Below are 72089 nucleotides of genomic sequence, written 5' to 3' on the forward strand. Positions count from 1 at the left end.
ACTATGATCAAACATCAAAAATGATGGGACAGTCTGACGGGTCTAAAGCACTTAAAGCTCTTTACGCAAGGAGTAGACTCCGTTTAGAGCAAAAATCTAAGGAAACTTAGCAAAAAACAACTCCAAATTATAACCTGGGTGTTTGTTTACTGGCCATTAAGAAGTCAAAGGAGTTTTTGGCAAGATGGGACACTCTGACAACACGAATGTGTGGCAAGGAAGAGACAGTAATACACCTGATGTGTAAATATGATGCCCTTGCCAGACAAAGAATGAAGGACTCTGGAGCAGGCTATCTGAAACCAAGGGAATTCAAAGTGCTACTCATGAGCTCCATCATCCGGCACATGCAGATGGTCGAAAAGCTCATGAGTAGTTGACTGATCTTTCCTAAGGGGCAACTGTACAAAAGATCCCTATAGGTAGAAGTGTATCCGCAAGGGCCCCCGTCATAACATAACATAAGATATCCCTTCTTCATAAATATAGCCCGCCCGCACAGCCTTGCATATTAACCAATACACTATATCTCGCAATTAAAACAAAAGCTGCTTATATATGTCAATCCTATTGCGCATTACAATATTTGACGTTGTCAACTTGAGCGATGTGCAAGAGCCGGTCGAGGCACAATTCCCGTGTGGTTCATTTTGAGCGAAGACATACCTTCACCCGTAATGTCATGTCATTAAAGGTTAGTTTTGACTAATCTGCGCGTCATCGTGGATGACACGAACTATATAGTTAAGTCTTTTATAGTTATTCTGGTTCATTGATGACACCGTGCATTCAACAATGATCGAGAAGCAGTTTTTGGAACTAACAAACAACTAATACCAACTTACGTATTAATTAAAAGTGTAACTAACTTGTATATTACAAGTGATATCAGTGTATACATCAATTTTCCAGATTACTTCGCGCGATTATATAAGTAGCGTCCACTCGTTTTCCGCATTAGTATACAATGCACATAAATACACACATTTGTGTGTTGCTGGTTGTGTTTAGTGTGTGCAACGGTAAATTGTTCACGCGCTGCAAGTTGGCGGCCGAGTTGATGAAGCAGAAAGGATTGAAAAAACTTTTCTTGGAAATTGTAAGTATTCAAAACATACCTCGAAAGGGAACCTATTAACATAGGACTTCCTGGGAAAAGGTTAACCGGCACTTTTTTGGATTTGGAGTTTTGTTTATTAAAGGAGAAAATAAGGTTTTAATTGTGGCGAACTCTCACATGACGAAAACAAGGAGAAAAGTTACTACGATTCAGATGTGTCTCGGTGGCGAGGTATCGCGTAAGTAATTTAAAGATATCACGTATATATCTCCAATCTAAAACGTAGGATGTACGGTTTTTTATTAAAATGAATATTCATGTTTCAATATTCCAAATTTATCTAAACATTACAGATTAATAACCTATATTTTTTGGCGGAAACCCAGGCACTAAGCAGAATATGACTGTATTTCAGGATATCCTAGACGGGTTCTAAATATTGCCCTAAATCGAAAAGAATTGAAATTATAGAGGCTTATTTATCCCGAGCATTGGAACACTATGCTATCACAAAGTAATTAAACACAAACTAGAAATCGATAATTTATATTATTTTGTCTACAGAAAATCAAAAGGTGCGCAGAAACGGTAGCTGTATTGACATTCTTACTGCTAATCTAGCCTACTCCGTATAACATCGTAACATCCATTGGACAATTCAATCAATTGTTTACCGTATTGTCGAGCATTAAGTTCCAAATTTAAACTGGGTTTGAGGGACCATTACGACTGTTTAGCATGAGAAATAGTAATCTGAGGAAACACTATCTTAACGACTTAGCACTGATAACATTAAATGTGGCTATAAATAACAAAATTACACTTAAATAAGTGGTTATATTTTTGATAAGCAAATATCTATGCAACTATTTGTAAAATACAACTACCGTTAACTATTAAAAAAACACACTTTCAAACAAAAAACATTCCTAAGTTGAATGCACGTTTATCAATGTGTCCAGAGGTTACATAAATAGATAACGTATACAGGTTAGGTACATAATTATAAAAGTTACATGTAATAGAGGTACAATATCCGTTCTAGAGAAAAATAAAACTATTACATAAAACATTTGTCGTTCAAATCGGAAGATCATGAAATAGCAGGAAATTAATGCAAGTGTAAGTGGTTTTATCCCCATTTCAAGTGAAGAGGAATTAAAAATTTACTTTTTTTTATACCACGACGGTGGCAAACAAGCATACGGCCCACCTGATGGTAGGTAGTCACCACAGCTTATAGACGCCTGCAACTCCAGAGGTGTTACATGCGCGTTGCCAACCCTTTAAAAACCTGTACACTCCTTTTTTGAAGAACCCCATACTGTAGACACTCGGGAAAACCTCGGAAGGGAGCTCATTCCACAGCCGGTGCGTCCGCGGGAGGAAATTCCTCTTGAACCACACAGTACGCGACTATTTAGGTTCTAAGGTGCGAGGATGAACACCCTGCCGACGGCGAGCGGTGCGGTGATAGAAAGTGGCCATTGGCATCATGTCAAACAATTCCTCAGAGCACAAACAAATACAAACTTTAAAAAAAAACGATTACATAATGAGTACCTAAACATACGTACAAAGTCCTACCTGTACCACAATGAAGCCGGCGGTCCGCACCTAATTATTATACAACGCATGACATTGACATTTAAACTCCGAACGCGTAACGGCCGCAAAAAGTTTGACTCTACTTACCACTTTAATTCGTTTCATTTTGAACCTCATTATAATATCAACAGAGTCTCTAATCCTTTGTTGATATTTTATCAATCTTGCGCTTTCGTGTTGACTTGGATTTTAATCTTTATTTGTTTATATGCCAGTATCAATTCAAGTCATGAGGATATCACACGTTTTATGTTTAATTGTGTTGTGTGCCAGTGCGTGGGCAAAGAGGTTCGATACGAGATGTAAACTTGTTCGTGAATTGAGTAGAGTGGGAATCCCTAACGATCATTTCCTTGGACAATGTGAGTAGAATATTATAAGGAAATAATGAAAAGAGTGTTATTAAGAAAATATACATAATAAAATAGGTATTAGTGCAGTGGAAGATTTAAAGCACGTTAACAATACAGAAACTTTGAATTACATTTCCCACTAGGTACTTGGAGAGTACATTCATTTACATAAGTAAAAATATATATATTTCAATAAAAATCTCTCTTCATAAAACCTCTGCTACATAAAAGTATCTTTGGAACCAGAAAATCAGGATTGAACATAAGTAACTCAAGTAACTTTAAAATGAGTCCAAATTCAAATGTGTCTCTGTCAATAACTTAGTTGATTTAATTTAGAATCTTGACGTATTGTTTGTGATTTACATACCAGCATTTAAATTTGAAATGTAGTACAGTCTGCATCAAAAGTAACGCGTCAAAATTATTTAACATTCTCTCATAGCTTTACAAAAAGTTATATAAGTCCCCGTATAGATTATAGAACAATTAAAGACTGTGAGAGATAATTTAGAACGCGAACTGTAGAGACATATCTCTATTTTGAAAGTAGTTCCTGGTGGTAGATACTTTTTGGAGATTTGTTTCATCTGTTACTATTGATGTTTTTGAGATCCAGTTTATGTTTATGTATCGCAAAATCAAAGTAGCGAATCATTTATGATTTTAAAACAGTTAGTTATAAAGACAATATTTAAATGGATTTAAAGGTACAATAGGGACATCTTTATAACAAAAAAATCCTTTGAATAACTGATCAACAATCAGTTTTTGCTCATCACGATTCACGAAATAAATGCAGCCATCACACACGGGCCGATATTACGGCACGAACCGCAGGGGCAGCGTTGCGCGATGTAGCATTTCGTCGCTATACTTACTCAAACTCGTATCTGATATACGAATCTAATATATAGATACGAGGTTGAGTAAGTATAGCGCCGACTTGAGTTTTGGTTAAATAGCTGTTTGAAAACCGTACAAAGTCGAATAACAAAACTTCCGTGAGACTTTAAACTGTCACTGGTCAGATAAAACATGAGTGACCCATTTTAATATATTTATTCGTACAGCCTTTCCACGCACATCTTGTTCCACGTTCGCACACGAATTCCCGGAGTGTGTTTGAAGAGTGAGTAAACAGTGAATAGGGGACGATTACTCAGATATTATAATATTATTATCTATAAATTGTATATACAGATGTCAATTACAATGAAAAAATCAACGATGATCAACTCTGGCCAACGTGGGACTCGAACCCACATCTTTCGATTGCCGGTCCAATGCGTTACCAATTGCGCCAGCTCACCATCCGTCATTCACCGCGAATTTAATCATTTCAACTGTGATAACGTCACTAGCGACATCTGCAGTTTAAGGTTTTCAACCTTAACCAACTCTGAGGACATGAGCATCGGAGGCATCGTTGATGTTTTCATTGTGATTGACATCTGTATATACAATTTATAGATTGTAATGTGGTACGTTCCACAATAAAAAAGGAAAATAAATATTTACATTTAATATTATTATCCTTTATAATGAATATCGTGAAATCGTATTAATGTGAAATATGTTTTCACACCGCTATAAGATACCATAACATTGTGCATTGAGAAGTAACAGCCGTAAAATTTTACAATATGTACTAGTTTATTAGTGCGAGTGAGGTGTATAGAAAATAAGTTATGCAGACGTTAGCGAATATGTCAGTGTGAAACTCGTGGTAAGGCTACAGGTACAAGGTTTTTACTACGAGCGAGATGCATAGAAAGTGAGTTACACACACGCTAGCGAAAATGACAGTGTCAGGGCAGTGTCAAACTCGTGATAAGGCTACTCAGATTCAATTGCGTTTCGCCAGCCAGGGTAACGGTTTATTGTTACGTGTGTTGTGTGACTTGTGTGCCTATCTTTTTAACAATGGGTTTTCCTTGAATTATAACACGGATCTTCCCACGAAGTAAGTATGATAATTATTGACAATACCTATTCGTATCAAATCTCTTCTTCCTCGCGTTGTCCCGGCATATTGCCACGGCTCATGGGAGCCTGGGGTCCGCTTGACAACTAATCCCAAGATTTGGCGTAGGCACTAGTTTTTACGAAAGCAACTGCCATCTGACCTTCCAACCCAGAGGGTAAACTAGGCCTGGTTGGGATTAGTCCGGTTTCCTCACGATGTTTTCCTTCACCGAAAAGCGACTGGTAAATATCAAATGATATTTCGTACATAAGTTCCGAAAAACTCATTGGTACGAGCCCGGGTTTGAACGCGACCTCCGGATTGCAAGTCGCACGCTCTTACCGCTAAGCCATCAGCGCTTTTTTTTCGTATCAAATACAACTAGGAATAAAAAAGTGATAGAGTCGGACCACGTTAAGTTTTCATGCCAAGTGCTACATCAACTATGGAGCCTATGGGGATATGTAAGCATTACTAATGAAACGGCTGTGCAAAGTTAACGTGGTCATAATCTGTTCAGATTGAAACTAAAACAGTGTTGCAGCTCTCGTAGCCAACATACCAATCGTTAACGCTCCGTAGCGTATTCATCTCTCTCTATCACTCTTCCATAATAGTGCGACAGTGACAGTTGCGTTTCGTTCGCTACGGACCGTTAACGCTTGGCATGTTGGCTACGCGGGCTGGAGCTTTGCAGTAGCGGGAAAGCGATATCACTGTCAATTTCCTAGATAAACTGAGGGATATTTTGTTGGGTATAAAAACGGGAAGTTTTATATTAAGTTAGAAACTTGAAACTTCTTAATAAGACATTTTCATAAAAAACGAGAAATTGATTTCACCGTTTTTGAAAATTTATACCCTAATCGGGTTAAAAAGGGTTTAAATAAATAAAAAAATAAGTAAATATTATAGGACATTAATACACAAATTGACTAAGTCCCACAGTAAGCTCAATAAGGCTTGTGTTGAGGGTAGTTAGACAACGATATATATAATATATAAATATTTATAAACACTTAAATACATAGAAAACACCCATGACTCAGGAACATATCCACGCATGAGCATTCAAATCATCACACGAATAAATGCCCTTACCAGGATTTGAACCCGGGACCATCAGCTTCGCAGGCAGGGCCATTACCCACTAGGCCAAACTGGTCGTCGGTTTGAAAGTGTGTGTGTTATGGGCAACAGTTAGTACATAATATGGCTGTAGGCGTTGTAACATCCCATTCTATCACAAACACTGTGTCACTATTCATAACTAACGTACCTACTAACGTACATACAACTGATTACCGTATTATTTTCAATAAAAATAGAAGATCAAACTAATTTCTCAATGTGACTGGTCATGTAATTTTGTTTGTGTGGAGCATAAATCTACTATATACCACCCAACGATATAATAGTTCAGTACTATAACTATGTTCGTAAATCGTTTTTTTCATCCTTCGTCAAAACACAAATGTAATCCGCACATGCATCGTCACAAACTTAGTGTAAATTACACTAAAAACTTATAAATAATAAACAACAAGCTTCGTCAAACACACCATCGCTTATTAAAACAAGTATCAAATCCAATCTTCCTTTTTTGTGTTGTTTTGGTTTTTTCTCTCGTGTCTTAACCTATTTATGCACATAAATAGGTTACCGTTTTGAGCAGACATGCGCTCACTAACCCATATAAACCCGGTTACCCTACACGGCACAGGACAATTATCGCTCTTGTAAAAAATACTGCAGATATACGTGCAGATTTGGTATATCACAGTGTTATAATTCTTGGATTTCGGTAATGCTCTCAACACGGGTGACTTCGACATCTTAGTAGGCATATTGCGTTTACTTAATGTATGTACAGTCGGCGTCAAATACTTTGTAGCAGTCAAAGTGGCCAAATAGTTCGGTACACCATACTAAATATATGGTGTACCGAACTATTTGGCTACTTTGGTTGCTACAAAGTATTTGACGCTGACTGTACTGCGACATTTAAATAGGCTAGTTGTTAATGGTATCAATCGATCAGGTTTGTTTTGGGAATCTATATGGGACCCATTGCATTAAAACCATACAAAAGTCACAAATGATAGTCAAAGTCTGACAATTGTACTTTACTCAGTTTTTTTTGTGATTTGGGATTTCATCCCACAGTAAGAAATGTTCAGTATGACCTATAATTGGATACTTGACACATGTTGAATATTATAACAAAATTTAGTTAAATGGATAGAAAATGAGCCATCCATTATAAAAAAGTGGAATTTAATTTTTTTTATTGAGATTATAAAAAAAATCAAAACTACGAAGTCCCAAAAAAAATTATGTCTTTCAAAAATAGAAAAGAAAATGGTACCACTCGATTCCTTACATTTTATTAAAAAATAAATTGTATGACAACTATACACATAAATGCAATATTTCAGGGTCAAAATGGCAATTTCCTTGATCTTCCATACATTTAGGAAAGACTTATATGATGTCACGTCACATCACCTTATCATTTTGTTAGAGGCGTTTCAATCGTCGAGTGCGAGCGTCAGATTTTAACTCTCATTTCTGATCTTTGTGTTGCTTAAATGCCATTGAGTCCTGTATAGACATTTGATCCTCAGGAAAATCAAGATCGTTTGACATTATTTACAAAAAACAGTCAAGTAGCCAATTCGCCCCTCAGAGTATGGTTAGTTATATGTAACAAAACGCCCTGTAGTCGGGAGGTCTTAGGGCGATTTCAGAATACCATTTTATACGAGCTTACGCACCGGAGCGTTTACACGCTCGTATAGACCAAATGTAGGGAAAAGTAACGCGCGCGTAAGCTAACGCCGTAACGACCGTATATGCGCAAAAAATACGCTAGTCTGAAACCGCCCTTACGGTATTCCAAAAGTCGCAAAGTCGTAAGCCTTTTATAATGTCTGTATATTTTATGGTTGGCATTTAATTGACAGGGGTGTGCCTAATTGAGAAAGTGAGCAACAGGGATACAAGGCACTTCGTCATCACGCCGAGCGGGAAGAAATATTATGGACTTTATCAGGTAACCTGTTTAGTATCAACTTTTCAAAATGTTATTTATTTAATCGTATGGCGTAACATTGTAGGCATGACTAAAAGTATAACTTATTAGGCCACGTAGCAAACCGATTGCGTCAGGTGTCAGATTGGTATAGAGGTCCTGGCTGCCTTGCAAACGTCTCTTAGAGCATCGTTCAATGTCCTGGGTAGTTTGTTATTCAAGGCTGCAGTCACACTACGCAAGACTGGCAAGGAAAGTGACGTGACGGACACTGAGAGCCCATCTCGAAGTATGGAAAACAAGAAAATTGCAATTTTGATGGTGAAATATTGCGTTTATGTATATACTCGTAGTTGCGATACAATTTTTCTTTGGATAAAATGTAAGGAATCGAATGGTACCGTTAAGGAAGTAAAATATAACGTTAAATTTGAAACTTTCAGTCTTGTATTCTTTTATCATTGCATATTATTTTGATTTTCACATTATTTCGGTACATTGCTCATTTGTATTTATTTTACTTGATTTTGTAATACAATTCAACATGTGTCGTCATCCGTATTCCCTCACACCAATCAAATACTGTAATATGCAAGTGAGACGCTAGATCGCTACCATGTACTTATGTAATATTTCTGAATACGATGTGTGTATTAAGCGTTTGTAGCCTAGCGGTTAGGGCGTGCAAATTTCAAAGCTTCGAAAGAAAACATCGTGAGGAAATAGTTGTAATAGCAACAAGACCTAGCAATCTAGGCAGTGGTTTTTGTAAAAACTATTTAGTACCTAATGCCAATTTTTTTTTTAATACTACGTCGGTGGCAAACAAGCATACGGCCCGCCTGATGGTTAGCAGTCTCCGTAGCCTATGTACGCCTGCAACTCCAGAGGAGTCACATGCGCGTTGTCGACCCTAGCATTCCCCCCCGTTGAGCTCTGGCAACCTTACTCACCTGCAGGAACACAACACTATGAGTAGGGTCTAGTGTTATTTGGCTGCGGTTTTCTGTAAGATGGAGGTACATCCCCAGTTGGGCTCCGCTGCTGTGCCCTACCACACAAAGCGAGATGACATTCACAATGCCCATACCTCTCTTTTGGACGTAGTTTAAGGACGTACCCCGAGGTACCTTTTCCTATTATTAGTGGTGATGAAAACGCCAGGAAGATGATGACACTGTGGATCGTTATGTTCAGTTAACTAATGTGAATGTGTTTCAGATCCCCAGCCGCTGGTGCCGATCGGGGAAGAAAGGTGGCGAGTGCAACGTCGCCTGCGAATGTAAGCATCTATTTTCTTAAGAGGCTGTCAACACCCAATGTCCTTGAAATTGATGTTACTTAAACAGTTTTTTAAGAAAGACTATTTGTTTTAGTCAAGTAAGAAAAATATATGTTCATATTAATTATATTTCAAAGACCGTGGTTGTACTCGATACATGATTGAACGAAATCGGCTCGATACAAAATAATTGCAAAGATTGGTCTTAAAATCACAATTAAACGGTTCTATGTCTTTATTGTTTTGACTTATGGGTCTGCAATTAAAATCACAATTTCAAAACATTTATATCTAAACCGCTGACGAGTAAAATATTACACTAATAATTCACTTTTTTTTATTTAAAAAAAATTCTTATTATTCGTTTACCCAGGCCCAGTAACATGCGACAGTGCTGTCTCATTTACTCCGATACAAATAGACAGTGTGCGCGCTTTAGGTATTGACAGCCTCTTAAGACGAAATGCTGTGTTCACTCTACACAGCATTTTGTAGCACAAAATTCTGTGTAGCGTGATATCCTGCATACTATAGATTAACAAACCAATTTTCTCAGTTGAAAAAAGCGGCAAATTTGAAAAGAGTCCATCTTTCATTTTAATTTCGCGCCTTTTTTTACTGAAAAATTGGTTATCCAGACTATTTATTATTATATCTGGAGCTCGATTAATTTTGAAGATTTCAATTGGTTTTAGTACAACCTTGAAGATCGCTTACACTGACTGTTGAATGGGGAATGAAGTAAGAGTCGTGCGTGAGGTGCGCACCAATAACCACGACAATCGTCGAGGTCGCATCAAAACCATTCCAAATTGTAATTTAGAATCTACCTCCTGCTTTAAAGCTTTTAAACCGATTGCCGTTCTGATGCGTCACGACAAAACACAACATGACAGACAAATAGGTAGTCGGCTTTAGCTCCGCCATATTTCTACGCGACTCTGCCATAGGACCTTTCAACACAGAAGAGATTCTCAATAATATAAATTTACCCGGCTAAGATCGGACGGAGGGTAAGATCGTATGATCACAATTGCTACCAAAATAGTAGTTTATATACATCACTAGCAATGCAATATGTGACGCCTTTTTATTCCTCTCCTTTCCCTACGTTGGAGTAACCGCTCAGTCGTGTCAGTCATCTGTTACGAACGTTATAAAAAAAGTGTGAAAAAGTAAAATTTTAATGAAAAAAGACTGGACGTTTACAGCGTTTGCAATTTATTATCTTTGTTTTAGAGTTGAAAATAGCTATTAGTCCGATCTTAGTACAAGAACATTTTTCGGTTTGGTTTCTTGGAAAAAAAAAAAAGAAATTCAACATTGGGCGTAGATTACTTAATATTTGGATTAATATTTGAAGTCAAAAGTTAGTGACAATTAAGTAATATTTTTTGTGTCGTTCTTAAAGAACGTCGAAGTCGTCGAAGAAAAAAAATATACTTTCATTTGCAAGACTTTAGACGGGAGGGTAATAAAAAAAAACATTTTAGCTTACCTATCACAACATTACACATTATTTTACCCTCTTTTAAGCCTATTGTTTGTTTGTAACTATAAAGTTAGTACTGCGCCATTAGTGAACTAATATCTTGTTTACATTTACATAGCCTTCCAATTGAAAAAAATATTCTATGCAAGAAAGTTGCAGTTAACAAGCGTCGACAAATAGACACACAAACAAACAATCCGTCTCCGGCGGTTTACGATCCGGTTTACGTCCGGTGCACGGGATGAGTCGTAAAATTACGACGGGTTTAAACTGCGAGCTTTTGAGTGAAGTATTTTTTTAATACTTGCAAGTATTTAAAAAAAATGTGAGTAGGTTTTTGGCTTGTTTGTTTTGACGGTGGGTTTAATGCAAGCTTAATTTTGAGTGTTTTTTTTTTTCTCAAAATACTCGTAAATCTTTCGCTCTTGATTTTGTGTTACAACCGCAGACAATTAACAATTCATATCCAAGATCTCTGATCGTGATCTGCCTCTCTATCGCTCGAATATACAAGAGTGATAGGACGCAGATAACGAAATTTAGATTTTCCGGTGTCCGGCGGTTTACAATCCGATTTACGTCCGGTGCACGGGACGAGTCACAAAATTACGATGGGTTTGAAATCCTAGCTTTTACCGTATTTTTATTACGTACCTAATTGTTAAATTTCTAAATAAATAAAACAATTCCAATTGACAGTTAATCCATACAAAAATGAACTGTCATAGGGATCATCATTGGCCGCGTCAGGTATAGGGAGCGTGCATGAACTATAGGAGGCAGCACATGAGCTGTCAGATTTTTGGCGCGAGGCGTAAATGTGATGTTAATTGTTCCAATGTAGCCCACAAGATGGCAGAACCTACTATGCACAAGAAAACACGTGACGTGTAAATTTACATGTTTATTGTTCCGATTCAGGCCAAAAGATGGCAGACCCTCCAACGCGCACGGTCCCTATAAATACTCTTACCGACTTAGAATGTAAAAGCAGACAGACCAAGAATCAACGTCAACTAGTAAAATACGCATGATATTTTTACCTGTTACATTTACATCCAGTATTTCTCCAAACCTAGTTCCTGTATAACGATTGTGCATTTTTAGTATCAGAACACTCGAGAACTCAATCTGTACTTGGACTTCAAGCATTTGGGATTATGCGATCAGGAGTCAGCCAGTCTGTTTAATTAAAAGAACGCTACAGCAGCGAGGTTCATCTGATTGTCATACAATGTTTTGATTATTTATTTACAAAGAATGTGCTCTGAAAAACAGTCCAAAAAATCTATTAAATTATTCCTGTCGTTGTAAGTATAGGTTTAGATTCATTTATTTCTATTTATTAGGAATTATGTCAGATCTATGTAAGATCACAAATTAGTATCACATTCTATTGTTGGAATTGGTCTGTTAGGATATAATATACCAACAGTAACGATGCTTTCGCAGACAAGTATATTGCGTAAGTTAGAAAAACATCTTATATTCTTTACAGACAAAATTTCTAACACTATACAGTTACTAACACTATGAATCCAGATCTTTCTGGATCTGATCTAAATCATAATCTGTTATTAAAATCAGAATACACCTGTTACATCTACTAGGTACTATAATATAATAAAGTCGGACTACTCTAAGTTTTCATGCCAATGCCAAGTGCTTTGTCAAGTAGGGATATGTATGCATTCTTACTGCCAAGTATGTGCAAAGTTAGTGTGGCTAGAGTCTATGATCTAACATGGATCTGATATCATTCCAATTTCATATAGTTCCGAACTCATTTAGAGGACCTGCTGAATTGGCCACTATGTCAACCTTCAACCGTCACCTTTGACACTGATAGATCAGTATATTGAAATTAGATCTAATAAATAAAATTATAAAATCGTCACTTTTGCTACAGACAGATCAGATAAAAATATTCCAAATTCAGTAGCCAAACGCAGCCGTCGGGCTCGGCTAGTATTCGGAAGCTTTTCAAAAGCACCAATAGGAGCGCTCCACATATTTTGTATCGCGGCCAATTAGAAGCGTCGAAATTTAAACCACTTTTGTACTGATCAAATATTGCAAATTCACTCTTTCATCATCCTCCATACAATCAACACTTTCTACATTTAACCGTTTTGGCAAGAACCCTTGTAAACCAGTACCTTTTGGATGATTATACTTCACTTTATTATAAATCGAAGTTTTATTTGAGTCGTCGAGATCCTGACCTGCACGGCGGCTACATATGGATATGCTATTTGATCAGTATCAGGTCAAGTTAATGAATTATGTAAATTATTTTTAGTTTTTTTTTTGTTATGAAAAAATGACATGTAAAATATTGAGTTTTACCAATAAAATTCTGGTTCTGATTCTGAGTGTCATATTGTAATGAGATTTAATAACTAAAACTCGAATTGGCCTGTTGTTTCGAACTGTCTAATTTATTTATCACGTGATAAAAATATAACACGTCGTCTGGTATTCATAAATGCGATTAAACGTCTCCATCTGTCATTACTTTCTAGATTGACGTACCAGGGCGCCAGAAACCGCCAGTATTAAATTGTATTCTTAAATTAAATGCGACCGTGGCTCGTAAAATGTCGGTTTAAGTTAGCTGGGTCTGAGTTAGTTTCTCGCCATTTCTAGTGTTATTTAAGTGGTCGAGTCGGGACTCATCTTACTTTATGATGGTTTGGCGATCGTTCGTTTTATTCCCTAATAGTTTTTAAATGAATTGCGCAGACAATTCATTTAGTAAATTTTGGCGCTTTTTGATTATACTATACTGTATAGAACTCGAGTTTTGTGAGTCTAAATTATACAGTACCCCTAGTGTAACTTTGATCGACATCATAACGTGACGAACGCGTTTGCGTTAAGTCTCATTTTGTATAGGATTTTGAGGTTCCAAAACGTCCCGCTTGGCGCGCTCTTCCTAAATCCAATACAAAATGAGACTAAACGCAAACGCGTACGTCAAGTTTCAAAATCGAATTTAGTTACACTAGGGGTACTGAACCTTCAAACATATCAGTTTGTAACGCATATACTTAAAAAGGATACTAATTTATTTTATCCTTTTTGAAGTCGGTTTACGTTTATTTTGCAAAAAGTTTTTATATAAGGTGTAGTAATATGCCTCGATTACTTGTTGCGTTCATTCACACTAATTCCCGGTAACTAGCTGTTATAGAGGGACTACCGGGAAACATGAAAATCGAAATTCATTATCTGTCTCTCTATCGTTTGAATATGCAAGAGTGATAGAGAGGCAGGTTATTAAATTACGATTTTCATGCTTCGCGTTTCCAAACACTATTCTCCTCAAATGTTATTCCTGCAGAACAAAAGGACATACCTACTTAAAATTGAAGATTACCTAGTTAATTTAATAGTATTTTCAATGTGTTTCGGATAAAATAATATAAAACAAGGTAGAAACCATTATATTTAATAGTTTAAATTGGTTACAGCGCTACTAGATGACGATATTGCGGACGACACAGCGTGCGCTGTAGACATCTTCCACAAAGAGGGCTTCAAATACTGGAACCAGTGGACCGTGCGGTGTAAGAATGACGATACCATCACAAAGGAAATATACAAGTAAGTGAGGTGTACAAGCGTATAAGTATCTTCATAAAACAGTTTTTTTTCCGAGCACTACGGGAAAACTTAAGTACCTTACTCTGGTAATTTGCGGGAAAGTTCTGGAACGAATTCGCTGCATGCTGATGCGTTGAAATATATACGCAAAAGTGGGAGCGCTAATTGGCCCATTTGACCAATAAGGACAAGGGTATTTCACCGGATAGGTTATTCTAAGTTGTAAAACTTTTACTTTGGCAGGTAGTCCCAAATATTTGTCTGAAAATAGTTATCGCCGCAAAACTATTTTTTTTTGATACTAAGTACCTGTGTCGCAGATCACGAAGGTTTCCTTATTGTCGACGATTTTGTGTCACGATATTTTTGTTTTCTTATGTATTTTTTGAGTCAGAATTTTTTTTACCAGAGATTTCACAAGTCTCACCATACAAAAAAATTGAGTATATAAAAAACCTTTCCGATGGTATATCGCTTATTCTTATTGGTTATGTCCATCCTTTTTTGTTGAAAATTCGTTGGGCGCTCGCGGCGAGATCGATACTCGCTCGCGGCCAAATCTGTGCGCGCTTGCGGCAAACTCGCACGCTCGCCTCGCTTTCAACTCTCTCGCAAATCGCCAGTGTAGGCTCTAAGCAAAATTACATTAGGAGTATTGTTATACAGATGTGTGTGCCCTACTGTATGTTTTGGCCTGTTTTCATCCGTGGTTCTTGACAAATAATAGGCGTGCGTTCAGAATATCATTTATTGCAAGACTGGTTCTACCCTCCATATCTATACATATACCAAATATATACCAACACCTCCACCCTTAATCGCTACTTAAGTAACTTAATACTATTTGGTTCTTAATTCTAAACAACTGTGATAATACGTGAATATACATATTTAGATATGTCTTGATGGGTATGTTCAGTGACACTATCTAACGCACACAATCTTGATTTACAAGTTAAGAATAATCTATAAGTAAGTAACATTCAAATGATGAAATGTTTATTTTAGGAATACAATTATATCATAATATTTATAGCTAATTAGGGTAACATGCGAATGTTTGGCATGCTAATGATTTACATTAATTTACTCTATGCTGGCCAGTCTATAACCATAAATTTAGATTAAAGGGATAAACAAGTAAGCAGTGTCGAACACTAGAACCTTACCTTTCCCATGTAGCTAACAATTGACACAATCATAAGTACATAGGGTAGGTGGTAATTAACTCTAAAAATATTCATCAAATCCGAAACGTAAAGGAGGTTTAGGTACCCTTCTAGGTGGACAAGTGTTATCAACCTTATCGGTTGCAACCTGGGGCTGGTCCACGGCGGCAGCCTGTGGGGAAGCTACTTTTTTCACACCCTCGCTCGCGCTAGCTCTAATCGGCTCGACTGGTCGTTCCTCTGGTTCCGGCTCGCCCATATCCACTTGCGGAACAATTAAGGAGCTGTTTCTACGACGGACGGATGATCTAGGCTGTGTACGTACTTCACCCGTATCCCTTGGGACCCTACGCCTTAGTTGGTCGATGTGCCTATGTACCTCGGTTCCCTTATCACACCATACTTTATAGTCTGTATTACCTAGAATGTCTGAGACCTTTCCCGGGACCCAGCGGTCGGAGGAGCGGTAGTCGCGACACCACACTTCGTCGCCGCGTGCGAATGCGCGCCCTTGCAGCCCTCGCTCCGCGTTATCCTGCTTTTGACGTTCGTTTACACGGTCTAAACGATTTGGTTTTAAATTATCTAAGCGCATACGTAAATTCCTTCCCTGTAAGATTCTGGCCGGACTTTCACCTGTAGTGTAATGCTCGGTATTTCTATACGATAATAAAAACCTGTTTAAAGCCATATCTATATCTACTTTTTGTTTAATAGCTTTTTGGATTGCCCGTTTGCAGATTTTGACGCTATTCTCGGCGGCACCGTTAGACGCGGGGTGGTAAGGCGCTGAAAATAAATGATCGATTTTATTTCTTGACAAAAAAGATTCAAATTCTGCACTAGTAAAAGGAGGGCCATTGTCAGTAACTACCTGTTTTGGTAGGCCAAATCTCGCCCACATTGGCCTTAACTCTGAAATTACTGCCCCAGCGGTAGTTGTTTTCATACGAATGGCCTCAATCCACTTAGAACCGGCATCTACTACAATTAAATAAGTATTCCCTAATATGGGTCCTAAAAAATCACAATGTAATCTTGCCCACGGGCGATTGGGCCATGGCCAGGGACTCGGAGCGTGGCCGGGCGGCGCGCTCGCCACGCTGGCGCACACCTCGCAGCTGCCGCACGCCGCCTCTACCGCCTCGTCCACTCCCGGCCACCACACATAGCTCCGTGCCAACGCCTTTGTTTTGACAACTCCCATGTGTGTGTCGTGCAACTCTTTTATTACCTTGGATTGACAAGATATTGGAATAACTACTCTGTGTCCCCACATGACACAACCTAGTTCGCTATATATCTCTTTCCGTCTATTAAAGTATGGCTTAAGTTCTTTTATATCTACGTCGCTAGGCCACCCGTCCGCGATGTAACTCAAAACTCGGCTAAGAATCGGATCTGAAGCAGTTTCCTTTTTTAGTACCTTATAGTCTAATAAAAGGGCCTCGGACGCGAAATGTAAGTACGTCTGTTCAGGCAACACTTCTTCCGTGGCGATTGATTCGTCCTTGTGAGAATTAATTAAACGCGATAGGGCATCCGCGGTATTTTTATCGGTATTCACATATTCTATGTTAAAGTCATAAGCTGATAACTTAATCGCCCACCTCTGAAGCCGACTTGCTGCCGTAGTTGGTATAGGTACCAACATTTGGTCCAAAAATGCTTACTAAAGGTTTATGATCCGTGCGAAGTATGAATTTTCTACCAAATAAATACTGATGAAACTTATCTGTGGCAAAAACTATGGCTAAAGCCTCTTTGTGAATTTGACTGTAATGCATTTCCGCGGAAGTAAGAGCACGTGACGCGTAGGCGACGGGGCGCTCGGAGCCATCGGGAGCACGTTGTGCCAAGACTACCCCAAGGCCTCGCGATGACGCGTCACATGTTACCACGCTAACGCGTGACATGTCAAAATGAACCAATACCTCCGCTCCACAAAGATCTTTTTTTACCTGAAGGAATGCCTCATTCTGTTCCTTTCCCCAATGATAATGTTTGCCTTTTTTTAATAAGCTATATAGTGGTGTTAAACGGGACGCTAAGTTTTTTATAAATTTCCCGTAAAAAATTATCATACCTAATAAAGATTTTAATTGGTGATTATTTTGCGGTGGGGCCATGTCGATTATAGGTTTAATTTTATCCGGGTTTACCCTTAAACCTTCCTTATCCAGAACAAAACCTAAATATTCAACTTTCTTAGTCAAAAAGTCACATTTACTTTTTTTAATTTTTAGGCCATTTGACTCTAATATACTTAGCACTTGCTCGATCGTTTGAAGATGACTACGTATGTCCTTACTTTTTATTAATATATCATCGTAAAAAATTACTACGTCCGGTACCCCTTTAAATAGATCTTCCATAAACTTTTGAAAAATACCTGGGCTAGACGCCAGCCCATAAACTAAACGAGTGTATTTGTATAACCCCTTATGTGTATTTATTACTGTATACTCCGTGGACGCCTCATCCAGAACAAGTTGATTATAAGCTTGTGATAAGTCTAATTTAGTGAAAAACTTATGTCCACTGAGTGTGCTAAAAAGGTCGTCGACCTTTGGAACCGGGTACCTATCGACCAATAAGTTAGGATTAAGGGTCACCTTATAGTCCGCACACAGTCGTATTCCGCCGTCCCCCTTACGAGCAATCACCAGAGGAGTGGCCCAGTCGGAACGGCTGATGGGCCGGATGACGCCCGCCTCGAGCATGGCGTCAAGCTCAGCGTCAACTCGCGGCCGCAGCGCGAACGGGACCGGGCGCGCGCGGCAAAACACCGGACCGGCGCCCGGGCGTACATGCAGCCGCACCGTGCCGCCCGTGTACCGCCCCAGGGTGCCGTCAAACAATAACTCATGCCTGGAAAGGATTTCATTCAGAGTATTAGATTTGTTTACTTTTTCTGAGTCTATATTACAAATCCTGGGAGCGGGAACACCTATACCTAACTCTGCAAGCCACTGTCGACCTAAAAGTGTCGTGATACCCTGGTCTATAACATACAAATCTAATATTTTGGTAATTCCTTTGTACCTTACTTCGACTCGTACATAACCCTCCGGTTGAATCACAGTTTTATTGTATAGTGTTAAATTTAAACGACAGGACCGTAACGGTAAATCACTAAAACATTTATAATAAGTATCTAGGGTAATACATGATAAGGCGGCTCCGGTATCAATTTCCATTTTTAGCAACTGATTCTGAACAAACATCGTTATACATACCGGTTTATATTTGCTTAATGACATTTGGTACATAGGTTCGTTGTCATCATCCAAATCACTATTGTCCAGCGCCGACGCATACCCGCCGTGATCGCTCGCCACGTCAGCTAATCCCTGGTGCGCGTGCACCCAATAGACCCGGACAATGGAGGTTGAACCCGAGCAAATCCCAACTCGTGGTACAACTCCTCATGAACCATTCCCAAATCCTTAAAAATGGGTCTTAGCAAGGCACTCTTTAAGCCGCCGCCTCGCGTGGACACACTTCTGACGCATCGACCGGGGAACCAGACGTTACTCTCCTAAAATCCGGTAAGAGACTTGTTCTTAGACCGGATGAAGGGAGACAACGTCAAGGGGCCAAGGTCGATACAGCGGAAAGGTGTCCTGCACGGGGAGGCTCGGAGATTGAGGGCCATGAAAACGACCCATTTATCCCTTCCTATAAACCCCCAATTTACCCATAAAACCTTACCCAGACCAACCCTCCTGTCCCCCCTTCCCATCTTAATCCATTTATCCACATCCCCCCTTCCTGGAGGAGAAAACCTCGACTCCAAAAACCCTAATCCAAGGTGTAACTGATCGTGCCGATGGATGCGTGGCTGAGAGGGAGCTCAGTCGCGAACGATAGGCCTCGGGTACCGGGCGAAACCCGTTGTAATATAGCCTTGTCTACGCAAGCGGGGCTCTGCGTAGTACTGACCCTTTATATCCCTAGCTACTCGTGGGAACCATATGTATAGCAATAAATCAAAAAAAATAATCAATAAAAACCAACAAAACCAAACGACCTCCTTAGATGAGACGGCACATGCTGAAGCACTAAGGGGGGCGAAACAAATAGAAAGCGGGAAGGCTAAGGAGGAGCCATCGAAGCTGGAGAGGCCGCTGAAAGCCGGGGTACCTATCGGAACCCCAGCCCAGGTGACTAAGCCAGAGACGATGGAGCTTTCAACAGCTGGACCCTCGACTGACAAAACGATGGCGGCTGAGAGTGGGACGACACCTGTTGAACCCTCGAAGCAGGTCATAGATCCCGGCTGGGAGATCAGGTGCAAACCAAGAGGGAAGCCTGCCCAGACCGAAGAAGACGCACCTATGCGGAAAAAACTTTCGCAGAGGAAGAGGCAGCGGCTCCAAAAGCGAAGAGAAGCAGAAAGCCGCTCCTCTGGAAACAAACAGGAGGTTGACGCCCCGGAGGGACAGGGCGAGGGAGCGACGACCCCTGCGGAACAAACCCAGGCAAAGAAGAAACCAGAGGGGAAAGCCAAGAGGGCACGCCTGGATGAAACCATATCCCCCAGAGGCGACCACAAAAAACAACGGACAGACGCCACCTCGGGGAACAGAGAACTACCCTCCTCCTATGCGGCGGCAGCAGCATCAGATCTGACGGTGGCGATTACCAATAACCGCACGGGCAGACTGACGCAGCAAGATGCTGCAGAGGTGGAGAAGAAGATCGGGGACGCTATCTTCCAAGCAGCCATCGAAACCGATCTGGACACCGCAGCGGAGGCCCCAGCGTTCTCAGGTAGACCCAGTTTTGTGGATGGGTACCTGAAGCTGTGGTGCCAGGACGCGAACACCAAGGCGTGGCTGATGAAGTGGCTGGAGTCGGCCACCCTTCAGAACGGAGACCAGCTCGTTGGAAAGAGGGAGGACGAGATGGTCCGGAACACTAGGTGCGGTATCCTGATCCCGTCCCTGGAAGACAACCTCACCAAAATAGGCAGGGTCCTCAACTTCCAGAACCCGTGGGCCATGGTGAGGAAGTGGACACTCCACCAGGCGATCCCCCTGAAGAAAAGGGCCTGTACCCTACTCCTGGTGGGAATACCTGAAGACGTTGTTCCTGCTGTGATGGAAAAGGGAAGAAGACTGAACTACCTGTGTGGGACAGTCTACATCCGTTTCCAGCACGGCGGAGGACGCTTCAGAGATTCTCCACCGGAGAAAAACGCAACAGAGGCGAACACTGACGGAGGGGAGAACAAATCTGCAGAGCACGCGCCTGAAAAGAACACCCCCTCTGCAATGGACACCGACTGCGCGGAACCACACACCTCAGACATCGAGGAAGGCATTTTGCTGGACTCTGAGGACGAGGATGGTCTACCAAAGGGGATCAGTCTCCTGGACCTAAAGGGAAAGGCAGCGGAAGGGATATCCCCAGATGGCGCCTTCCCACTGTAAGGTCCTCCAGGTTAACCTCCAGCACAGCGAATCTGCAACGGCTCAACTTCGAAGATGGCTGGAGGTTAACCCAACATCCATAGCCCTGATTCAAGAGCCGTGGATCAGGAACACACGCATAAACGGCCTTGGTAATACCGGAGGTAATTTATTTTACAATACACACTTCAAACCAAGATCTTGCATATACATATCTCGAAACATAATGGCACAACCACTAACTCAATTCTGTTCCAGAGACGTGTGTGCCATAAAACTCCTCAGAACACAAAACTCAAGTCTACCGGAGATAGTCCTGGCGTCCACCTACATGGCGGCGGAGGACGAACCACCTCCAGTGGAGATGAACAACCTCATACGCTACTGCGAACGAGAAAGGCTCGAGCTGGTCATATCTGCAGACTGCAACGGCCATCACAACCTATGGGGAATGGAAACCAACAACAAAAGAGGTAACGATATTGTTGAATACCTTATGTCAACTAACCTAGATATATTAAACACAGGATCCAAACCAACTTTTGTCACTCGTAGGTGTAATACTATAATTGACATTACTCTAAGCACAGGACTGGCAGCTCAACACATATCCAACTGGCACGTGTCGGACGAGCTATCCTGCTCCGACCACAGATGGATTCGGTATGACCTGACAGCTGACATCCAAACACCCACACCTAGAAGAAACCCGAGACGCACGGACATAGCGGCGTACAAGGAACTTCTGGAAGGTAAACTACACAATAACACACACACTAACAGACCTAGCAACACAAGGGAATTGGAGGAACAGGTAAACTTAATTATTAAAAACATAACTGAAAGCTACGAAAACACATGTCCGCTATCGACTCCATCAGCTGGAGGAAAAGGCAATAACAATAACAATAACAGCTGGTGGGGACCGGAGTTGGAACGAATGAGAACAAAAATGAGAAGGTTACTTAACAGAGCAATGAACACAAGAGCTGAAGAGGACTGGGACAGGTACAAAACAGCTAAAACAGACTACAAGAAAAGACTAAGATACAGAAAATCAGCCACATGGAGAAACTTCTGCGACAACATATCCACAGTAACTCAAGCAAACAGAACAAGGAAAATCCTTGCAGACCAACCAAGACAACTACTGGGCACCCTGAGGAGACCAGATAATAGTACCACTAGCAGCCCAGCTGAGACAGAAAGGCTACTGGTGGAGACTCACTTCCCAGGATGCAAAGTAGTAAATGAGCAAGACCCAGAACAGGATACAATGAACTATAATCCAACTGAAAGCGAATGGAGAACAGCAGAATGTATAACAGAATATAACAAAACGATCTGGGCGGTAAATAGTTTTGATAACTTTAAATCGCCGGGAACAGACGGAATTTACCCAGCCCTACTAAAATGGGGTGGACATACATTAATCAAACACCTATCCAATCTACTGTGCAGCTGTATAGCCTTTAGATATATACCACATAAATGGAGGGAAGTGAAAGTGATTTTCCTCCCAAAGCCAGGCAAAACCGATTACTCGGACCCCAAGTCTTTCAGACCAATCAGCCTTACATCCTTCATGCTAAAAACACTAGAAAGACTATGTGACAGAGAACTGAAGGACACGGCCCTAAAAAACATAGAAATCCATCCAAACCAACACGCCTACAGTCAAGGGAAATCAACTGACTCAGCTCTCCACGCTGTAGTAAGCAACATAGAGAATGCGCTAGCAAGGAAGAATTCATGCCTAGGCACCTTCATCGACATAGAAGGAGCCTTTGACAAGACAAACTTTAGCAGCATTCAGCAAGCATTACAAAGACATAGAACCAATCCACTCGTAACCGAATGGATAATGAATATGTTAAGACAGAGAATAATAAGACTATCCGAAAACCAAACTCATCAAGCACTAGTCATGAGAGGATGCCCCCAGGGAGGAGTACTCTCACCACTGCTATGGAACCTGGTGGTGAACGAATTGATAACAAAATTAAACAACGAACATTTTATGACTATAGGGTACGCAGATGACTTAGTAATACTAATCAGCGGCCTAGTAATAAACACACTTTGTGATCTCACACAGACAGCACTGAAAATAGTAGAGAAATGGTGCAAGGAGAATGACCTATCGGTAAACCCAAAAAAGACCGACACAATTCTCTTCACACACAAACGAAAACTGGGTACATACGAACTGCCAACCCTTTTTGGCACAAGATTGACACTTTCAAAGGATGTAAAATACCTAGGCATAATCCTGGATGATAGACTGAACTGGAACAAACACCTGGACAATAAACTAAACAAAGCAACAGTAGCCTTTTGGCAATGCCGGAGGATGGTGGGCAAGAGATGGGGACTTGCTCCTCACATCATACTGTGGCTATACAAAATGGTAATAATGCCAATGATCAGCTATGGCTCGGTCGTATGGTGGCCCCGCACCCAGCTAACCACGGTAATAGACAAACTAAATAAAACACAAAGACTAGCATGTGTGGCTGCGACGGGCTGTATGAGAACTACTCCGACTGCGGCGCTAGAAATAATGCTAGGACTCCTACCATTACACATATATATACAAAAAGAAGCGGCTGCCACGGCTCTTCGGTTGAAAAAGCTAAACCTATGGACATCCTTCAGCTCATCGCACAAGAAGATCTATGAAAATATGATCTCGAAACTACCCATGCTGGCGGCGCCCATCGACAAAACACCAAAAACTATGATCTTCTGGAAAGAATACGCCATATCATTAACAGAGGATCCTAAAGAAGGACTAGACCAAACAAACCTAAGAATATTCACAGACGGCTCAAAAACACTTGAAGGGACAGGATGTGGTGTCTTCTCGGAAGACCTGAACATACACATCTCAAAACCCCTGGGAGAACATAACACGGTATTCCAAGCTGAATGTGTGGGAATAATAGAAGCTTGCAATGCTATAACAAGACGACAGGTGAAACACGAAAATATACTAATACTGTCAGACAGTAAATCAGTACTACAAGCGCTATGCAGCGACAAAATTAACTCAGAGCTCATACTCGAATGTCATCGAAGCCTCACGGAAGTGAGCAAAGAAGGCAACAAAGTAACAATTCAATGGATAAAGGGGCATAGTGGATCAAGAGGAAACGATGCAGCGGACGAACTGGCCAGGAAAGGCTCAGAAACGACGGCATATGGACCCGAGCCCATCATACCCCTACCAATATCCTATATACACAACCAGCTAGACCTACATCACAGACAACTGCACAATAAATACTGGAATGAAATGGACACATGCAGGCAGACCAAGGATTTTCTACCGGAACTGAACCACAAACTCACCAAAATACTACTGAAAACACCTCGACACCAACTACGTAAAATAGTAGGATTAATTACAGGACATAACACACTTAACAAACACCTACACAATATGGGTAAAACAGACAGCCCCATGTGCAGAGCGTGCATGGAAGAAGAAGAAACAACAAAACATATTCTCCTAGACTGCAAACAGGTAGAAGTATACAGGAACAAATACCTAGGGAATCCGTGCACACTAGGAGAGGCAATTAGCAGCCTGAAAACTTTGCTAGGCTTCGTGGAGGAGCTGGGGTGGTTAGAGTAGCGCTACCTCGTTTCACGCAAAATAGGCACAATGGTTGTCGAGTTGCGGAAAATGCCCAGAAGCACTAACTAACTAACTAACTAACCCAATAGTTGTTTGTGCCCCGGCGGCCCGAGCGACCTCCGCGTCCGCGCCCGCGCCCGCTACCGCCTCTTCCAGATGATCGGTTCCCGCGTGCTCCGCTACCGTTATAGGTCACGCCGTCTCCGCGTGATTGTGACTGGCTACCCGCCGTTCCCGTCACTCCGAGTCTTGCATTTTTCTCAGGGCACATCCTTCTTAAGTGGCCTAAATTTTTACACCAACTACATTCAAAGTTTTTATATTTACAACCTTCCGTTTTATGCCCAATCTCCCCGCACGCCATACATTTATGGTTCGCTTCTAGTTTATTTACACCCGTGTTAACATTATTAGCGTCTCGATCTACCGCGACTGCATTCTTTTCTGCCGCCTCCAATGTCGTAGCCAAACTGACCGCCCTCGCGTAGCCGATGCCGTCCTCCGCGAACAATCGTTGCCGCGTCGACTCACTTACAATGCCGCAAACAAGTTGGTCGCGGAGATTTTCTTCTAAAGACGACCCAAAATCGCATGTTTTTGCTAGCTTCTTCAGTTCCGCCACATACTCAGCTACACTTTCTCCCTCTGCCTGGCGCCGCTGCCGAAATCTGTAGCGCTCGGCCAAGATGGAGGGTTTCGGTTGTAAGTGATTTTTGAGCAGTGTCACCGCGCTAGTGAAGGTCAAAGATGAAGGTTGGCTGGGGCTTGCTAACGTAGATAACAAGTGATATGCATCTTCTCCCATTACGGCGATTAGTGTTGGTAACTTCACTTCATCCTTAATATCGTTCGCGAGGAAATACATTTCTAACCTCTCACAGTACATAGTCCAATTTCCCGTTTTCACGTCGAACTCTGGTATTTTTCCGACGCCCATTGTTTTTAACACTACCTATATCACACGTACACTGAATAATACTTGATTTAAGCACGTATTTACTAAAATAAAGTAACAAAACCACGCCTCGTTCGCCAGTGACAAATAATAGGCGTGCGTTCAGAATATCATTTATTGCAAGACTGGTTCTACCCTCCATATCTATACATATACCAAATATATACCAGTTCTGACTAGTTTTCTTTCATGAGAATGATTACTGAAAGTGTATATCTATGACTCATATATGAGTCATTGAAAAATGACAAACCTATGATGGTGTAATGTAACAAATTCGATATATGATCATAATTGTAGGATTACTGCCATTTATCATTTATCATTTCTAAAATAGTCTAATTGCGGCTATAGGTAAATCTAACACAATGATTGGGGTATTCAGAAACATGCCACATAAGTACCGGGTGTTTTGTTAAGAACCTGCAATATGTTACGGTGTGAATAATAGGTCATACTGAGCAACGTTAACCCTCATTTACTAATCTATGTATTTGATAATCGTTCGTAAGGAGTAAACTGTAGTTAGGCATCGGACACAACTTTAATTTTTTTATAAAAACTCGGGACATCTTTATTTTTTATTTGAAACGTTTTTAGGACACTTTTTCCTGAAAGTGCCCAGACACGCGATACGAAGTTCACCGGGTCAGCTAGGTTCTTTACTTTTCACTTAATCAATTTTAGACATGTTAGATAAATACGAATAACACGGGGGTAAGCGATTCCGACACCGAGACAATCCCCAGGCGTAGCCGAGATGACAATCGTTGATAGAAAGCGCCAATCAAATCATGTATTGTGTTTAAAACACATGATTAAAACTTTTACCTTGATCTAAATGTAATTTTCTAGATGTCCAGACTTGAACTCTCCGCGGGCGAGCCCCGAACGAGACCTTTACGCTGACAGGCTCAGGAAAAGAAGACGGCTGATCAGAAGCAAAGCGCAATATATCAGACAAGTGTATGGAGTACATGCTTAATGCAATCGTTGTTTTATTTCTACCCGAATTTACTAATTATATATACCTAGATATAGTCCTCCATGTCAAAATTTTCTTTGTACAATTTCCTCTGATGAGCACGTATATGGCTAGCAAAACCGAAATTAGTCTTAAATGTCCGGTCGCACTGTGTACAATAAAGCTGCCCTTGGTTGTTATATATGTATGCGTAGGATGGCTTGGGTCGAGACTTCCGTTGAAGACGTTTTTGGTCCAGGTGTTGAAATCAAGATTCTACTAAAAATGTACTAATTACTTATTAATTGACTGGTATATTCTCAGTATAACTTGGGATTCCGGTGCCGGTAAGATAGGACATTCTCACGGTCGATGTCATTATGCGCCTCCCTGTAAACAAAAATTGTTACGGGTGGATTTTCAATATAACTTGAGACTCCAGATCAGTAAAGATAGAAAGTTCCTGCAATAGATGTCGCTATGCCCGAATTCGTTATTGACGTTAACTAATTTGATTTCGCTGGGAAATTCCGAGCATAATTAATATTGTCTTTTGAGCAACATTGCGACCGACCATAAGGCTGATTCTAAGTTTAAAACCCAATTGGATTTGTTATTGATTTGTTGATTCGATCTTGACCCATTTGCAGTGCATCCTATGCTCACCAATGTGTTCGAAATACCTTATAAGGTCATTTGGGTAAGAACGCTTTTCGCTTATGAGGATTCCATACAAGTGTTTTTCTTGCCACAATGTTTCAGTGTGTACCAAAGAGAATTTGAAATAGAGATGGATTGTCAAAGAAAACTCTGTAGCGACAGTAAATTTACTAACGCCACTTTTTCACTCACAAATCAGTGAAAGAATAAGGATCAAAGTCAAATAGCGTTTTAAAAGTTTTAATCATGTGTCGAAATGTGGAAGTAAATTTACTGTGGCTACAAAATTTTCTTTGACAATCCACCTCTATTCCAAATTATCTTTGCGTGTATTGACTTCAATGTACAGTATCATATGTAGGACCTGTTATTTAAACTGTTGTTAGTCATACTAACATTAAGCTATGGTCAGAACCCCTAGTGTAAATTTATTCGATAGCGTGACATGATGTACGCGTTTGCGTTAAGTCTGATTTTGTATGGGATTTAGAAAAAGCGCGCCAAGCGGGACGTTTTGGAAACTCAAACTCCCATACAAAATGAGACTTAACGCAAACGCGTACGTCACGTTTCGCTATCGAATAAATTTACACTAGGGGTACTACAGGTATAATTATTAACGTTGTGGTTTACGCTTTAAATCACGTATTTTAAGTCCCTCGCGCGTCAAAATCAGAGAAAGGGTTATCTCATCGCGCGCCCAGCGCGCTGCGCGGCGAGCAACAGTACGCGGCGCGCGGCTATCGTGATCGCTGTTTATGCACTGTTAGTGCTTGACAATGGAGACCTAGCCTCTCCGAAACATGTCATGTGAGTGACAAAAATATGTGAATTAAACCGTACAATTAGCTAATGATAGAACCTCTTTTTATGAAAGGGGTTAAAAATAAAAACGTAATGTGTGTTTCCGACTATTCTACGTTAAATCACGCAAAGAGGCAAAATGCAATAAGCGCAAGCGATATGGCGAAATTGCGGGAAATTAGTTCCCCGCAATAAAGCGCGCAAAGATGCACTTAACGTTTTACAAGAAATTCTCTATGCACTGATTATTAGATCATAAGCTGAGTTTGTGAAAGACGGTCTGGAAGCTAATTTATAAGGAACTGCTGTGCAGTCGACTTGAATGAAATATAAATATTTACACACCGGTTTGTAAAGGCTCTCTTCATACTTCTACAAGTGATAAAAAAGTTGCATTTTATCTGCGGTGTGTGGGACAGTAATCTGATGCAAATTTTGAGTTGTTTGCTCATTTTGGCTGATAGAATTGCCTATTAAGTGATTATTTTGAATGACAAATAATAACGTTCATTGGAATTTACTTACTCCTCTGGCGCAGCCTTGGCCTCTAACACGACTGCTCGCCACTGATCCCGGTCCTGTGCAGTTTCTCGCCAGTCTTCAACCTGGAGCTCGCGCAGATCCGTGTCCACCACATCCGCCCATCGATACCTAGGTCGACCGGCCGGGCGGCGTGCTGTCGGTTTTCCCTCAAACGCTCTTTTCACCGCCCGATCGGCTCCCATTCGCTCTAAATGACCGACCCAGAGCAGCCTTTGCGCCTTTGTGATACCCATGATATTTGGCTCAGCTACTATCTGTTCGACTTCGACATTTTTGCGGATTCCTCCAGCTGCCATCGGGTCGCTGCGATGGGCCGAGGATTTTGCGAAGAATCTTCCTCTCAGCCACCAGAAGTTTGTTTCATCCTTCAAAGTTAGTGTCCAGGCCTCAAATCCGTATGGTAAGATGGTATTACGGTCTTGTAAATTCGGATCTTAGTTTTTCTGCTGAGAAGCCTGGACACCAAGACTCTGGAGACCAAGATTCTGAATACGAATGTCAATTTCTTCATCACGGGTATTTTTGTCGTTGATCGTACAGCCTAGCCTATTTAAATTTTGCCACCCCTTTAAACACAACTCAGTTATCGTGGTTTACACGTAGGCCTACTTTCAAAGCTTCTGTATCAAGGGTCTTAGTCGTCATTAGAATTTGGTTTGTAATATTTTATAGTAGGCTCAAGTACAATGACGTTGTATTTCAGTTGAAAGCAAAGCTTGTTTGACCCTCGTAACGTTCAAGATTACACTTTTTTAACCACGAGCGTAGCGAGTTTTTGAGATCTTTTGCTTGCTCGGATATCAGTATTAGCAAATAGAATTTCCACATTTGTTAGGTTTAAAATATCGCCCTAAAACATGTTATGTATCTTACCTACAGCTGTATTAGCAAGTGTTTCTTTAATGGAAAATCACATTCAGTACCTTTATAAATTACGAGTTATTTCTTTACCCAGAATATTTACTAAAGTGCTTCACGAGTATAATATTCATTCGATTTTAATCAGCTACTTGGAAAATTCGCCTTTAACTTTTATTTAAAAATGGTTCTTTGTTTGTAAATAAGAAAACTTAATAGGTCTTGAAGCGTTATTCGTCTGTCAAATCTAACATAAATACTGTTGATAAACGTTTGTCCCTATCCGTCATTTTGAAGTTTCTGTTTATTAGAAAGAGACATAATTTAACAGAGGTTTGTAAGAGGTTGCTAAGTTTTATGAGCATGAACGTTTACTATACTATAAAATTAGCAACTATAATAATAAAACTAGCATGTCTGCACTATAAAGCCTTAGTGCTAAATAATGTTTCAAGTATAAAAATGCCACGTTTCCCTATAATTATGTTAATTCTGCAAACAAAGAAAAACTATTTTAACATAAACGAATTCAGTTGACACAGATTCCGTTAAGTGTATAAAGGAGAAAACTACAGTAAGCCTTTCCTTATTATTGCGTATGCAGCTGTAATGTTTAGCCAAGGTATGGTTGGACCGGACCAATACAGTGTTATCGTGTGTTTGTCATGTGTTTACGATGCTTGATATAAAAATAATATTTACTTAATTTAGTCGTTATCTTTTATCTATTTTTCAATTTGTTCACTCTATATTATTTTATGTCTTTTTCCTTTTTGTCTGTTACCTTTCGTGATTTTTTTCACTTGATGGTCTCATCGGAAGATCAGCGCTGGAAGCCACCAGCAACATGCGGAGATGAGGCCATTTCGTGGCACTTTATACTTCCTTTGTTTTTGTTAAGTATATCATGTAATTTAATGTGTAGTTGTAATTGTTTGTGTTTACGAATAAAAATTATTCTATTCTATTCTATTATTTTAAGAGGGAAGTATACCACGTACTTCGATACAATAAATGAATAGTTCAAAAAACACTAGAAAAACACGCTTTTTAACCTTGAAACCTGATCATATTAAAAATCAATTACGTGACCTTTCTCACAAGTGCAAACACGATTATGATACGATATTCCATCATGGAATGCCAGTGCCTATCTTCCAGCTTCATCATCAGACCTTGAAACCTAATCGTGGTCAAAGATCATTACAAGACTTTTCTAACAAATCCAAACACAGCTATGATACGATGTTCCAACATGAAGTTCCAGTTCATATCTTCTGGCTCCATCATCAGATTAATTCGATAGTACCATATTATTGTATTGTCATCAGAACTATATACAGCTGCCAATTTTCATGATACTACGATCCTTGGAAGATGGTTACATTAGTTACCTTAGATTCCATTACATAGTTAGTGACATACAGGTCGACCTATTAAAGGCGCGTTAAAAAGAAAAAAATGTTTTTCCACTTCATGATTCCATTCTTATGATGTTTGAGTATTTTAGTCTGGTGTTTCAAAAATTGTTACATAATGTTGCACGAGAGGGCTTGCTTTGCCGTACCTATACTTATAATTATATATATATATATATTTTTATACCACGACGGTGGCAAGCAAGCATACGGCCCGCCTGATGGTAAGCAGTCAACGTAGCCTATGGACGCCTGCAACTCCAGAGGTGTTACATGCGCGTTGCCGACCCTTTAAAAATCTGTACACTCCTTTTTTGAAGAACCTCATACTGTAGACCCTCGGGAAAACCTCGGCAGGAAGCTCATTCCACAACCGGAGCGTGCGCGGGAGGAAGTTCCTCTTAAACCGCACAGTGCGTGACCATTTAGGTTCTAGGGTGTGAGGATGAACACCCTGCCGACGGCGGGCGGTGCGGTGATAGAAAGTAGCCGTGGGCATCATGTCAAACAATTCTTCAGAGCACAGCCCATTGTACAAGCGGTAGAACACACATAAGGAGGAACACACACAAAAAATTTAAAATTTAATTTAAATATATAAAGTAGCAGTCTTTGCCCTGGAGTAAAGTATCGCTTTGCTTTATTGAGCACACCGAGATTTTTAGATGCCAGCGCACCCTTCCCTGCCAGATGACTACGGAATTGGACGTCACTGGAGATGTCGACACCGAGGATCCCAATACTCCCTGACATGGTAAGGGCTGTGCCTTGGAACTGTGGGACAACAGTAAATGGGGTTTTCTTAGCGGTAAATGCGCAAACTTGTGTCTTTGTGGGGTTGAACCGGACTAAATTATCCCGACCCCACACCGAAACTCTGGATATAATTATATAATATATATGCAGTAGTGTCGGAGCAGTAGTGCAGCTGTGTTCAGTCACCTTTATACTACTGTTCGATTTGTGCTCTGACAATATACGAGTATTGCAACAAAGCTGAAAACAGCTTTTGAAAATGCGCCGGAATTTTTTAATAATTTTAAAACGTATTTTTTTTATTCTATTAGTAACGCTGTCAGCATCATGGTTATGTTAGGATTTTAAATCCTAGGATTTTAAAAGTATTTCGTGCATATATTTTTAAATCGTGGATTTTGTAGGTACGAATATGTCAGATCATTGATGAAAAAAATAACTTATAGTAAAAGTATATGTTAAATCCCTAAAAAATAAATTGTTGTAGAATTTATTGGGAATTGGTTATGTGGATCGCATTTTAATTTACGTCAAATTATAAAAGTATACCTAACCTGAAAAGCTCTAGAAATAGGTACTCTATTACTTCAGTAATAAAATCTGCTATTTTTTATGGCAAAACATACGAGCTAACTTTTGTACAAAAAAAAATGAAAGATAAAAGATTTACCCGTTTTTAGGTTTCCGTAGTCAACTAGGAACCCTTATAGTTTCGCCATGTCCGCTTGTCTGTCTGTCTGTCCGAGGCTTTGCTCCGTGGTCGTTAGTCCTAGAAAGCTGAGGCATGGATATATAAATCAATAAATCCGACAAAGTCGTACAATAAAATCTAAAAAATTTTTTTTCAGGGTACCTCCTCCTACTCGTGAAGTGGGGGTGAAATTTTTTTTTGCTTCAACCCTACAGTGTGGGATATCGTTGGAAAGGTCTTTCAAAACTAATAGGGGTCTTCAACAAACATTTTTTGATAACTTGAATATATTCGGAGATAATCGCTCGGAAAGCAAAAAAAATGTGTCCCCCCTTTTAACTTTTGAACCGTAGGTCCAATAAATATGGAAAAAATCTTGGAAGTAGAGCTTAAGAAAGACATTAAATGAAAACTATAGCGGACATGATCAGTTCAGCTGTTTTTGAGTTATCGCAAAATGTTTCCCCTTCATAGTAAAAAGACGTACATCCACAGTTCATCCCTTGGTTAACAATCTAAGCTTCAGTTTAGCTTATTGTGACGGAAGAGTAACTACGGAACCCTACTCTGAGCATGGCCCGACATGCTCTTGGCCAGTTTTTATTAGATAATATAAATACAAGTCACGTAATTAGTCGTTCGTGGGTCCAATGGACACAGAGGTACCAATATTTTTTTCCGTAAACGGTCGCTACCGCCCATACATCTTAATTTATTTATTTGTAAAAGTACCCTACGGTTTTCCTGTGTTGTTTGAATAGAAGGTAACTTGCGCCAGCTGACGCCGACTTAAGTTTCCGTCTTAAGAATACTTTATTGACTATGTGTTTATTTTTCTTTATGTACCTACTATTCTACTTTGTAGAATATGCATACAAAAGATTATCAAGAGTTTGTAAGACTTGCTTGTCGTTTATGAATAAAGCCAATTTTCTGTATTTTTTTTTGTGACAGACTTAATATACATTAGTTATTCAATCTAAGAGATAATTGTTAACCTTTTCTCACTCGAAAGAACGAAACCCTTTAACTATCCAAATATATACATTTATTTAAAGTTTATTGCACAAAATTAAATAAAAATACAATTGACAGACTTAATGCCTAATGACATTTTCTACCAGTCAACCAGGCTAAACGGGGATGTAAAAATAGTGCAAGGAGAAAAGTAAGAATGTAATATTTATAAAATATGAAAATTAAAATAAATAATTAATTCTTCGAGTAGATTATTACTGTTAAATATGTAATGCTTTTTATAATGATGAGCTAATAAAATCAAAATAAATTTATAAAATTTATACACCATCCATAAAGCATAATTATGTACATATTGCAATCTGAGAAAAACTGGGCGTCTTTGACCATTTCTTAGGACTTACTTTTTTTTATTAATACTACGTCGGTGGCAAACAAGCATACGGCCCGCCTGATGGTAAGCAGTCTCCGTAGCCTATGTACGCCTCCAGAGGAGTTACATGCGCGTTGCCGACCCTAAACCCGCCCCCCCTCGTTGAGCTCTCTGGCAACCTTACTCACCTGCAGGAACACAACACTATGAGTAAGATCTAGTGTTATTTGGCTGCTGTTTTCTGTGAGGTGGAGGTACTTCCCCAGTTGGGCTCTGCTCTAGATCTGGAATGACATCCACTGGCTGTGCCCTACCACACAAAGCGAGATGACATTCACAATGCCCATACCTCTCTTTTGGACGTAGTTTAAGGACGTACCCGGGTCCAAGGACGTACCCGGGTCAATTTTTATTTAGTATTGACATCTATTTTAAAAACAACAATGGTCAACGTTTTTCCGAATAATTTTCTAGTGATTTATTTCATGCATGGTGGAATATAATTTACTTTAAATACAGTCCGTTAACTGTTTGACGAAAATTCCCATTCGACTCAAGAATCTCCTTTCCAGTAGAAAATCATAAGCAAGCAGGAAAGAGGGTGTTCCTCGCCATCTGACGCTCGAGACTCGAGAATTTATGCTGTTTTTATCAAAACACGAAATAACAACGCCCGTTGTGATTCATAATTCATTTTCTTGGTGTATTTTTTTCCATTTCTGTTGCGGGATAGATATTTGAAATACAGGTTTTGGTTCTCAACTTTATACCTATGTGAAATTGGTAATAAATTTAGCTTTAAAAATTGTGTTCACTGCCTTCAATATAACTTAACTTCGACGACCGGTTTGGCCTAGGTAGTGACCCTGCCTACGAAGCTGATGGTCCCGGGTTCAAATCCTGGTAAGGGCATGTATTTGTGTGATGAGCATGGATATTTGTTCCTGAGTCATGGGTGTTTTCTATGTATTTAAGTATTTATAAATATTTATATATTATATATATCGTTGTCTAAGTACCCTCAACACAAGCCTTATTGAGCTTACTGTGGGACTTAGTCAATTTGTTTAATAATGTCCTATAATATAAAAAAAAAACTTAAACTATCTAGTTATACAGGTTGTTTATTTAGTTACCTTCAATAATTAACGGAGTAAATATATAGGTCATAATGAGCAACTTTCACTATTGGAACAACCTCGAAATCGGGAAGAATAAATGGCTGTTTCATACATTTTGTCTATCTGACATTTTCTATGTTAGAGTAATATGTTTTTTTGCGATTTCAGGGTTGGTCCCATAGTAAAGTTGCTCAGTATGACCTATGTATATATTCAGCCCGTAAATTATTACAGGTGACTAAATAAACACTGTATTATTTTTTTATGTGTAAAAGTTTTAATCGACACTACAAAATTTGTTTAACTTTTTTTGACGTAATAAATATATTTAAAAGACATCAGTCGTAGTGCATCTCGGTCGCATGAAATAAATTATAAAGGGCTCCATGTACTTACATTGCAACAAATCGCATGCAGTCATTGTTGACTTAGGTTGGGCAACGATCAAATACCGCAATGCAATGTTTTTTTATGATAGAAGAGGCAAACGAGCAGACGGATCACCTGATGGTAAGCGATTACCGCCGCCCATGGACACCTGCAACACCAGAGGGGTTGTAAGTGCTTTGCCGGCCTTTAAGATGGGAGTAAGTACGCTCTTTTCTTGAAGGTTTGAAGTTCGTATCGGTCCGGAAATACCGCAAGCGACAGTTCATTCCACAGTTTAGCTGTGCGAGGCAGAAAGTCATTAATGAAATATAATTCACGGAGACAATTATCATTTTTGCATTAGTTTGTAAGGTAGGTAATGTGGAAAAGACCGGATTGTTTTGGTTGAGAATACCGTCACAGGGCAAGAATTGTTGTATTTTGACGTACTTCGCTCAGACATAATAAGAAAAGAAGAACTTCGATCTTTCTGCCATACCGATCTTTTGTTAGAAGATTATGTGTACTAACGCAAGAGTTAACCTCTCCGCCGCCACGTTAATGAAGTAATAAAGTGTCAAAAATTGCACGTATACAAACCTGCCCAAAACCACGACTTGATATGAAGTCGTGGAGTGTGGGGCACGAAATATACTGACTTTATACAAAGTCAATGGCGGCGAAAAAATTAAAAGCGACAAAAGATTTTGTAGACGGTCTTTTCCACATTGACCTTTGGTAAATATCTAAGAAATATAATGTATTCGCAGCAGTTTGCAAACGAAACTGAAAACTATCAGTTAGCAACGCGCATGTAACACTTCTGGCCTTGGAAGCTTCTTGGAATAGACTGCGGTAACTGCTTACCATGAAACGGACTAGGCTATAAAAATACTATACCGGGTGTAGCTTGTAAAAGGAGCAATAAATTGTGACCGCGGTAACTAAAACGTCGCACTTTGCCATAAGGACGAGATTTGCTTGTAACAAGTAACGTCAATCACAATGTTAGCATAAATTGAAGACAAATATTATTTATTTTGTATAAAAAGTAGAAAGTCTAAAGCATTCAGATTTTTTTATTGTTAAAAGAAAAGTTTATCGTTTGAGGAGTACAATATATGTTTTAATTATTTGCTCATGTTAGAGGACACACCCAGTAAGATTTTGCATTCGGAAGAAAAGAGGACTTGAATAGCTTTACACCAGCTGTTGAACAAAAATTTCGGTCGGTAATAACCATAAAAATGAAACCTAGCGCCTTTAGTTCCAGCGAACACTGCTAGCGAGCCATGCTAGAGATGTCCCTGGGTGGAATAAAAATACTGTATATTATATTTTATATACCCAACAATATTAAAGGTAGAATACACCAGCATTACTGCTGCAGTAATACTGCCAACATCATTGCAGGAAACGCCAAAAAGGTAATTTTTAGGTGACATTCGGTTAGCAACTGCAGCTCGTTCAAAATCGTTCACACGGCTAGACGGTTTTCCCGCATAGACGCTGTGAACGATTTTGAAAGTTGCCATACAAATTTTGCTGTCACTATGGCATGGGATAAAATCCCGTATAACGTATACTATTAACCCTGTATAAAAATTAACGCCGAACCTAGCCTTACTGTAGCGTGAACGCGGCCGTTGTTACACTTGTTACTGTCAATGTGTAGGTATATTTGGACCCGGGTACGTCCTTAAACTACGTCCAAAAGAGAGGTCCGGGCATTGTGAATGTCATCTCGCTTTGTGTGGTAGGGCACAGCCAGTGGATTTCATTCCAGACCTAGAGTAGAGCCCAACTGGGGAAGTACCTCCACCTTACAGAAAACAGCAGCCAAATAACACTGGACCCTACTCATAGTGTTGTGGTCCTGCCGGTGAGTAATGTTGCCAGAGCTCAACGAGGGGGGGGCGGGTTTAGGGTCGGCAACGCGCATGTAACTCCTCTGGAGTCGCAGGCGTACATAGGCTACGGACACTGCTTACCATCAGGCGGGCCGTATGCTTGTTTGCCACCGACGTATTATAAAAAATTGTTTCGGTTGTTTTTGTATACTGTTAACAATTTTCTTTATTTTTTGTCTTTCATCTTCTTGTCCTGTGTATGCGTACATTATAAAATATGCTGTTCGGATTTTTGACATTAGCAATGATGGGCCGCTATGCCTCTGAATCTGAACGCTACCTTATCCTCCTAAGAACCTGAGTACAAATTTTTGTACATATTCCAAAACAAAACAATTGCTTCTGGGTCTCAGAAGGTTAATAAAGGTTTACTTTATTGTTCAACAATTCACTTTGTATTTTTAGGGTTCCGTACAAGTCGTGCAAGATTCTTCTCTTTCCTCAATATGACATAACGTGATATATTCATACAGTCTAGGTGTGTACACCTAGGCCTGTAAAGTAACCTTCTTTTGTTTTTAAACGTCAAATTGTGACACAACGTCTTGGCATTCAACCATCAAATAGTAGTAAATTCGTAATTTGTGTAAGCTGTGTAAACCTACGAATAAAACAAATTGACTACAATTTTTCATGTTTTATTTCAGTAAAGCTCTATACAAATATCGGCGAGAAACCTCGCTACGTGCAGCCGTCTATATCTACTTGGCCTGCAACCCTTTGTTTCCCGGCCTCTAAGTATTGTACTGTGACAAGACATTGTCAAATGGAATTAATTTGAATTTGAATTATATTGACCTAATGTTACTTTGTTGATTAAACTGTTTTGCATGTATTTGAATTGCAAAATGTCTGGGAACTTAAAAATATACATAAGTATGTAGTTTAGTATCCCTACTAAAATTATAAATGCAAAAATAACTCTGTCTGTCTGTCTCTCTGTTATCTCTTCACGCTTAAACCGCTAAATCGATTTAGATGAAATTTGGTATGGAGAAAGTGTGATACCTAAGGAACGATATAGGATAGTTTTCATCAATCATCATTATCATCATCACACGTAGACGAAGACACGGGAAGAAGCTAGTATATAATACTATAGGCGGTAACAAAAATAGTGGGGATCAGTTAAAAGGCCTAATCGGTATCGTGTACTGCCTAGGAGAAAGTAGAAGAAATTATTTTGACGCGAAAAATTGTTGACCTTTGCATGGAGGTTTAACTTTACTGACTTGGATGACTTGCCAAAAAAAAAAAAATTTTTTTTTCGAGTAAAAAAAAATCTATTTTTTTTAAATCAGAATACGATACCGAAGTGAGTACCCTTAAAGTGATCCCTACTATATTTGTTACATCTTGTATGATTTTTAAATGCTGAATTCCTATCACAGTCAAATACGTACATACTCGTAAGCATAGCATTATTAAAATATCACATACACGTGATACAGACTAAGAACCTTGCACAGCACCATTAAAATAAGCTTTAAAATAATCCTCTGCAGTTTCCAACGACATGCTGCAATGTGGACGCTCTTCGAATTTACATTGCATATGTGCCATGCTAGCTTGCAAAGTACGAGTAAACGCTGAAGAAAAGCGGGAAAATAATTTTGAAAGTGGTGAGGTCGATGCGGCCAAAACCGTCTGCGGGTAATTCCGTTCCGAATGTAACTAACATTCGAGTGCGTTTTTTAAATAGCAGCAGTAGGTGCACTATGATGGCCCAAGAATTCGGTGACATTTTTTAAATGATTTTCATACTTACACTTCTTTACAAAATGTCTTAAAAATTAAAATTAAAATAATTTGACTGAAACAAAGACAAAGAAGAATATTTTGAAGTTCATTTCTTCAAAATATTCTTCTTTATCTTTGATACACAAACGCAAATGTGTGTTAAGATATCAGCAGTATTTTTTTTATTTTTAACGAAATAATGGGCCGTCCTGTATTGTCAACTTTAGCAATAAAGAGCAATTGCTTTTAGTTTTAGCACTAAAATGTCTTATGCTCCGTAGCTAACGGTTGCAACAGAAATAAACGCTCGTATAAGAAATTTCCCGCAGACGGATTTGGCTGCATTGACCTTACTGTTTAGTCAATAATAATATTGTCTTAATTTATTAGGTAACTACAATTATACATATTTATGCAGGCGGACTGACAGGCCAATTCGAATATACACTGACATCAGAATTATATTTGAATCATGATATTTAGTTTACTATATATAAGTATAGTAACTAGTAAGAAGTACGAGCGATATGCACGATAACTGAATAATATCAGTTACATGTCACTGTGATATGAGTTCGTTCGAATTGACCTGTAAATCAACTGTATATTCACCTGAAACAAAATTATATTTTAAATAAATAAACATGCTAGAAATATTTCACACAATTTTATTACCTCTAGTAGGGGCATAGAGCGTATCATATATTTTTTGCGCGCTTCGTTGTGCAAGATATATTATAATTGCAGGTAACCTGCACTCTATAGTTCGTTCGCGTTTAGAATGCAGTAAAATCATTATTGTCGGCCGGCCTAGCTACGCCCGTAACCAATCAAATCGTTCCCAATTAGAAAATATAGTTTGACAATGATCATTTGAAGGCATATTTTCTAATTGGGAACGATTTGATTGGTTACGAGCATCGCTAGGCCGGCGGCTTGTAATGATTTTACTGCATTCTAAACGCGAACGAACTGTAGAGAAAACCATATTTAAGGTACCGTTCGGATTCAGACTACACTGGTAATATTGCAGCAGTATCTGCAGTATTGCAGCGCGACATCACTGTCGCAAATGTTAAAATTCCGGGCAGTAACACCGATTTTGACATACGTCAAATTCAATATAAATTTCTCGATAAAATAACCTTATTGACGTTTCTTGCAGTAATGCAGTCAATAGCATTAGGTACTGCTACAGTACTGCAGCTCATTGTAATTGCCAACTCCATTAGTGCCGCAAATTTTCTTCTTACTGAATTTTGGTCATCCTTATGCTTCACAATACTCATATTGTTTAGGATTTAAGGTATTATTTCATCTAGCAACCTTATACGTCAAATTAACGTTCAGTAATTTCTACCGGAATCCATCATTCGAAACGTCATTCAGTGCTTTTCCATTTGAGAATACCACTTGACAAAAACCTATCATGGCCGACGCATCGTGCCTGCATTTAATTATATTTTAAAGTCAAAATACCAATCCCTTTCGACTCCGGGCCTTAAGCATTTAATTTTGTTGTGAGTGGACACTGACTGACATTTATTAGTGAGATAAGATGAAAAGGAGCTCATAGAAGATATAACAGGCCCGTTCAACGAAGAAAAACGCAAGTAAGTATTTCACTGACAAAGGTACTGTTCAAATCTATTCTTATTTCCGTTCTTTCTTTATTCTGTTCCTAACATAAATTATTATCCTTTATGCACTGTATAAACTTTAAAACCTTCGTAATAACTTTATTAACTAAGCAGTCAACTTGGCACGACATTATTTAGTTGCCGTGTCCCATTCCGGCATCTAAAATTCCCTCTCAGATGTGTCGGCGCCAAATTAAACGTATAGTAACTGAGTTATCAGATGTACAGACTCGAGGGAGCGTTGACGGAGTCACACCTGCGCCCTCCTACAGCTCACAGAACTTGTCAGTAAGTATGTTCTTTAGTAATTCTTTGTTTCCTGCTTCTATATTTTAATTACTTTTACACAAATCTTTGGAAGTCACATCTATTTCAGTACATTCTAGATATAACCTATTTTATACTTGTTCTATTTTGGTATTATCTGAAATTCCCTCTCCGATGTGATGGCGCTAAATTAAACGTGGACCCGGGTATGTCCTTAAACTACGTCCACAAGAGAGGTATGGGCATTGTGAATGTCATCTCGCTCTGTGTGGTAGGGCACAGCACAGCGGATGTCATTCCAGATCTAGAGCAGAGCCCAACTGGGGAAGTACCTCCACCTTACAGAAAATCGCAGCCAAATAACACTAGACCCTATTCATAGTGTTGTGTTCCTGCCGGTGAGTAAGGTTGCCAGAGCTCAACGAGGGTGGAGGGGGTTAGGGTCGGCAACGCGCATGTAACTCCTCTGGAGTTGCAGGCGTACATAGGCTACGGATACTGCTTACCATCAGGCAGGCCGTATGCTTGTTTGCCACCGACGTAGTATAAAAAAAAAACGTATATAGTGACTGAGTTATCAGATGTATAAACTCGAGAGAACGTTGACGGAGTCACACCTGCGCCCTCCCACAGCTCACAGAACTTAACATTAACACAGGACTTAAGTCTCTACAAAATTATACGTTATTTCCTTACAGATAACATCCTTTTGGAAATATCTAAATCCGCAGTATAATATTTGTGTAGTATTGACACTACGTATCCTATGACATACTATCCCTGAAGCTGATCTGGTTTCCAAATAATACCTCAGAGATCATTGAATTAACTGCATTGCTATACTGTTTTAATTCAGTATGCTTTCCTTCTGACGTGTTAGACGGCGTTGTTTAAATAAGACAATAGTGAACATGATATATGAGATATATTAAAAAAGGACGCTATTTAATATGTATTTATTATATAACGACGCTAACGGTATGTCAGCTACAACTGCAGTAATGTCGCAAGAGTTGGACGATTGGATGATAAAAGGCTTCCAGTATGGATTTAGCTAAAACTTTGTATCTTGTTATATGAAACACAGTAATATAATAAGGAAGATATTTTAATATATATAGGTAGAAACCAATATGTTAGTGTATAGTCTAAATCTAATACTTAAAACTTAAGACTAAAAAAATACTTCTTTTATACTAAAAAGCAGTACTAGTAGGATGTGTGTGTGTGTGTGTGTGTGTGTGTGTGTGTGCGTGCGTGCGTGCGTGCGTGCGTGCGTGCGTGCGTGCGTGCGTGCGTGCGTGCGTGCGTGCGTGCGTGCGTGCGTGCGTGCGTGTGTGTGTGTGTGCGCGCGCGCGCGAAAGCAAAAGCATTCAAATAGTTGTAGCGGATATATATTAATGATTTTATTTATAGAGTATTAACTGTTTATTTACAATCTGAGTAAAGATTAGGTATATTAAATTGGATTACATTAGAGTTGCCTGGGGCATCATCCCCAGAACGCTTGCTGCATTTCCCCGTTGAATTGCCAGACTTAGCCGCTGAAATATTCCCCCGCACGAAGGTCGCCGGACACCCACACAAGTTTGTGAGAAATTTCTTTCACGACTTGTTTGGTGTCCGATGACCACGGTCCAAAGGTTTCAACTGCAAGTGCTGCAAATATGTAATTGTTTTTTAAAAATGCATATTTGCGGCACTTGTTAAGTTGGGCGTCTTCGGCAGCCGTCCCCGGTTTTCGGGACGAGCCCTGGACGTGGGACGGAGCCAATGTATCCACGCAGGTCTCATCCCATGCCAAGGGTCGCCCCAAAAACCAAGGTACAAGCGAGCATCCATCGGGTCTTTTCCCGTCCGCCGCTGACAAGCCAACTGGTTCGAGGGTTGCCGGTATATTGACTGTGCCGAGAGCTCTGCGAATCAAATCATTGAGCGCCGCGTGCCTGAAATTTCGGCCCGCACTCGACTGGCAGTATAGTCCATGGCGTCCGAGGGCTTCGACGGGGCCTCCGCAGCGGCAGCAGGGGTGCGGTTCGCAGGTCTTTAGCCCGAGCCTGAGGCATACGGCTACACGCAGTGCGGCCGGGTCTAAAAGAGATCCTATGTTCCGCGACGGCAAAGCGTGTAACCATTGCCCTGACTCTGGCTCAGATACAGCCAATAATCGAGCGCGCTCGCTGGGGTTACAACTGTCGTTCAAAAGTGTTGTGTGGACCGATTTTATATTTACCGAGTCCCAGGCAGCTTGGCTAGTTTTTTCTGTAGGTGGGCTCTCGCCGGGAAATCTGGCTCCCCATGTAGACTCTGCCTCTGCCAAGCCCACCACTACCACATTGATGACATTAAGAATATCACTGATGAGGCTGACGGTGCTATGGACAGATGAGAGAAAAGCAGGGAGAGCCAAGTCCCCCGTGGAGCGGATGCCCAGCCCGCCATATTTGACAGGCAGAGTAGCCTGGGACCAGGTTTGGGGATTTAACGAGATGTTTAAAATTTTGCAGATTGAATTTTTTAGAGTGTTGTCAATACAGGACATCAAATGGGGAAATTTCCATATAGGGCAGCAACGTAGAATATACAAGAATTTGGGTGAGAACAGGCACAAGCGTAGGATGTAGAGGGCTATGTGGGAGTTAATTTTAAAAATTAAGTCCGAACAATCATGGAAATTGTCTAATTTGGAATTTATGGCTGGAGGGATGCCATCCTCGTATATGGGTGCGCCAAGTAGAGTCAGGGATTCACGGGTTTGAAGGGTGAAATTGGGCGTAACATGCTCAAAACTTTTAATAATGTCCGCCCGAGCACTGGCAGACAGCTTTTCTGAAACAAAAACCTCACACTTATTAAAGTTGAGTATGAGGCCTATTTCAGAAAAACGCTTAATAACTGTGTTTAGGTCGCTTAGAACTGAAGATGCCATCCCTCCTAGGGTCCCATCGTCCAAATGCCAAATATTTAGTTGAGAAGTTAACTGGGAAATTATGGGGTGGATAGCGAGGCTAAACAAAACGGGCCCTAAGGGATCTCCCTGCTGGCATCCAACGCTTGAGGTGATTTCTTTTCAGCCAAACATTAATTTAGATGGTGTGCCATAACATTGCGTTAGGTATTCAAGGATCTCCGGAATTTCGTTTTTAATTTCCTGTAGAAGTGTACTTCGGTCAATAGAGTTAAAAGCGTTTCTAACGTCAAGTTTAACTAGGGTAACGGCGGCTATTAACGCGGGTATCAAAATCGACGTCTAACACCGCGGTGTTTACAAATACGCATTTTGCAAGCAAACAGATCTATTCTCTAAGAAATAAAGCATACACAAAACAAGCTCATTCATTGGTCTATCGTGCCCATTAGTGTGCATTTGTGTGAGTGTAACAAAAAACTCGCAATTCGTCAGTTTGTGCGACGGCGGCGCAAGAACCGGTTGTTCCATACAGACGCGTGACACCACAGGTACGTGCACTCCAATCTTACTTAGTGTTTTACGTAATCGTTATGGCAAATAAACTAGTGCAATGCCTTTTAAGAGGTTGTGTATTGGTTTCTACACGATTTTGAATTACTTTTAACTTAGTTTTTGACCGGAAAATACGTTTAAAATTGAAAATAAAATACAGCGGTGATAGGCGCCAATTACTTCTGTGGTAAGTAATTCCGTGGTATGCCACGGTAATAGAAAAAGTGGTAGTTTTATTATTTACACTTTAGTTTTGGTACAAATTATCAATTTTATAATTTCTTTTATTTATTCCAATCCTGATCTATTCACGCTATTAAAGAGCTATTTCCGTGGTATGGAAAGTATTCAACTAACCCTTAATTTTTAACAAAAACTTCAGCACCGATTTCCTTGTTTCTATGGGAACCCTTAATCTGTCAACTTTTTTTTATTTTGAGTTAAAACCTAAAATTTACTTGCCAGTTATGTGATTTTGTCTTTACAAGAAGCTTGTAATATACGTGTTTGATTTGATTTGAAAAAACATCTGTATTTTATTCTTTTTATGGGTCGGAATTAGGTTTAATTAAACTCCAAATTAAGCCTATTGCCGATGGTATGATCATATTACCCTCGGTAATAGAATGTATAGAAATCTATTACCGACCCAGAGAAATATCGAATGGGTCGGTAATAGGCTCTTAAAGAGTTATCTATTACCGAGTGACTATTTGGTATTGTATTGAAATATCGCATTTAGGGTACCGCAAGTACAGATTTCGTTGATAAAATTTAGACTTCAGTTATCATTATCAGATTTAAATTCTTCTGTTTTCTGATTCAGTTATTACTCTGACAGACAAGGAAGGGTACCCAACTGCCGGACAATTCCGATTAGATTTTTTTTTATATAATTTTATTTATACAGTAGTCCAAAATCACAGACATGATTTTTTTTAGCTATAAGAATCAGCAATAAGAAAAGTACTTACTGTGATTTGTTAGTTATAAACGGGTAAATTATAACACATAATATGTGAGAGACTTTATTTAACTTAATTACCTTATCAAAAATATTAGAATTAAAAAATTTCATGTTTTTATATATAGTCGAAATTTTATTAGGTGGACGTTTACCATTTCACTGTGGTAAACTTTCACTCAGGTGGTAGACGTCCAGCTTATAAAATTTCAACTATAATTTACGCTGTGCCTTATGAGAAAATGTTACTTACTTGTTTTTTTTGTGCAGCTAATTATGTCAGTAAGACAAACTCTTATCAATCTTTATAGCATTTAAAAATTACTTTATTTAATAACAGGCAGGCCTATTTGTCATATACGTCCTTAGTAAAACTTTACTAACAATATTTTTTGTTGTTTTACATGTAAAACATTCAACTTATAACTTGTTATACAGGTACTCGTGGGTACTTGGTAAGTTAACTATTTAATAGTATTTGATTGTGCCAAAGTGTAATTATAATCTCTTCGAATATATCTCTTATTTTTAAACATACTCCTATAGTTTTATTTTTTATTTTTGTGTCATTATTAAACTTAATGACACAAAAATAATATACAGAACCCACGTCGTTATTATTGTTTTAACCCTCGGTATTAGGTTTCGAATTTTGAGTTTGGTTTCTGTTAACGAGTGCAGAAAAATCATGCCTATTGTACCCTCGGTAATGAAAGCTCAATTCGCGATAATAGAATCACAGCCTGTCCCTTGCCACGGTAATAGAAAATTTGGTCATTTTGGCTTCAAAAAATATTTTAATACATATAATAATCCAAAATGAATCCAAAAACGTGTGAAACGGAAAGTTCATTAAATGCTCTGATGAAAAAAAAAAATTCCTGGTTGTTAGACAGCATTGATACCCTTAATTTTTGGATCTCTTTTGAAAAGTTCCTTAACTACCACGGTAATAGGTGCCTTTACCCTAAGACTTCGAAATTTGAATTGGTCAAAAATGAACGTGTGGCGCGTACAGCGGCTTCGCACCCGCCTCTGACACCAAATCCAAGCTGTTTTGGTTTAAACTTGTCCGTGAGTAAGGCACGAAACTCGCTGCAACATAATTTAGAGGCGAGCCGTCGTATTGAACTTCCCACCGCAATAGGACGGATACCGCCGTCTTTTTTCTTTAAAGCTATCAGGTTGGCGCCGTAAAGGACAGGCACGATTTCACTGCATGTTTTACCTGATAGCATTAAATTGATCAAAGCGGTTAGCTCCTTAAGTAAGGATTCCCCTGCATCGCCCATTAGTGGGCTGGTTAGGTCTTTAAGATGCTGAGGGGTTGTTCCATCTAAACCACCGGCAGAACCATTAGGAAAGGACCGGATCGCTTGTAAGGTGGCAAGTTCAGTAACCTGCAGTGATTGCGTGGCGGTGGCTAGCGGCACAGTAGGAGGCTGCACGGGTGTAACGGGTAACGGATGTTTGTCTTTCAGGGCGGCGAAAACATCAGCAGAACGGGGGGCCAAGGTATCACTGGAAAATAAAAGTTTTGTAGCGCTTCTTATATTACCGTCGGGAATTTTGTTTTCAATGGCATTGATTTTCTGATTTAAACTGTTTTTCCGATAATCCGTGACGGATGGTACCATGGGAGATATTGAACGGTCAGGGTGAAGAATGTTTTCTTTGATGACGGCAGATAGACTACGATTAGATTTATCGCGAGGGATATGACAGTTTTTATAAATGAAGGTGAGTAAAGCTTCCCAGCTGGGCAAATCATTATTTGATACAACCTTGGCCACACATTCTGTCAGACATCTAGCCACAACAATCCGAGCTCCCTTTGGAATACGTTTGGTTATTTTAGTACTGGTTTTTAAAGCTGCCAGGCGTGCGGATAAGTCTGTAGGGGAAACGGGCGTGCTGGGGACGGAGGCCCCAGGTCTGTTGATTCGGTCAGGAACTGTTGGGGACGGCTCGATTCGAGGAACATGCGTCTTGCTTAGGTGTATTTTGAGTCCACGGTCTCCTTTATACAGTTTGCGATCTTGGCATATGGGGCATTCCAGTAGGTGGTCCGGAGTACAATACATTACTATACAAAAACTAAATAAATTACAAAATTGTAAACGCGTGACAATAAATTTGTAAACATTGTCAGTTTGACGCCGGTGAAGATGACGGTTGCCGTGGGCGTGTAGAGGTGCCAGGGGCAACGCAGGTGTCCCTGAAGGCCGATTATGTAGTAGGTCTTGTTGTCAATAGGTTTCTTAGGCAATTTTCTTCTCGCAGCGAGAATTCATTGATATTCGATTTTTCTTATAATTTCGTTTAAATGCGTCCTGCTCGTAATGTCATTTGTTTGAACATCAATAAAATAAACTTAAATTAGGTAATTTATAATTATTATAGAGTTGTATAAATAGGCAGATTGTGCAGCGAATTGTCTCTGAGCAAATTTAGATTTAGTTGGAGGTCTAGGGGTAACACTGTTTCGTCTTCTACGTCCCGCAATGGCTGGGTTATAATTCAGAGTCAGAGAGATTTAAATAGTATTTATCCTGTTTTTACTTAAATTTCAAATAAAAGGTGTCCTGTGCTCTTTTTCTTTTAACAAAATATACCTCCAGATGCAAGACGCTTTATAAACTATGCTATTCGAAGAAATTCAAAGATCTTATAGAAGCTATAAGACGGTAACGCTCGGTTGAGCAGCTAACATAAAACGCGTCCAGGAGTCACGGAAGCGCAGATGGCGTCCGTCGGCAGCTAGATAGAACTTTATTCTGAGCTATGCTCTTTTCTCCGAATTATTTTATTAGAGATAAAGAGTATTCCTTATTTGAGAAAACATAATCGATTAGATTATATATATATATATATATATATATATATATATTTCATTATACAGATTACATTACAAATTGCAGGCATGTCAATCTACAAAAAATCATATTATGATCGTCAAAACAGATCTTAAGGCATCCCGAGATATAAGGGGTTTTAGTTTTCGCAGTGCAAAACCGGCACCACTTAATCTAGCACAGAGTTTATTATTCTTAATCCTTGTAGTTTTAATATTAATATTCATCTTTTTAAATATGTTTTGGTTTTGATAGAGTAAGATCAAGACAAGTCTGCAACGTTTTTTATAGCAGACGCAGTGCAAGTGTTATTTTAAACTTAAAAATTCTATGAAATTATGACATAAATAACACTTGCACTGCATGTGCTATCAAAATCGTCGCAGACTTATCTTGGTCTCACTCTATTGACGTGATACGATAGCTCATGCTTGTTAGTGGGCGCGTGAGATGCTAGTTAAGGTCGAATTTTAACAATATCAAAATTATAACAAATTGTGAAATTATAATACCGCTCCGAGAACTTGTACAGTCAGCATCAATAATAGCGGATGAAAAAACGCGCCAAAAGTATCTAATATTCCGAATAACTTTTCCAAATATAGATAAAATCTCTTAAATTCTCGTTCAGAACTATATCTTTTATAGTCTTACTTGTATAGAACTATCATTTTTTGTTAAGCTGTTACAGAATCGTTATTATCGTCGCTAATTATGATGCTAACTGTACCATAAATAATGTAAAAATAGGTATTTTACTCTCATTTTACGATATAGTCATACAAAACTGAAGGGATTTGCGAATACTCCGGCTGTGTCGATCTCTGGACTAGGTACTTTAGATACGCAGGAAAAAATCTCTAAGTACCTATTTCGGTACATTTCAGTGTAATCAGCAAATCTATTATCATAGCACCCCTGCATATTAAAAAGTATTCAGTGGCGCTAAGCAAACGGTTTTGCTGACTCTACATTGCTGGCCCAAAAACTGAAATTAAATATGTCGGTAGCTGGGTCATTCTACGAAAATTTCATTTCCCTGGGCATAAATATTCACAAATTCCCAGGAGATGCCGCTTTATTAGCATCTCATTTTTGCTGACTGTGTAACCCGTATCAAGTCCCATCTACAACCATAACTGCTTGTTGGAATCTCCTGGAAATTTGCGAATAGGTATAGCCAGGTGAATGAGATTACTGTAGAAATACCCATCTACGGGACAGGAATAGGTAACTTGCCGACCCAGATAGGAAATTGTCAGTGTCAGATGTTAATTGTCGGCGAGATGAAATAGGTACCTGTGGCGTCTCCTCTGTCAGTGTCGATGTCGTGCCAGAATGTTCTAACAGATGGCGTTAATAACCTAGAACGCAATATGGTAGAAATCTACATCACGCTTACAGAGTTCCAAATGTCAGTTGCTATATATACAACTTCCGACAAACTCTCAGTGGACTTCGGTCACCAGGCATAACTAGTGTTGGTTAAGACTTGAGTCCTTTGGGTCTTCTGCTTTAAGACTTGACTCAGTTTTTCAGACTCCTATAATTAAGACGAAACTCGAGTTTTTTTCAACGTATTAGATACCCGAGTCTTTTATAGAGACTTAAGTCCTTTTCGGACAACTTGTAATTTTATTACAAATAACTTCGAAATGCGTTGTCTTTACGTAAAATTCATGGATGTACATAACATAAATCATACAATAACGCCTATTTCCTTTACTGTTTAGGTAAAATATATAAAATTTTTGACTGAGTCTTTACTCGGAGACTCGAGTCCTTTTGAATTGCGTTTAAAAATAAATGACTCGACACGGGACTTAAAAGACTCAGAAGTTTTTTAAGCTCTGAGTTTCGTAACGTAAAAACAAGTCAAGTTCTTCAATTTAGACTCAAAAGACTCGAATTCCACCAACACCTGCCTGGAGGGTACTCTCTACCATTCCACACACATATGTAATAATTCCATTTCTCACTTATTCAGCTATTTCCGTGCCTAAAGAGATTGCCCCTCAAATATTCTACTACTGGCCAAAGATATAAGAACAAAATAAGTACTTAGGTTATTTGGCTTTGTATTGACTATTGTACTTAAATTATACGAACTCACAGCGAACACGCCTATTTGGCACGGCATACCGCTGACATTAATTCAGTTTTGTAGGTTTCCCTTCGAACGTCAGGCGTCGATTCGAAATTCTAACTTACGAATAGATGTCTATTTCATCACATTTTGACCATTCGCACGTGCATTTCGCTGGTACTGATATATTGTGTATTTAACCTTTATTGCACATATTTTTATTTGGAATTGTCGTATAGTGTTTGATGAATTGTGATGAATTTCTTTGGTTTGAGAAAGCAATGAAACATAAAAATATGCTACCATATTTGGTTTATGAATGGAAATTGGGACTTATGAGATTATAGATAACTTACAAAAGACTGCTAATATGATATAATATCATGTTCAAATTAATTTTCGTGGAAAGTAATTATTCATCTGTTTTTTTTTTGCACGCCTGGTTGAAAACTTAGCATAATATTTTTGAATTTCAAAGCGATTTTTTCCAAAAGTGTACACAGAATCAAAAAAAGCAGCCTAGTGCGAGTCGGACTAGCCCATGAATGAAAAAATAACTATACTTACTAGATCTCATTCAACTGAAAAAAAAAAACTTTTTACCCCTGTCTTTAGTGTTGTTTAGCCTTTTAGACACAAAAGTGCCATGATTGCATTTTATTCATTTTGTTTTAATCTTTAACATCCACATTTACCATGTCATCCTTCAAATCACCTGCGTCCCTGTTTACCTTAATTAAATGCCATCGACATCGAACATAAAAGGCTTCAAAAGCCGAACCCAAGCTGTCTGTGACATTTCAATAAATTACCATCACTGTCAATGCCGGCCATATTTCATAAAACAAGAGGATCGAACGAAGTTTGTTCATAATGCGGAGTATCATTCGGGCTTGTGTCCTATCGATCACTGTCGCGGGGGATGAAAGTTGGCCTAATGAAGTTATGCCACTGGAACTGTGCTTACCGCAGTTAACGGAATCTGAATACAGGGTTCTTTCACCTTGTTATAATAACGATCAAAGAAATTCCATGATGAATAAGAAGCCTTTGCTCCATGATGATGGAGCAAAGGCTTCTTATTAACCAAGCAAATCCAAAGTTTTCTTTTCAGCCTGGACAAAATCTCTTTGTATGTCCATCTGGACAGAAGACTTGACCTGACCGGAGAGAAGAACATCCGTTTTTCAAACGATTCTCGTGAAACTTGGTAAGGAGGTTCGATAATTCTATAGATTTTTTTTTGTCGATTCAGTTTTTCGATAGGAATATTTTAAAAAGGGCGGTGCCATGGGGGTTCATGAGGTCGACAGCTCATATACCCATTACCGCTGGTTAATATCGTTGCTAAAATCCTTGAGGAAGACTTCAAAAGAGTTTTGTATAAGGGCTTGTGGGTCAAAAAGTTGGGCCTAATGAACTTACCAGAGAGGAGTCGTTAGAGCTAAATGCTCCAGGGGTGACTTGTCCTTCTTGGCTTTCACAAGATTCTCATCATGGAGGATGGTGATGTCGACGAGCACGGCCCGGCGTTGCGATAGATCTGTCAGCACGTTGTCAGGCTTATTGTCTTCAATAGTCCTGTCAGTGATGATAGATTATTTTTATTATTATTTCCTTTATTCCTCTTACTTCTTAGACTGAGGTTTTTTACAATATGGATATAAAAGTAAAATATAAAATCACATTAAAAAAAATACAAAACACATATAAACACATTGTAAAAAACCTAACCTAGGGTGCCGCCAGCAGCGGGGCAGGGCCCAAGCTGCCGGTGGTCAGGGCTGCAAAGAGAGGAACCGTCGGACTATTCGCGCCGTGTCCAAGATCACCGCCTTCTGCATCTGACCCTTGATCCAACCAGTCGAGACTCTTCGCTATGAGACCGTTCGCTGAAACGTTTATTATTATTATTATTATAGTAGGACCATTTTACGCTAGAATTTCAAACGACTTCAACATATCTCTTAAAAAATGCATTACGCCGTTATACCTAACATTTAAACCTAGCTTTATGTGTCAAGTTTATCGATTACGGATTAAGCTTTCAATGGCGGGTTTCGGAGGGTTTGGATCCATTGTAACGCGTCAATCAATCAAATTGCTGTTCGATTGTCTACGCGATTTAATTTATCTTGTGTTTACTTACACTTAGAAATTTAGGACGTTTCGAGAACTTGGATTGAGGCTAAATTATGTGTACCTAGTACCATCAGCATCTAACGTATATAAATAAATAAATATTATAGGACATTATTACACAAATTGACTAAGTCCCCCAGAAAGCTCAATAAGGCTTGTGTTGAGGGTACTTAGACAACGATATATATAATATATAAATACTTAAATACATAGAAAACACCCATGACTCAGGAACAAATATGTTCATCACACGAATAAATGCCCTTACCAGGATTTGAACCCGGGACCATCGGCTTCATAGGCAGGGTCACTACCCACTAGGCCAGACCGGTCGTATATAAAATAAATAAATAAATATTTAGGGACAATATTACATAGATTGACCTAGACTCAAACTAAGCAAAGCTTGTACGATGGGTACTAGGCGACGATATACATGCGTATATAGATAAATCTTATACCTTTAAACGAGCAATTCTTGTATATATATACCGGGTGTTTCCTGTAACACGAGCAAATAATTAAACCATATATTGTACTCCTCAAACGATATAACTTTTGTTTAACAACTTTTAAAAATTACGAAATCTTTAGATTTTACCTTTTTCATACAAATTAAATATTATTTTCAATGTACGCTGACATCAGTGTATTTGACGTTGCTTGTCACGCTTCAAACATAACAAAATTTGCAATACATTGCGCCTTAAAATAAACTTTTAAGTGTAATAAAAATCAAAACATAAGTTATTTTTAAAAGTCGCTGAACAAATGTTGGTCAGTTTGAGGAGTACAGCCTACAGTTTAATTTATTGCTCCTGTTACAGGAAACACCCGGTATATATATATATATATTTCTGTGATCTCGGAAACGGGTCTAACGATTTCGCTGAAATTTGGTATATGGAGGTTTTTGGGGGTATACAATCTATCTAGATTTTTCTATTGTTGGGAAAACGCGTGTTTTCAAGTTTTCATGCGTTTTTCTTTCGACGCAGAATATGGTCGCTAATTTCGTATTGCCGGCCACTGTCCGTCTGGTCCAGCGGGTCAAGACGCGGACTGCTAAACGAGTGTTACGGGTTCGAATCTCGCCCGGTGACTAACTTTTTTTTTTAAATGTGTTCAAGTTTATATATAATTTTTGAATTTTTATTGTTTTAGACAAGTTTAATTTAGTAAAAAAATGTAGTTAAGATTATCACCTATACATCACCATATTACAATAAATAGTTATAACCGAGCAAAGCTCGGTCGCCCAGGTACTACATACTTATATACATAGAACACATCTATGACTCAGTCACAAATATCGGTGTTCATCACCAAATAAATGTTTGTGGTCTAGCTCGGAGGTAAAATATGTTTAACGTTCGTGCTTATTGAAACCCTCGCAACGCTCAAGATTCCACCTTTTGAACCACTCGCTCCGCTTGTGGTTCAATTTTTAAATATTTCGCTTGCTCTGGTATCAATATTAGCTCGAGCAATTAAACATCAACTTTGCCCGCTTGTTAAAAATAACTAATAGTCATTTAAAATTGATATATTCGAACAGATTTCAAAGGTTGACAGAAAAATCCATGAAAAAAAGTAATATTTTCAAACCTTCAAAACATTTTTAGCGTCTCTATTTCTGTTTATAAAAAATAAAGGTTCAAAATACTACATGTGATGTTATTTTGAGGTTGTGCAATAAAGAGAATTTGTATTTTATTGTATTGTATGTATTTGTTTGTATTTTTTACTCTGCAAACCGTACTTTGCTATGAAAACTGAACGTTGATAACGATGGTTATAAATATATAAGCAAATACGTAATCACATAATTATTGTTTCTGAATTCAATAATTACTCCTATTTCAGTTGCAGTAGTAGTAGTAAAACACTTTTTTGTACAAAAAGAAACATAAAACAAGAAAAAATGCACTTAATTCGTACAATGGCGAACTTATCCCTTTCAGGGATCTCTTCCAGTTAACCTTTAAGCAATTAAGGAATAATTGGCGAACGGTAGATATCAAAACTGTACTGAACGGCATAAAAGAAAATATTTAATTTCCTAAAAGATAGGTAAACCTATAAGTCTTATAACCTACAATATATAAATGGGATATGAAATAAAACAAATAGGTATGTAAACAGTTATATACAGTTATAACTTAAATAATATTCTATACTACATAATACATTTATCCAAAACCGCACACATCTTTTTGTTTAAGTTCCGTCCGAAAGCCAGGTACGTCCTTAAACTACGTCCACAAGAGAGGTATGGGCATTGTGAATGTCATCTCGCTCTGTGTGGCAAAATAGGGCACAGCACAGCGGATGTCATTCCAGATCTAGAGCAGAGCCCAACTGGGGAAGTACCTCCACCTTACAGAAAACAGCAGCCAAATAACACTAGACCCTACTCATAGTGTTGTGTTCCTGCCGTATGCTTGTTTGCCATCGACGTAGTATAAAAAAAAACTTTTTTTTATTTCGCGTTTAGCCTTTCATATTTGACAAGCAATCTTACACATTCTAGACCTGTGAAAAAACCCATGGAATATCTCATACGCTGTCAATACGCTCCAGCATCTGTACAAATTTAATTCTCACTGAAGTAATTTGCTTTAGGCCGTTTGCGCTCGCAATTCACAATTAGTCCGTCGACTTTTTATCATCGTTAATAATCCAATTGCCGCCTGAGAATTTCCATTTGCACCTGTGATATTTACATATTTAATGAGATGAAATCTCCTAATGGCCGTGCTTCCTGTAGACTTAAGAAGACGTTTAGAAGTTGTTCTACAAACTTTTTTTTACTAAATGAATATGTTTTTGGCAAGATTTAATTTTTGGTACAAGCTTTTATCGCTGACTGTACTTTTCCTTCCACAGACAACTAATTTTCATCGAGACAATTATAAAAATCCTAAGCACATAACAAGCCCCACCCCTTTTTTTCATATTTATGCGGACGATATTTTCAAAATTTATGTCACTACCTCAATTCTGAGGCGCTGGTGGCATAGCGGTAAGAGCGTGCGACTTGCAATCCGGCTCGTACCAATGAGTTTTTCAGAACTTATGTACAAAATATCATTTGATATTTACCAGTCGCTTTTTGGTGAAGAAAAACATCGTGAGGAAACCGGACTAATCGCAACAGGCCTAGTTTACCCTATGGGTTGGAAGGTCAGATGGCAGTCGCTTTCGTAAAATTAATGCCTACGCTAAATCTTGGGATAAGATGTCAAGCGGACCCCAGGCTCCCATGAGCCGTGGCAAAAATGCCGGGACAACGCGAGGAAGAAGATGCAGAAAAAGTGAAGTGTAAAACTTTTTAATAACGGCGTCCTAGCCTAACCAGTCACTACACTGCATTGCCTCCGAAGCAAGAGGTCCCTGGTTTGAATCCTGGTAACACTATATTAAGGGCATTTATGTGACTGTGTGCAAATATTGTTCCTATGGCTGAGTTATGAATGTTTTCTATGTACATAAGAATTTATATATAACTATATATTATATCTATCGTCGTTTAGTACCCACAAGACAGGCCTTATTGATCTTACTATGGGGCTAAAGGTGTAAGATCGTTCCCAAAATAAATAAAAAATCTACCTAATTATTAAAACGAGTCAGTTCTACCCGTGCTAAGGTGCACTGCGCGCCCTACTTTGCCCTTTCCGCGACTCAGAACTCTTGTCGCAACGTAATTAGATACAATGGACTGAGTTATTCTTTTAAATTCCTTAAAGCGAGTATATTTGTACGAAACGTCTTGGCTTTCTTGCTAATTAGATTCAGTGGTTTGACTACTTGCTTTTTCCATTTACTTCAAGGACGACTGTATCTTTATTAATATTATAGAACATTATTACACAAATTGACGGCCTTTAGTAAACTCAATAAGGCTTGTTTTGTAGATACTTAGACAACGACAAAATAAAATATTTAAATAGTTATAAAAACTTAAATCTGACCATTAAAATCGAAGCCCGCCGTAGAATAGATGCGTTCGAGATGTGGTGCTAGCTGAGAATGCTCCTGATCTCGACTGAACGCCGCACAAATGCATCTATTCTCAACGAACTAAACATTTAAACGAGGCTCTCCACTGTTTGCACCCAACGTGTACTTGGTTTCTTCGGCCACCTGAGCAGGATAGGTCCAGATAGTCTCAAAAGCTCATAATTACTGGCCGCATGCCAAGGAAGCGTACGGATGGACGTATGGCCATGCGTTGGGCGGACAGAATAACGTCAGACACAAAAACCACACTACAGGCTAGCGTACACTGCCAAGATAGAGCGGCTTGGAGAGCATTGGTAAAGAGTGTCCACAATCAAACGTCCCTCAGCCATGAGGATACGACAAGGAAGAAGAAATACTTAAAGACATACCCATTACTTACACTCAGGAATAATCTGTGCTTATCACATAAATAAATAAACTTACCAGTATTTGAACCCGGCATCATCGGATTCATAACCAACTACAGCTACAACTAGACAGTCGTCATCGTCAATATCTTAGGGCTACTTGCACCATCCCACTAACCCGGGCTTAACCGGTTAAACCGTTAACCTAGTGTCAAACTGTACTGGTAATGGTAACCATGGTTACTCCAGGTTTAACCGGTTAAGTGATTAGTAGTAGCCTTCAAAAAGTGCAGTTCTACTTTTGGTAATGTGTTCTACCGGCGAACGGCGAACGTGTATGTTGTGAAATAATTTTATTCATAGAATGTGAAACGAATCTTACGCAGGGAATATAGCAATTGGGCAGATATCTTATAACATTGATACAAAATGGTTATCAAAATAAATAATATAAAATAAACCAGGCAAGTGTGTGCGGTGAGGAAACTTACTCGCTATAATTCCTTCGTATTAAAATTTCTATCAACACAATCTAGTATAGATCGTGTCTTTCACGAAAACGCATGCCTTGACTTGTCTTGCCATGTTATTAAAGGTTAGATTTGATCAACTTGCGCGCCATCGTGGATGACACGACCTATACTGGATATATATGTATATAAAGATATTTATTAATTTATAGTTTATAGTATGTAATAATATATAATTACTTTGGGTGTAGGTTAACTTGAAGAGATCCCTCTTAGGCATAATTTCGATCTTTGTACAAATTCTATCTGATGTAATTAATATTTCTTTTTCCTCGTACAATCATGTGTTTACTTATTTACATGTATTATATAATATATGTTAGGATCAAGGCGGGAACAGTGGCTCAAATCGAACAGTGGCTCAATCAACCTAATTTCAACACGATGAGGCTATTTGCTTTTCTGCTAATAACGCAGAAATATTCAGTAATCAAACAAATTCAAATGGACGAATAATGGTTATTATCTTATTATAATACGCGAGGGTATGTAGCACTAGTATATCTTTTTCCGTTTTACGTCCTAAGCCCGGGTATTATAGGTTAACGTGTACGTTTTCCGGACATGTCCACTGAAACTAGTTAACTTAGTTAAAGTCTAGAACTCGGCTGGCGAGTTTATACGGTGACCTATGGACCTACTTATGCGATACACGGGGTTTCTGAAGTCCGTTAATTTCGAGGGTTATTTACAAAAAACAGTCAAGTAGCCAATTGCCGCCCCCATGTCATCTTTCTGCATGCAGCTTTGTAATGCTGGATGTACACACTCGTCGAGATATCCCAAACACATGCCGAGAACGAGTGTATACATTCTGGTCCCTTCTTATTTCTCTCTTACTCGTCCGATTGGATCGGAGTGGTGCTGAGAGGCTCTCGACGAGTGTATACAGCGCGCATAATAAGTCTGAGAATTTTTAGACGTATACTTCTCGACCCTCGTTTCTCCTGTACGAATAATCCTCGAATACGTCAGAGATCTAGATACAAGTAGATTACGCCTAAAACGTTAATAATAGATACAGCTACAGAACGTTTAAGCCGTCGTGTGGAGTGTTAGTCTAATCCTACGAGGTGGGTGCCAAATTCAATGCGGTATACATATGTTCTCATAGTGTTCAGTTGAGCTCCATACTTATAGAACTTGAAGGCAGGGAAACAAATGAATAAACAGTAGGTATATATATATTATAGGATATATATTATATTATATATATTATAGGACATTATTACACAAATTGACTAAGTCCCACAGTAAGCTCAATAAGGCTTGTGTTGAGGGTACTTAGGCAACGATATATATAATATATAAATATTTATAAATACTTAAATACATAGAAAACACCCATGACTCAGGAACAAATATCCATGCTCATCACACAAATAAATGTCCTTACCAGGATTTGAACCCGGGACCATCAGCTTCGTAGGCAGGGTCACTACCCACTAGGCCAAACCGGTCGTCGAAAGGTATGTTTTGTATAACTGTATAGGTTTAACACATGAACAGGGCCCGTACTTTTCATGCCATTGACGCAAAAATGACGTAATTTAACATACAGGGAGTTACTACAAATTTAGATAACTTACTTATTTTTTTTTATACTACGTCGGTGGCAAATAAGCATACGGCCCGCCTGATGGTAAGCAGTATACGCAGCCTATGTACGCCTGCAACTCCAGAGGAGTTACATGCGCGTTGCCGACCCTAACCCCCTCCCCCCTCGTTGACTTATTGATGGGTATCATAATAAATACTTGTTACGTGAATAAAAGCTTGTTACGCTGTTAAAAACCAAAAATATGTATTATCTCATAAATTCATAATCTATTATTTATTTGTGTGACAATAAAATGAAAGTTAGACGTTTCTATACTGATTGTCAAGTATATGTATCAGTTACCTAAAGAGGTTGACAAATGATTAATTATTACGAAAATACTAATTGGAATCATACTCTATGTAGCGTGACGTCATTTTTCTGTCAACGACATGAAATGTACGCGCTGCACATGAACTACTTATAATATTAATAGAAAAAGGCACTAAGTATTTGCTAATAAATTGTCTTCAGTTTGGTGAAAATATTGTATACCCAGTATACTAAGTAAGTATACTAAGTAAGTACCTATACATTTGTGCCATATGGCATATATGTACAGAATATTTATTTAGTCACCTTGAATAATTTATGTGGTGAATATGTAGGCCATACTGATCTACGTTTACTATGGGATCAACCTTCATTCTTGAATGCCCAGGGGTGGCAGAATACCGGGCACAATACCTCGGTTCCCCGGGGTCTCTCCCAGAAGTCGTCGGCAACATCAAGGGTCTGCTAGGCTTCCTGGTAGAGTTGGGTTGGCATGAGTAGTGCCGTCAACCCACCATCACGCAAAATAGGCGCGAATTGCGACGTCGAGTTGCGGAAACCAAGCCCGCGAATACGAATACGAAAATGGGATCAACCTCGAAATCACGATTATTTTTATCTGTTTCATACAATTTGAGTGTCTGACCTTGACATTTTCTATGGGAGAGTAAATTTTTTTCATGATTTCGGGGTTGGTCACATAGTAAAAGTTGCTCTGACCTATATATTCACGCCGTAAATTATTGCAGGTGACTAGATAAACAGCCAGTATATACCTATGGAAAATGTGTATAATTTTGAGCAAAATCGTTTTTAAGTGATTATTCCTAAAATAAATTAATCGGTAAAAAAATTATTTTTTCAAAAATGTGTCATATCTGTATTATATTCGGGTAATTTACACTCTACAAAAAAAACAACACAACAACAACAACACATACAACAACAACACATACAACAACAACAACAACAACAACAACATACAACAAGTTAATACTTAACTGTATCATATACTTAAGAATGTGAACAATAATAGAGGTGTATTTCTATTTGGAATATTATTCCATGGTGGCAGGGTGGCTTCTGGCGCGTTGTTTAATACGCTATGTCCCCGGGTATGTCCTTAAACTACGTCCACAAGAGAGGTATGGGCATTGTGAATGTCATCTCGCTTTGTGTGGTAGGGCACAGCACAGTGGATGTCATTCCAGATCTAGAGCAGAGCCCAACTGGGGAAGTACCTCCACCTTACAGAAAATCGCAGCCAAATAACACTAGACCCTACTCATAGTGTTGTGTTCCTGCCGGTGAGTAAGGTTGCCAGAGCTCACCGAGGGTGGGAGGGGGTTAGGGTCGGTAACGCGCATGTAACTCCTCTGGAGTTGCAGGCGTACATAGGCTACGGATACTGCTTACCATCAGGCAGGCCGTATGCTTGTTTGCCACCGACGTAGTATAAAAAAAAACGCTACTATTAATGTTAACTGTACTTAAAAGTCGTTGACTACTATAACTTACGGCCCGATTCGAAGCATGATTAAGACACGCTTAAGATCTTAGAAAGATCTTTAAAAGATCTATAGCTAAACGACGTTTAAATTGACGTTTATTTCGATTCCGGTGTGATACCAATAAGATCTATCTACGATATTTCTAACCTCAAAGTGACATTGGTTGCCTGAATCGAGCTGCTTCTGTCAATTATACGACACACAAAGGATATCTAAATGAGAACTTGTACAAACCAGAACTTATCGTTATCGTATCTTATCCCTCGAATCGGGCCGTTTACTTTTTCTACGCCGTAGTAGCCCGCACGTAGCAAATATGGTGCTACAATATCGACCCGATTCGAACTTTAAGATACGTCGAACATTTGCTAAATATACGATATGAATTAAATATGTCAGTGTCAAAAGTGACGTTTCTCAAACAACAACGTCACTTTTGACATTGACTTATCCTAACTTTAAGAAATATTTGACGTATCTTAAAGTTCGAATCGGGGCGTATAGCAGCCGAGAAGCATATATTTAGGTCATATTGAAAGTTCCTGGAATCTTACAAAATATATAAAAATCTTTAAAAAATCCCTGATATATAATTTGCAAAAAGCATTCCTAAAATACAAATCATCACCGAACAAATTGTATCTAAAAATAGACAATAAGTTATATTTTCAACAAATAAACATTTCCATTGCGTGACTAAATGGCTCATTCCAGAAACTTTCAGTATAACCCACGTAATATCAACTTTATTTCAATATAGGTACCAGATTTATACTTATAAGTGAGTGGGTACCTACATACTTGAATAAAATAAATAAATTAACATTTTCAAAGACACAACGATTAACAGCAAAAAAAAAAAAACGTTTTGAAGAATATCTCTATTGGAGAATTATTGGTTATTCTTTTCTAATAAAACATGAAAATATTTTATATCTTTGAATTCACCAATGGATAAACATAATGTTCCTACTTCAATAATTCCTAAAATTTAATTCCCGTATAACATTTGATTCATAGAATTCAGGGCAACCCGTTACCAACATTAATGTCGACTAAACACCCTTAACGGATGCAATTGCACCAAAAGATGAATGCACCATTTCAATCCTCGAACGCCCGTCATCTCAGTCTGGACCCTGCCGCTGCCACGGACGCACGTCGGCGCGCGGACGGACGGCCGCAATTCTCGATAATACGGCGTGATTCAAAATTTAATTGAATAAGCGTGATCCTAAAACCTATTTGCATGGAAATCGGATTCCTTGAACAAATCGTTCTGAAATGTAATTATTTAAATGTGCCTGTGGATGTTTCAGTGTTTTGTGGTTGAATTTTAATTATGGTGAGTGATTCTCTGAAAAGTTTTATATTTTTAATTATTTCATCAACTTTTGTATAAGGTAAATATATATTAGAAAATATGGAAAATAAACATTATATATTAATGTTTTTAATAAACATAAAATAATTTCTAAGAATTATGTTTTGTTTGAAAAATACCGTGCGATTCTCATAATCGTTATTTTTAAAATATTTTTATTTTGGTCAACAATAATGTAATAAACCATTCTTGTGTAATAAATATTTCACATCAAATTTAACATGTTATGCCATCGTAAATAATATATTAGTATAATAATATATCTATATTATTGTGGGCATAATATTTATTTATTTACATCAATTAATAATTATTATGACTGTCTTTATTTTCCGCATTTATTAAGTATCCGCCTGCTTAAATTGTGTATTACGACTTTGTCCCCACCGGGCCTCATGTATGGCTACGGTAACATGGGGAATACAGCACTTAAACTGAAATGTTTTTATTTTATATTTAGACTTTCCACACAATATGTGTCCACACAACACAATGTATTTGTGTCAAAATATACTTATATTTTCCTTATAACTTAACTTGTCTTCATATGTACTTGTCTTCATTAAAAATATTGTTGTATCTTGGTTTAACTTCCAAAGTTCACATTTATCCATATTTTACTATATTTATACTGCGTGTGTATTTGATGGAGATGTAGGTTTTAGTGGTATGAAATGATTCTGGAAGAATATTTTAATTTACTCTTAACCAAAATAGCATTTTTTTTTTTCGAGCGGCAATGTATTTCGTACATCTCGTGACCTCTTGTGACAGTTCCGTCACTAATGCGACGTTTTGAGTTAAAGGTAGTGATACGTTGTATGCTGATTTATTTTATATAGAAGAGAAGTCTTTTGAGAATAAAGTTCTTAAACCATAAAACAAAGTCGTTCATTTTTTATAAAGCCATTGAAAGTGTGTTCATTAAAGCCTAAACTATCTACTCTTTGATTATGTGGTAATTATTGCTATGAAATCTTGGGAATGTCACAACTCACTCACATATTAATTAAGTACCTAGTCAGTTTCTCCTATACATATGTTATTACTAGACGTCGCTTTTAATGTACAAACGATGGATATTTTTTAGTTCATTTTCACACCATGACTTGGAAAAAAAATAAGGTGGCCGGGTGGTATAGCTTGACGGCATCCTGGCCTACGAAGCAGGAGGTTCCAGGTTTTGGTATATGGACATTTATTTGTGTTTATATCACAGATATTTGTTCCTGAGTATGTATGTTTTCTATGTACCTGTTTAAGTGTTTATCTGTATATCTATTATACATATATATCGTCGTATAGTACCCACAACAGAAGCCTTATTGAGCTTACCGTGGGGCTAGGTAAATATTGTTGCCCCCCCTCTGGAGCTCAAATTTTACATACATCTTCTCTTCTTCTTCTTCCTCGCGTTGTCCCGGCATTTTGCCACGGCTCATGGGAGCCTGGGGACCGCTTGACAACTAATCCCAAGATATAGTGTTGGCACTAGTTTTTACGAAAGCGACTGCCATCTGACCTTCCAACCCAGAGGGTAAACTATGCTTGGTTGGGATTAGTCCGGTTTCCTCACGATGTTTTCCTTTACCGAAAAGCGACTGGTAAATATCAAATGATATTTCGTACAATAGGTAAGTTCCGAAAGGAGTTCCGAGCTGGGGTTTGAGCCTGTGACCTCCGGATTGCAAGTCGCACGCTCTTACCGCCACCAGCGCCAATTTTACATAAGTCATACAACTTACAAAAAATTCTACTTACAATACTAATTACTATATTGTTTACAATATGTGTGGCCCACGGCGCTTACCAGTAATTAGTATAGATAATATGTATTCAGAGCCACGCTAATGACCGACAGTCAATATTAGATACGGTAATATTTTTTCGTAAATATTTTTTCGCGTTTTAATACCAGGTAAGTATCCTCTGATTATATCGGGGAACCTGGTGCAATATGGACAGCTTAGATTTAGATTTATTTATTTCGTAATACCTTTTAAATAACATTATAAATTATTTTCAATTAATCTATATTAATTTATATCGGTATTGATAAAAAAAATCTAGCAATACAGATAAAGATCATCACCACAAAACAATAGTTAAATAAATTCTTAACAACGTCAAATAATATCATAATGATGGAAAAATGTTATCGCTTATACATAACGGGCTTAACTTGAGAATTTACTAAAATAAGATAAATTACTGAAGCTGCATATAGGAGGGTGAAGATCTTCTCATAATACCCTTTACCATAGACACTACTGCCCAATATCTCCTACGTAAATCCGATAACAACTTCAAGTAATCAAACCCAATCGAATTTACACCACGGATATTTAGATAATCTCCGGCAATAAATCAAAGGGTTACGCCAAGGGTTGCTTTGACTATTTAACGGACTATGTATCACTTTAACTGGCATTTCTAGATCGTTACTCGATCTCAATTCAGTACCCCTAGTGTAAATAAATTCGATTTTGAAACGTGACGTACGCGTTTGCGTTTAGTCTCATTTTGTATTGGATTTAGAAAGAGCGCGCCAAGCGGGACGTTTTGGGAACGCAAAATCCTATACAAAATGAGACTTAACGCAAACGCGTTCGTCACATTATGATGTCGATAAAATTTACACTAGGGGTACAGAAGGCGACATTAACATTGTTAAGAACACTTCTTAAACTTTTGAACTCCAAGAACACCTAAAGTCGTCGTTACTTGTCATGCCCAAAGCGCCAATAATATAGTTGTCCTATAGGGAGCGTGCATGAACTGTAGGCGGCAGCACAGGAGCCGTCAGATTTTTGGCGCGAGGCGTAAATGTGATGTTTATTGTTCCGATGTAGCCCACAAGATGGCAGAATCTACTATGCACAAGAAAACACGTGACGTGTAAATGTAAATGTTTATTGTTCCGATTCAGGCCACGAGATGGCAGACCCTCCAACGCCCACGGTCCCTATAGGTGTAACGGCGGACGCTGTCAAGTAACCTTCACACTTTTAAGTAAGGTTTACATTCAGCTCCCTTGCGCTGAGCTTAGCGTTTATGTGATATTTGTGTTTATGACATAAAGCGTTCAAAAGGTTAATTTAGTATTGATTTAACCAAAGAGAATTTGATATAGAGGTGGATTGTCAAAGAAAATTTTGTAGCCACAGTAAAATTACTGCTATCTTTTCCGTCTGCCTCTGACTTGCCATTGCCAGCCGCCCACAGTGGAATCGTGAGAGCTGATTGCATCATGCATAATTACCTACTCGTACAAGCGAAATTCACTACTAGATGTCAAATTAACGTCAAAAAAAGGACAGTTTTTTTAAGCTCGAAAGCCGCTTCCGATCTGTCGCCCACCCTCATCAAGGTCTCGTTAATTTATCATAATATAAATCTACATTGGTGTTTAACAGGAAAATTCGTGTTTTTCGTAGAAAATCTCTAATAATAGCCTGTTATTAGGGATATGGTTTGCATGAACGGAAAAATGGTTCAAGTATCGTGGGTAATTTTATAAAAGTAGGTTAGAATTTATTTAAAAAAAATTATTTTCTTCACTGTTATTTGAAATGTTTATATCTTTTTCTCAATCAGTTTAGCTTTTTGATCTATGGCTGTGTCTAATTGAATTTAAATTAAGTAATTTTAATTAAGTTTATGGGATTTTTGCGATATTTAAGATGGTTCTGGGGCAATACCGGTATGAGGGCTCGGTAACTCGCCCCTTTGTTTCGACATCTACCCTCGAAAACGCATCTCTCGTGGCTCTACTCTAGACGACCGGCAAAGGCAAGCCAGAGGCTGAAGGCGACCTGTCGGTAGCTCTCGGGTACTTAGGGTCGCTACTACCAGCGGGCGATGGCGTTGTCACAACCCTACGCCATTAAATAATAATTATTAGTAATAATTAGATTTAGTACCACATACATACTTAGCTACTGCCACAGAGTAATGTAGACAACAATATCAAGTAACTTGTTAGCACATAGATGAGGCCTGCTACTAAAATGTTTAATTAATATCGTTCAGTATCTAGTAACAATCCAAATGATTGTAATAATATACTGCTAAACTGATAGTAATTACAACAATTTCACCATTACGCGATACAAACACCGTGGCAATAATCAGTCGTGGAAAATGGAGCTGAAATATAAGGTCGGCACGTGGTCGGCCCGATTCACCTTTGAGATACGTCAAATAATTGCTAGGAAATTTTAAACGTATCTTAAAGTTCGAATCGGAGCGTATAATTAATTACTACAATGTATTGTAATATATAGATTATAAGTCAATCTCCGAGTTGCAAGATACTCCTACGACTCACACGATATGCCTGTGGCCGACAGGTGGCGCAATAATGCTTGTGTTGAAGGTACTTAGACAACGATATATAAAATATATAAATATTTATAAATACTTAAACACATAGAAAACACCCATGACTCATGAACAAATATCCATGCTCATCACACGAATAAATGCCCTTACCAGGATTTGAACCCGGGACCATCAGCTTCGTAGGCAGGGTCACTACCGACTAGGCCAAACCGGTCGTCAAAACACACATAGAATAGCACATTATCTTACATAACGTCTGCATATCCGTATGAAAGAGTTGTAGTGTTCACCCAAGTGTAACCTACGAGTCTGTTGGCTCGGAAGAGCCCATCCGAATGTGTAGCCTTTTTGCCGCGGGAGATCTTGTGTTGTGGTGAGAAGCGTTTTGATGCTACATCAAAGCACGTCAATCGGTATCAGTAGTAATAAATAAAAAAATATTTACAAGGCCATAGGCCGACAGATATAATATCTGTAAGTGTTACTTATAAACTTATCATTTTGGCATTGCAGTGAAATAAGTTCACTCGATAAGTTGCACTTCTCACTTACTACATACAAAATGTAATGACGACACAAATATATTGAAAATGAGACACGTTAAAGACAAATCCCCATATCATATCATTTATTTCATTGAAATCACGTTTATTTGTACATTTTGTATATGGTCAAGTAGGTACATGATACCCTGCTAGGGTATACAATTGGCTACTTGACTGTTTTTTGTAAATACCTAATGTCAAACGATCTTGATTTTCCTGAGGATCATATATCTGTATGGGACTCATGGCATTTAAGCAACACAAAGGTCAGAAATTAGTTAAAGTCTGACGCTCGCACTCGACGATTGAAACGCCTTTAACAAAATAATAAGGTGATGTGACGTCACATCATATAAGTCTGTCCTAAATGTATGGAAGATCAAGGAAATTGCCATTTTGACCCTGAAATATTGCGTTTATGTGTATAGTTGTCATACAATTTATTTTTCAATAAAATTTAAAAAATCGAATGGTATCATTTTTACTTTTCTATTTTTGAAAGACAAAAAAAAATTTTTTTTTTTGAGACTTCGGAGCCTTGTATTTTTTTATAGTCTCAAAGTAATTTTTTAAATTCTACTTTTTTATAATGGATGGCACATTTTCTATCCATTTAACTAAATTTTGTTATAATATTCAACATGCGTCAAGTAGCCAATATAGGATTTTAAATTATAATTAAAAATATACATCAATTTCTACAAATAATTAAATGTTAAAACAAGTATATAAAGTATAAGTATTAAAATATAAATAATTCATTCGGAAAGATAAAAATAAAATTTAATAATAATTAATCAATAGTATTACAAGATTGATAAAGAATCATTTTTCACAATCCAGACTTTTATCATTAAAAAATTCATCCATTGAGTAATAACATTTTTCCATTAACATTTTCTTTAACCGTTTCTTAAATAATCTATCCCTAATTTCTAGATTCAAGAAACCAAGTATTTTATTCATATTGCGCACACATCGACATTAAGGGCCGTTTCTTACCATAGCTAGTATGGATTGTGGTAATACTAGTTGAGGACCGACACGTTAGCGATTTGGTCTTAACAGTTTTTTTGTTTAAATCTGGTATACAAGATTAAAAAAAAACTGTTAAGACCAAATCACAATCGCTCTCTTTTTGTGTACGGACGAGTCACAACTTGCACCGCGTTATGCCCAGTTGGGCATGTGCTTTGGCAGCGGGGAAATAGTGCGAATGCCGACTCCCTTCCCGGTGTTGCTCGAAGGTAGGTACTAACTGTACCTAGTGACACTTAATAAGGTCGTACTGTAAAATGATAATGGCTTTATTTCCTCTATACATTAGGATTATTTAACAACTTCCATTATTTGTGTTAAGTTAAGTTACATAATAGGTAGTAAAAAGGCCACTACACCGCTTATTTCATTTACATCTCTGTAAGGCAGGCCGCACATTACGTAAATATTCCAACATGATTATTTTATTGCAAGTTGGATCTACCGTTACCAAGTAAAATACAATACAATACTCTTTATTGAACACCTCACATAGTTGACAATAAATGTACAGAAACAAACAAAGACAATTGGATAGAGGTAACAACAGGCGGTCTTATTGCTTAAGAGCGATCTCTTCCAGACAACCTTTGGGTATCGGAGACAATAAAATTAGAATATACGGTAGGTGGCTCAAAGAAAAACAACAAAATAATAATAATAATAATAATTAAAAGTCGAATAGAATAGTTTGAACTTAACTTAAATACGTCTAACGATAAACATACATAGACATACATACATAACAAATATTTATTAAATAAAGAAATAATTACATATTGTTCTTTCTGGTTTTACCCATTGGTTGACTGGTAGAGAATACCTTAAGGGATTAAGTCTGCCATTTGTACCTTCATATATTGTACAATAAAGATTAAATAAATAAATATTGATCAGATTTCGGTTTCGATATTGTGATACACTTCGATATTTATATGCGTATTTTGATTCTGACAGGCGTAAGTTGCGTGATAATATTTAAAGACTAACCGGTATTGTAGGATTTGGCATTAAGCGTCCAACAGTGTAACAAATCATGCACATATCCATATATAAGGTAAGGTAAGGTAAAAGCGTCCAACAGTGTAACAAATGTAACAAATCATGCACATATCCATATATAAGGTAAGGTAAGGTAGGTATAAGGTCGTCAGGAAAGATCGCTTACAGCGATAAGACCGCCCTGTTGCTACCTTTCTTTACATTGTAAATCTGTTTTGAAATTTGTTTTCTTTGTGGTGCAATGAAGAATGTTTACTTACTTATCCCTGTGATTTTTTTGATACTTAAATGTTTCGGTTTCGTTTTTTTTTTTTCAATTAAAGTACGATATATTAAATACTCTTTAATGCACATCTCAATATAGAAAAGAATACAAAACAAATTAAGAAGAGGGAAACAACAGGCGGTTTTATCGCTAAAAACAATTTCTTCCAGACAACCTTTAGTTTGCGAAAATTTATACATTTAGGTGTTCCAGACGCAATAAAAGATGTTTAACACCGAATATACACAAAAAAAATACATCTACACATACAAATAAATACACATACATATAATTAAATATATGTAACGGAGCAGATAAAAAGTCGCAAAATTGTACATTGGCCGTTAATGTGATAAGGTGCAACACAGTGCGATCGGGAACAAAACGATCACTGCAGCAACATTCTTGCACTATGTTCTTGCACCCAGCATAAAACTCATGCACGAAGTGCTTTCCGTCGTCCGGTGGAAAATTATGTTAAAAACTCACGTTGTGCGGCCGACCTAACTCGGAAAAACAAAAAAGCCTCTGGCAGCACGCTATTCCTCTGGGTAATAACTATAAAAAGTACAGAATAAAGTAACAGCCCTTGAAAAATTACGACGAGGAAAAATCTGGGCTGTCATGTAAAAGTGGTTACGATGGGAACGAAATATGTTTGTTTATTTTGCTATAACGTAATAATAGTGTTTTTAAATTTGATGACATTGCAGTTAAGTGGAAAGTCTTGTTTATTCTGACATGACGTTTGGGCGGGACGTGCACAATATAAAAACTGTCGATATAAATGTCCCGCTACAATACCGCCGCAGTAATGTACATAGGTATAGTGGTTCGCGAGAACGTTCTCCGTTTTGTATGGGGAATGTTCTCGCACGACGTAAACGGAGAACCTTTATACACCTAAATTCATTTTTGCCATATGACAGTGGGGGGGGGGGGGGGGGGGGGAACTGCAGCGTTCGTGCGTTCACGGCTCCGTTCGGCTCAGCATTGCTACGAGCAATTATTAGGGTTAGCAGACTTGACTTTGCGTGCACAACCACAGATAAGAAAATCACTTGAATGTTGACAACCTATATAGTCGATAGGGACAGTGCCATACATTAGAAAGAAAGGGATGATAATGATTAGTTCCTGAATCGCTGTCGAACTTCGGTTTTGTAGGAAGTTTCCTTTCTGTTCGGTAGTAATACTATTTATATTGTGCCTGTGATGCATATACAGCCTTTGAACAACAACTGAAGTTTGTTGCGCTAATACGGTATATGGTATGACTTTCCAAATTTATGTTACGGTTGTTATGCCTGGTAGGACAGGTTTACGATAAAAGCCTACTCAATCAAACCGTCAATAAAATTATCGAAATAACACTAATAATAAAATAAAGCCATGACATAAAGCCACATACTCATAAAATCTTACTACCTACACGGATCGCAATACTATCACATTACAACATACATTACTATAACAACATTCAGTTGGCCAATACCAAACGTATATTGGGGGCGGATTCTGTTTTACAAATTTGATTAGGTATTGATCTTGTTTTGATACGACCCTCAGTTATCATCAGGCATCTCATGCGCACCAAATAAGTGTGAGCGAGATGCTTAATAAAACGACTCCTGATTGACTTTTGTGAGGACCAATCTGCGTAATAGCGATTACACACTGTCCAATCCGATATGGGATTTAGCATCCTCCAGCCGCGTAGTCAGGTCGTCTTTAGCGGTCACACACTACAACAAGCATTATGCCTTCACATACGCACACGAACAAAAATTATCTGTCCGACAGCTGACTGGGATCCGACATGGCTAATATCGGAAACGCCTTTCCGATGTCGGATGTCGGAAAGCGTTTATGAGAAAAACAGCTGCAGGAGAGTGCCGTGTGGCAGCAAGTCCGCCTTTTTGCGTTGTCTGTCGATGTTTAGTTATAATGATTTTTTAAATGAATGAATAAATACAGAATAACACGTCTTATCTATCTATCTATCTATCTATCGGATCGAGCAATGTGGAAATGCTCTACACCTGACATTTTGATGTCAACTACAGTTGCATTACTATTGCGACGTTACAGCTGAGGTATCAACGCCGCCACTGTATCTATCAATATCCTTTGATAAAATAAGTGATACCCCGGCCACATACTCGACGAATGGCATGGGAAGTAGCGAGGGAAGTAGGCAGAGACGTAGTGTGCCCACTCGTCATGCCGCTTGTCTTGCATCATGCCCATCGCTCCCTATTTTGTCGATTTTTGGCGCGAGTCAAAGGACCGGCAATATCGCGGCAATACCGGAGAGAGCAACATCGCGGCAGCGCGAGTAGCATAGTGTTGCCGTAGTATGACAGTCCGCCGCGATTATGAGTATGACGTTCAATCCATCACCAATTCTATCAAGGAAATTGGCAAATACAGCGACGGCATTGAGGCCGCCGCAATAGTAATGTAGCTGCAGTTGACATCCAAGTGTCACTTAGTTTCTCACACTGATTAGTGCAGTGGCTCACGGTCACTCAAGGTCGTATTAAAATGAAACGATAACGTATCAAATTGTGAAAGCAGAATTGGCCTCCGAATATCGCTCTTAGATTTAATTCAGCTACTTGCATAAAGAAGACACAATATGGAACCCTTTCAGAACAGGCAATACATAAGAGTCTTCTCGAGATGGGTAGGGTGTTTGTGTTATTGGTTTTTGTAAGACGGGTTTTACCTATTGTTATGGGATTTGTTTTTGATTAGAACTGCGTACATCGTATATTTTATTTATTTAGGTATTTAAAGTTTATTGCAAATAAAATTATAAGTACAAATGGCGGAAGGCATTCTCTACCAGTCAATTACTGGGCTAAAAAGTGACGCTTATTGCGTGCTAGATGTAATTATGACAATTTTGAGTGTATACATGCATCGCATAATGATTTAGAGAATACCGATGATACACGCAAACATTTATATTATATAACTATTTGTAATATATAAAATATATTTGGATATAAGTTTTAACAGA

General features: G+C 38.6%; 1 pseudogene; it reads left to right on the top strand.

The window, feature by feature from the left end:
* Positions 1-952: 952 nt before the first annotated feature.
* Positions 953-26581, top strand: LOC133516550 (lysozyme-like; annotated as a pseudogene).
* The last annotated feature ends 45508 nt before the right edge of the window (positions 26582-72089 follow it).

The sequence above is a fragment of the Cydia pomonella genome, chromosome 3 (assembly GCF_033807575.1).
Source record: "Cydia pomonella isolate Wapato2018A chromosome 3, ilCydPomo1, whole genome shotgun sequence".
Classification (NCBI taxonomy): Eukaryota; Metazoa; Arthropoda; class Insecta; order Lepidoptera; family Tortricidae; genus Cydia; species Cydia pomonella.